The sequence below is a fragment of the Equus asinus genome, chromosome 25 (assembly GCF_041296235.1).
Source record: "Equus asinus isolate D_3611 breed Donkey chromosome 25, EquAss-T2T_v2, whole genome shotgun sequence".
NCBI lineage: Eukaryota > Metazoa > Chordata > Mammalia > Perissodactyla > Equidae > Equus > Equus asinus.
In genome coordinates this window covers 34,627,288-34,699,376 of record NC_091814.1, presented here as the reverse complement: position 1 = coordinate 34,699,376, position 72,089 = coordinate 34,627,288, and the positions used below count along the sequence as shown (strand labels likewise).

Sequence of the window (72,089 nt, the reverse complement as noted above, 5' to 3'; positions counted from 1 at the left end):
AAGATGAAATCCTAACTGATGACCATGTTCCTAGCTCCACCACCTGTGGATATCAATAGCCTATTAATGGATGTATCATACATATCTTATGTGCCTCCTCACATTCGCTAGCCCTTGCCTTTCTCCTGGCTCCGCAGCTACCCCCACAGGCAACCGAATCTGTGCGGTCCAGTCACCTGGGACTGACTAGTCACTTGCCCAACCAAGTCCCCTCAGGCTGGCCAGCCACACGTCTGGCGTCTCTGACTCCTCCACCACTTCCGGACTCAGATGAAATGCCACACTGCAGGATGTGGCTTCTAAGCAGCCATCAAAGGGGCTAGATGATGCGTCTTAGGGAATTAATTTCCTGTGGGAAGCATTTGGATCAATGAGAAGAGATGGGAGGGAGCTGGGTAGGTGAATTCTCTTTTCTTCCTCCCTCTATGGGCTGTCCCAAGCCATGATTTTCCAGCACAGCCTGTCTGGAGATGTCCTGCTTGGCTGAGCAGACCTACCTCCTGAGGAACTGGCCATGGCTCTCTGCAGTTGGCCGGGGAGCAGTTACCTGCATGATCACATATCACCTACGTTACTTCTCATCCTAGCCTACCTCATTTCCCGTTTCGCTCACTCTTGCTGCCTTCTCAATCAGATTTAATCTGTGCTTCAGATTCTGTTTTCTAGGGAAATGGAACTAAGACAATTGATTCCACAAGTGGTTCTAGAAAGCAAATCCTCAGGATGGGTTTGGGACTTGTAATGCCTACCTGTCTGAAATCAATAGACTCCTTTGCTGGTGAGGAGAGGAAGGGTAATAACTCTGATATGCAATAGCACCACAGCTTTCCCTTGTGTTTAATTGGGGTGAATTGGGTGGAGAGCAAGACTCTGGGAGATCAGGGAGCTGTTGCACTCAATCCGTTTGGAAACAATGATAATTATAAGGTACCAGAGACCTTGGAAGCAGAAAATGACAGGCTCAGAGCAGTTAATCACCAACTTATAGAATGCTCTGAAAGACGGAGAACCTCCACGGCAGCTTTAAGAGAGAGTCTTATTTCCTGCAGCCATAGGATGGACTCTTCAGATCAAGCCCAGGACCTTATCACAGGGTAGCAGAACTGCAAAGGATATGAAATGCATGGCCTTCAAGGGCTTCCATGTCAAAGTCAGAGCTCTGATAGGGAAAGAGTGGGACCCTGAGACCTGGAACAGGGATGTCTCAGTGGATGAGCATCTCGACCCTTCAAATCCCATGTGAGTGCTCCTGCCCAACGAAGAGCCCTTTCTCCATGGCTTGTTCTCGTCAAGACCTGGCCTCACCACCTACTGCCTCCACCAATACCCAGAGTCGAGCTGCAGCAGAGCCCACGCTGGGAAGCAAAAGCCCTGCTCCAGGGAGAAAGAGCGTACCTGCCAAAAATATTGTAGGGCTTGGCTAATGTGTACTGGCAGGAACCTTGGAAATGTGTGTGGGAGTGGATCTGGAAGATGTTATATTTGGGGATAAGGGTGAAGCAGAAAGCTCATTGGGGAGAATTCACCGATTTGGGGATATCATATAGAACTCAGGATTTAATGTTCTAGCAAGCAGGCCTGGAGCGTGTCCCATAGTTTGCTGGGTTGGCTCTTTGAAGCTTATCTCAACCATAGCCTATAATAAGCAAAGCAGGCAAGCCAGACTTCCTTGTGTAGTGTTGAGGAAGCCGTCAGAAGACCCAGGAAGGAGGGACTATTAGAAGAGTTTATTAGTATGGCTCAAGAACCTGCCACCTGACTAATTCCCTGGCCAGCCACGAGGACACTCCCTTCCCTGAGGCAGTAAAGAATGCACTGGTGAGGAGGCTTTTGGAGCAGTTGGTAGTGACTATCCTTGTAGTCCAGGGTTGACGGTAGGGGGAAGGGAGCTGTGTAACTGGGCTCCCTACTACTAGTGAAGATAACAAAAATCCCAGAATTGCAGGGGCCACGTGAGAGCACTTAATCACAAAGGACAGGGTGGATATACACCACAATGGGCAGCAAGGTAGAGGAGCGATCAGGGTGAATTTCTCTGCAGGGACTCGTGGCGCTGGCTAATTGATCACGTGTTCCTAGAGGAAGGGTATTCATATAATTTTTTTGTCCAAATTGAGCTACTTTTGAGAGTGCAAAGGAGTGCTAGTGATGATTACACGGGGACAACTGGTGTACACCAGGGCCACCCCAGTCAAACTGATACCTATGGTCACCCTATCAAGGGTGAGATAGATGATTAACCAATCAGGGTGTTGCTAGATTTGTATAATCAGAAAGAACAGCTGGTGAGCGGAAGGCTGACTTCAGTCACCATAGTGAAAGATCATAGGCCTTCACCTAATTTCCAAATCTAAGCCAGATCTGGCCCAAAGCTATTGCTATTGCTGAGTGAGCCCAATTGGCCAACTGCGAAGACTGATGCTGAGCCATCAATAGAGCAGCATTCCTCAGGGAAGCTGCATAGCTGCCTGGTGGCTGGTAAATTTACATCAGACCTTTGACCTCAGAGAAGGCAGTGACTTGACTTTACCACAATCAATATAAACACCATATATGAGTTTGCCTTCCCTGCCCACAGGGCTTTAGACAGTACCACCATCTAAGAACTTCCAGAATATCCTATCCATTGACATGTTACCCCATACAACATTTCCTCAGAACAAGAGACCCATTTTATGGTGAAAAAGGGGGCAAAAATGGGGTCATGACGATGGGCTACTGGTCTTACCATGTATCCCACACCCAGAAGCAGCTGACCTGATAGTATAGTGGAAAAGCCTGTTGAAACTCACTTAAGGCAAAACTAAGGGACAATGCTTTGCAGAGTTGTGGCACAGTCCTCCAGGGTGCAATAGGCTTTGAACTCATGACCAATATACTAGTCCCCGGTAGCTAGAAAGAGTGAATCCAGGAACCAAGGCATGGAAGTAGAAGTGGCACCTTTCACTATTACACCCAGTGACCCATTTGAGGAATTTGTGCTTTTTGTCCCTGAAACTTTGGACTCTGTTATGTGAGAGGTTCTGGTTTCCAGGGAGATAGCTCTGCCAGGTACACAGTAAGGTTCCACTGACCTGGAAGTGGTGACTGCTCTCTGGCTGGTTTAGCCACTTCAGGCTGGTGAGCAAAGAAAGGAGTTAAAGTATAGAAATTCTAATTACCTCAAGAAGCCTGCATTGCTCCTCCTGGATTGCAGGGAACCCAGGGGACTCACTGGGCTATCTCCTAGTATGCCTGGTAAAGCAGTAAGTTCACAATGAGAGCAATTACAACCGCATAAGGGCAGTTCACCTGAGAGTTTCAGACCCTCTCCCATATCTGAAGATCACCCAATCAGGTAACCAATCTAGATAAACCAGCTGAAGTGTTGGACAAGAGTGAGGGAAGTCTAGAATGGGGGGATGAGAAGGGAGATAATGAATATCAATTACAGCCTTAGGACCAACTGTAGGAGCTTGAATCAAGCTGACCGGAGCTTGACTCATTGCCCCTCTTCCCTTAGGTCTTCTAGGAAGCTGCAACTGACCACAGCCTTGAAGGGAACTTCATAACTGAGTGGATTTGTACCTCCTCTCTTGGAAGAGGGGTGAGGGTGTTTTATTCTTAAAAAAAGAAAAAGAAAGAAAAGAAAAATGGTAAATTTACATCAGACCTTTGACCTCAGAGAAGGCAGTGACTTGACTTTACCACAATCAATATAAGCACCATAGTAGTTCCATATTCTGATATGGGAGCCATATATAATGGAAGGACATGCCTTCTATCCTGGAAGTAACAGTGATTTGTCTTTACCAGAATTAACATATATACCATATATGGATTTGCTTTAATTGATCACAGGGCTTCAACCAGCACCACCACCTAGAATGTCTCATCCATTCACATGGTACCCTCTACAACTTTTCTGATTGGTGAATGGGTAGACCGTATGGGACATATCTTATGATGCCTTCTCAGATTCCCTTGGCCTTGACTGCTGCTGCAGCCAACCAGCTCCACACAGCTCCACTGGGTAGGCCTTTCTCTTTGGCTGCCGTTGTATAACCAGACGGGCCAGCTCTGGCTCTTCCTACTGCTTCCAGACTCAGGTGAAATGCCATACAATAGATGTGAAATCTGACTTAAGAGATGGAGTGACATAACCCAGAAGCATAGGGTTAACTCCCTGTGGGGCAACCAATGGGAAACATGAAATGGGAAGTTTATGAGGATAAATTCCCTCACCTGCCCCATTGTTGAATTTCTCTGAGGCACAGTTTCTCTATACAACCTGTCCAAAGACTTGCCACATGGTCAAGTGCTCGCATCTGCCAAGCAACCTGCTTCTTCACTTAGAGGCTCAGTTAAAGCAGAGGCCAAAGTAGAAACTCACCTCCTTGCATTGCTTCCCAGCTTTCCCTGTCTCACTTCTCTTTTTTCTTACTCTTCCTGTTGTGAGTTAGCACCCCTCAAATGAAGCATCAGCACTTAATCTTTGCATCAGGCTCTGCTTTTAGGGCAGAAGTTCTCAAATTTTAAATCTTCTAAGGGTCTCCTTAAAGTGAAGATTCTGATTCAGTGGGTCTAGGGTAAGGCCTGAGATTCCACATTTCTAACAAGCTCCCAATGATGCTGCTAGTTAAGGACCACACTTCGAGAAGCAAGTTCTAGGGAACCTAGGTAAAGACATAGCCTTAAGAAAAAAATTTCAGGTGAATTAATTATCTAGATGTGAAAAGCACATTTAAAAGTTTTAGAGGAAAATATAAGCAAATGAACCAGGATAGGGAAAGTTTATAAGGCAGAATTCTTCAAAATAAGCACCAAAGCTGATTCTGGTTGACCAAAAAGAAAAAGCATTTGTTAAAGGAATGCTGAGTAGCTCACAGAATTGTTGGGAGGACTAGATAACCAGGCTTGAGGCTAAGGTTCTGAGGTCAATACCTAAAACCAGGTTGCAGAACTGGACTGATGGGGAATTGCTGCCACCACCTTAATACTAGACCATACAACTTGCATTGCCTCCAACGTGACTTCACTAGAGTGGCTCTTGCTGCCATGTCCAATTGCCATTTCTGTGTAGAGCTCAACTTAACACCCTCAGTGAATCCTTAGGTATAGACTATTCAGCCCTCACCCACCCTCACGAGCAAAATGCATGTTTAGTATGAACCCTAATGCCTCCCCTTGTTTTGTTGTGAACCAACATGTCACATTGATTGGATGTAGTGAATGTGATGGTGGGACTCAGGTTGCTTGTTTCTGCCCTACATGCAAAGAAAATTGAAGAGATAATTTTCCAGATTTTATCTCAGGAAAAGAGATTCACATGGTGGGAATTTCCATAGATGTAACAAAAGTGTCCAAAAGAGGCTGCACAATTCTGAAACTATTTTAGATGTCTGATAGGATTAGGCAAATGCATAAATATATTGATATTGTTGGGAGAGTGTTTTCACTATCGAAGAAAGAACACACAAACATGGAATAAGGGAAAGCAAAAAAGAACCCTGTAGGATGAATTGGAGTTATAGGTGTTTGATGTGAACTCACTATTGCTAAAATACACATATATGCATGTATAAACGTACATACATATGCATGTGTATATTATTTTGTATGTCCTTCTACTAGCACCATCTGCTGAAAGGGCCAAGAAGCAAAGCTGCCCTCTAGCAACGAGCACACCAAGAACCCATACCTTGGTGTCTAAATACCATTCCCACCAAAAGAAATCAGGGCTCTTTGGTGAAACGGCCAGATGCATGGCTAATGCAAGGTAAATACGAGATGAGCCCAGAATGTCTCGTTATGTCAAAAAGTAATTACTCAAAAAAAGTGATGAGGGCACTTCACAAGGACAAAGAATCAGCTTGAAGGGGCTCCCACTGGTCAAATATGGAACAATTCAAACACAAAATAATTAACTACAGTAATAGATTACAAACTGTTGGAAAAAATAAGATCCATGAGTCCATATTGATTACAAATAGATAAATGGGGAAGAAGGGAAGGCTCTTGTTTACAGTAGAGTGTGCATGTGGAGAGAGTGCTAGGGTCAGAGCGCCGTCATTGGGCAACCATCACATTAGAGATGATTTCAGGCAAGAGTCATAAGTGGACACCAAATCCAGGAGGACATTTTGATGAGGAGCAGGGTATCTGCGTGGTCGTAAAGTGTCTTCCTCCAGATTGTTTATTAGTTGCAAGGGAAAGAATAGTAATTATTCAGTGGAGTGATTGCACCACACCTTGACCAGGTGATCAAAATTAACATCACCAGTGCTGGGCAGACGGACATGATGTGTCTCCAGATGTCACGTCCTGAGAAGGACACAACAAGCCTATGCAATATTCTGGCTGAGAATCCATAACACGAATCTAATCGTGAGGAAACATCAGACCAATCCAAAAGAGAAGTTATATTTTAAAAACTATATTTTTAAAATTGTCAATGTAATAAAAGACAAAATCTGTGGAAATCTTCCAGATTCAAGAAGACTAAAGAAACATGAACAGTAAATGTGCTTTTTGATCATAACCTAGATCTTGACCCGCAGGAAAAAATGGTGTAAATGATATTATTAGGTCAGTTGACAAAATTGCAATGTAGATGTTCAATTAGATAAAAGTATTCTTTCTATGTTAAATTTACTGAAGTTAATAACTGTACTATAGTGTTGTAAGAGAATATCCTTATTCTTATTCTTATTCTTATTCTTATTCTTATTCTTATTCTTATTCTTAGGAAATGCACATGAGGTATAGAGGGGGAAAAGGGCATGATATATGCAGCTTAATCTCAAATGGTTCAGTGAAAAGAAACCCAGTGTGTGTGTGTGTGTGTGTGTGTGTGTGTGTGTGTGTGTGTGTGTGTGCAGAGAGAGAAAATGATGAAGAAGGTACAATGTTAACAGTGGATGAATCTGGGTAAAGAGTCTATGAACATTCTTGGCACTATTCACATTCTTGCCACTTTTCTGTAAGTTTGAAATTATTTCCAAGTAAAAAGTTCAAAAAAACAAGGGAACTGAAGAACCCCTGAAAACATAATAAATGTCTACTATAATAACCCTCAGAGATAGGGAAAAAAAAAGTTTGATTTCTTCCTCTGCAAAATAGGAACAAGTTTTAAAAGGTTAGGTAACTTGCCTAAGATGATACAGTTAGTAATTGCCAGAACTGGGAATTAAATGTAGATTCTCTTAACCCAGCTCTTTTTCCTTTACTTTGTTTTCTTTTCTTGTCTTTTTGATAATAGCAGGAAGAATATGGACTTAAATGGTAATCACAGACAATTCCAAAAAGTTTTATTGTCCTGATGCTTCAAACTTTTACCTCCCAGGGAAGTCCCTTGAATTTCAGGTTCACGTCTTTTTCTAAGCTATCTCTTGGAGAGGGGATGCCAGGGAAGGGGTGGGGGGCGTGGAGAAGAATTAGAAATGGAATGACCAAGACCAGGGGACCCATCAGGGAAAGGACCACACTGGACCCTGAACAATGGTCCTTCCTGCCAGGTTTAGGGTGCTAAGGTGCTCTCAGGACATTTGGCTAGAGAGAGCAGAAATTTAAGACTCTTTTGGATTACAGCTACTTTTTGCCCACAGAAGAGGATCACCTGCTGTAAAATTACTGCCTTCTCTTACAATGGCAGCCTCCAGGGAGAAACCTGTTGTCCCCTTCCAACACTGCAGTCCAAGGCTCTGTGCCTGTCCCTTCCTGGGAAAGCAACTTTCTCCGTCAGTTCGGGCTGCCATAACAAAAATACCATAGATTGCATGGTTTACAAACAGCAAGCATTTATTTCTCACAGTTCTGAAGTCTGGGAAATCCAAGATCAAGACGCTGGCAGATTCGGTGTCTGATGAGGGCCTGCCTCCTGGTAAATAGATGGCCATCTGTTCACTGTGTCCTCACGTGGTGGAAGGGAAAAAGGAGCTCTCTGGGGCCTCTTTCATAAGGGCACTAATCACATTCATGAGGCCTCCACCCCCCTCACGACCCAATCACCTCCCAAAGGCTCCACCTTCACACACCATCGCATTGAGGGTTGGAGGGACACAAACATTCAGTCTCCAGCAACAACCATCTTGCAAATACTTAGATTTGGCCTCTGTGGAACTTTCCTGAGATTCCACGGAGAAGAGCATTTGCGCAGATGCCTGTGGACCACTGGGGTTAGTTGGGAAAGCTCCTCTTTGGCTCTCTGGCATGTTAGGAAGATGAAAATGAAACAAGATTAACGAGATAGTGTGTCAGTCCCAAAAGAAAACAGAAACACACCAACCTGGGCCTGCCCAGGCTGACAGATGAGACCTAAGGCTGTTGCTTCAGAGGCGCGTACGATACGCATCAGTGACGTGGAGGGCACTCCCCCTGCTCATCTTAGCTCTGCCTATAGCCTCCTGGGCAAAGCAGGGAGCCACCTCTGGGTATTTGGTGAATGTCACAGGATGTATATCATGAATATTCATGGAAATTGGAGTTGGACAATCTTCCCTGAGCAGGATGAGTGCCTGCCCCATCATGCCTGGCCACTGAGCAGTTTTTCTAGGTTCAGATCTCTCTACTGTCCCCTGAAAAGCTATGTACAGATGAGATTCTTCCTATATCAGTCAGAGGCCAAGGAGGAAACAGGTGAAACTCTCAAAAAGGTTTAAGTCAAATACATTATTTTTTTTTTTTGAGGAAGATTAGCCCTGAGCTAACATCTGGTGACAGTTCTCCTCTTTTTGTTGAGGAAGACTGGCTCTGAGCTAACATCCATGCCCATTTTACTCTACTTTATATGTGGGATGCCTACCACAGCATGGCTTGTCAAGCAGTGCCATGTCCGCACCCGGGATCTGAACCGGCGAACCCCAGGCTGCTGAAGCAGAACATGCACACTTAACCGCTAAGCCAGCGGGCTGGCCCCCTAAGTGAAATACATTTTTAAAGAGCCTGTTCATGGAGGCATTGGCAAGATGACGGGATCCATTAACGATGGTGAGGAACCCAGGACCAGGAACCTGGAAGCTGTTACCTGCCCTAGACCTGAAGGAGCCCAGTGAGGGCAGGAGATGGGAGCCCAGTCCACCGAGGGCAGCATCCTGGGCAGAAAGCAGAGGAGACAGTGGATCTGGGGGCAAACAGAGATGACGAGGGCACCTCAATCTTCAAGCCAGGCCCAGGGCCCAGTGCCTTCGGGGAATTTCACACACATGGAGGTGAAAGGGAAAGACAGATAAGACGTAGCAAGGACTCAACACAAGAGGGAGGAATGGCATTTGTGTATCCAGACCATGAGCAGAGGCACATTCAGAGGCTGGACGTCTTCCAGGGTGTACTGATAGACTGAGCCCGGGGTTGTGTGGGGAGGCAGCTCGACTTTCCCTGAGGAGAGGACCAAGGGGAGTCTTGTTGACAGTCTCCCTTGACGCTGCTCCTGAGCATCCAAATTGAGGAAAGGGGCCAGCATTAGGAACAGGCCCACATGTCTTCCTTTCTTAATCGTAACACTTTCCTCGGCCTTATTTAGGACAACAGCTGTTTAAGGAGCAGGGTGGGTGCCTGTGACAAATGCATCTTTTGGCAGAAGCAGCACTGCGACAAGCTAGAGGAAGCCCACGCCCTCAGTACTATGATCACGCGTTATTGCTAACATTTACTGAGGACGTCCCTTATGCCAGACGCTGCTCCAAGTGCTTTTCCTGCATTGACTCATTCCGTCCTCACACAACAACCCCAGGAAATGGACGCTGCTATAGACCGAATTGTGTCCCCCCCCAAAATTTGTATGTTGGGGCCCTAACTGGCCCCCGCCCCCACCACAGTCTGGCTGTTTTTGGAGTTGGGGCCTCTAAGGAAATAATTAAGTTTAAATGAGATCTATGGGTGGGGCTCTGATCTGATAGGATAGTGTTCTTATAAGAAGGGACACCAGAGAGCTTGCGTCCCCCCCATCCCATGTGAGGACATAGCAAGATGGTGACCATCTACAAGCCAGGAAGAGTGCTCTCCCCGGAAACCTGATGTGTTGGTACCTTGATCGTGGACTTCCAGATTCCAGCACTGTGAGAAAACAAACCTCTGTTATTTAAGCCCCGCAGTCTGTGGGGTTTTGCTATGGCAGCCGAGCAGGCTAAGACAGGCCCCATCACTATTCCCATTTTACAGAGGAGGAATTTGCAGCACAGGGAAGCTAAGTGGCTTTCCTAAGGACACCCCGTTTGCCTTTGACTTTGATCTCTTCACCTCTCAGGGTCCTGTTTTTCTGATAGGAAGAGGAAAGGTGGAAATAGATCAGGGGCCATAAACTCAAATGTCAACAGGCGGGCTGGCCCGGTGGCACAGGGGTTAAGTTCACATGTTCCGCTTCTCAGTGGCCCGGGGTTCACCGGTTCAGATCCCAGGTGCGGACATGGCACCACTTGGCAAAAGCCATGCTGTGGTAGGAGTCCCACATATAAAGCAGAGGAAGATGGGCACGATGTTAGCTCAGGGCCAGTCTTCCTCAGCAAAAAGAGGAGGATTGGCAGTAGTTAGCTCAGAGCTGATCTTCCTCAAAAAAAAAAAAAAAGTCAACAGGCATCAGGTAGATGACACAAATGAGTGAAGTCAGCAGAGTGGGAACCAATGGCAGACTGGAGCGGGCAGGCCCCTTCAGAGAGGACAGCCGTGAGTCAGCTGCACCCAAGGGTTGTCCAAGTGGCTAGTGTTCTCAGATCTACAGTTTTTAAAGACAAACTTGGAAGTCTGGATCTTTTTGGGAAATGTTGTGGTTTTTTAATTATTGGCAACAAATGCCATCATGGTACAGTAGGCAGGCCAATTAAGACAACTCCACGGGCCATGAGTGGCATACCATGTCCAGTTTGCCCCCTCTGGACGAGACGATTTTTCTACACTCCTTTTTTCTCCTGCCTCTCCCCTTGGCCATGCTTCTCTGCCTTTGGCAATATTCCTGTGTGCAGACTCTAAACCCCCTGCCTTCGGGAAGATGAGTGCCATCATGATCCAGAATTGCTTCAAGGTACAGTCAGTGCAGAGAGTACTGTGAAGACTCGGCTGAGCTGAGTGACACTGAGCCCGTTTCCTTTTCTGAAAATTGATCCAATAACACCCACCTCACAGGAGTTCCAGAAGGAGCCGAGAAGATCATGCGGGAGGAAGCAACTGGCAGATAATGCCCTCGCTGTGTGTCGACCCCCTGCGAGGCTCAGAAACTCTGTGCTCGGTGCTTTCCATTCATCCTCAGGTGGCTCAATATTGGGTGTTGGAGCTCCTTACCTACAGGGCACTGATGCTTCATTGGCTGTAACATGCTTGCAATACAAACGATCGGCAAAGTTCTAAAAGGCAGCAGAGAATGTTCTGGAGAGCCCAGGGGCATGGCTGGGAGGTAGAGAATTTGTCAAGGGTGAGAGCAGCAGTGATGTCACCCCTGGAAGACAGGAACAAAACAGCATCCTCTGCTCTTGGGGTGTTGGAGGCATAATTAGTAAGACTCTTTGTAACAATGCACTGAAGTTCTACCCCATGCTTAACAGCTCTGCGTAAAAATTCCAGTGGGTCCATTTTTAGTTGGGGCTAATGTGGGTTAAACACTCAGGCTGCCCAAAATACCCTCAATGAGGCTCCCCAGGAGGGGGGTTTATTTACTGCACTGCTGGTTAAAGAACACTTTATCTGCTCTGGATCCTCTTTCACCAAACCTTTATCAGTGTGGTTTTTTTGGCTGCTGGTGGTTTGTTTTTTTAATAAATGAAAGCAGATTGTGTGGGTTCCAAGGCTGTGACTCAAGTGAGCTGTGTGCCAGCTGTGAGGGAGACCGAGCTGGGTCCTCTGGGGCCAGCCCTCTCTTTGCAGAGCTGAGAGGAGTCATCATTGAGGAGAAATGCAAAAGAAGGAGGCAGCTTAAATTAAAAAGAAGGGAACAGCTCAGCGGGGGAGGGATGATTGGAGGAGAACATTAGCCAGGAGAAGAAGAGGGGGTTAAGGGCAGCTGAGGTTTCCAGAAACAAACTGGCCAGGGACAGAGAGGAGAGCAGAGGACAGCTCCAGGGGGGTGCTCTGGAGAGCTCCCCAAGAAGCCCAAGACACCAACCCACGTGGTTGTGGAGGAGGACCCCACAGAGCAGAAGGGAGGATCTGAGGGAAGCTGCATTCTGGGCTGGATTGAAACTCTGGATTAAAACTAAATCCACTCTGGGCAGATCAAGGAAAGGCTTAAAAGGTGTGACCTTGGGAAGAACCTTCTGCCACAAAAGCCAGGAGATCCTAAAATGCATTTTCAGAAGAGATAATAGCAATGCATTTGGAGTAGACAAGAGCCCTCACTGGATTTGAGACTCAGCCCTGCCACAGGGTGATGGATCATTCTGGGCACACCCTCCCCTCTCGGAGGCTTGGGCTGTAAAACGAGGGGGTTGGGTTAGATCCCTAGGCTGCACAAACCTCGGCTGCACATTAAAATCGCCTGGGGACCTGTAATCCAGACCAAATAAATCAGAATCTCTAGGAGACTAAAGGGTCCAGGCGCCCACATCCCACAAACTAGAATACTGTACGCAGTGAAGTTTGAGACCCGCAGGCTAGATGGTCTCTGGAGGTCTCAGGCAGCCCTGCGGTTCATTAAGCCTTTAGGGAAAGGAGAGGGGATGATTGGCAGGCAGTCCTCCGGAGAAGCAAGCCATGGACCAGATGGCCCTTGAGAGCTCCGCTGCCCCTGAGATTCAGTGATCTGAGACTCCAAGTGGACAGGCTCTCGCTGTCAAGTTCCAGCACGCAGTTCCAGCTGTTTCTCCCCATTAATTATTTCCTCAAGCCTTTACTGAGCACTGACTATGTGCCTGACTCTGTTCTAGATGCTGGGGACACAGCAGGGACCGAGACAGACCCTCAGGACAGACCTGAAACCATGAGGTTTACGAGCAGGTGCAGAGCGGTGCAGAGAGCGGGAAGGGAGGGGAAGTTCGGGAGTCTGTTGATCCGGACAGAGTAGCCCACACTCACACATTATTTCATCAAACCCCAAAGCTTCCCAGGGATCTGTCCTTGCTGCATTAACCCCATCTTCGTTTCCTCCTCCCTCCTCCTTCAGCTGTGAGGTCATCATACCTGCATTTAGCAAGCAAACCTAGGGTCAGAAAAATTCTGCCCCCTGATCCCAAATCCGTACTCTCAAGTGCACACCACGTCATCTCAACTCAGCCTCAGCTCCTCAAGCCGAGGGCTGGCCCTTGCGTCCTCGGGGAGCAGATGGTGTCGTTCAGAGTGTGCAGGCTACAAACAGCCCGGACCCATACTTTGCCTCCGCCTCCTACTGGAGGCCATCACCGTGTGACCTTGGGCACGATACTCAACAGCACCCACCTCGGATCTGCATCTTCAAAATGGGGATTATAATAGTACTACCTTTCACATCGTTGTGAAGAGTAAGTGAAGCAATGAAGGCAAAGCGGTGTCTGGCACAGGATACCTCTCAGTAGGTGGTGACTCTTATCGTCCTAGAGCAGGAGAAGTTAAATGTCCTGTTCTGATTAAGCTAATGGAGAGCCCAGCAAGGTCATATGTTGTGGTGGCATCTGCTCTTTTTCATTTCCCATTAGGGCAGGAGTCTGATACGTTGGTTAGGAGAATGCCAGATGCTCTAACAGGTAGATGTGGAGTCTCAGTGGTTTAATTCAACAGTTTATTCTTTTCTCCAGGTCTAATGGGCCTGGGAGGGGTGATCTGATCCATGCAATCATTTAGGGTCCCAGGGGCTCCATCGTTCTCAAGGCAGCCCAGGGCTTTGACATCCAAGTGGCCCACAAGCCGAGACAGTGGAGGATCACATGGGAGCCTTTTGTGGGCCATGTAGTGAATGGCATCACCTCCACTCACATTCCACTGACCAGAACTCACAGGCCACAAAGAGCCTGGGAAAGGTGCCAGGGGGAAGTGCAGGGGGTGTCTCCAGGGCCTGGCGCCTAGGAGTCTTCGTAGCTGGCAAGGCTACTGTCTCCCCATCTCACACTCCCAGCACGGATGGTGGTCATGCTGTCTGGGACGGGCATTGGGACCACTGCGCATGCGCAGGGCTCGCTCCTCGCGCCTCCCTCTCTGACCTTCTCCAGTTACTTTCCTCCGATTCCTGTTCTCTCTCTGATGGCGCCTACTTTCTATTTAGCTCCTGTGATTGGAGAAAGGTTAGTTGTTCGGCCACGGAGGGCTTTCGTGGAGAGATGCTCTAGGGATTCAGTGAAAAAGGATGTTGGGGGAGGGCGAGGAGAGCCGGCAGAAGAGCCTTCCAGGAAGGAGAGCTGTGGCCACCTCCCTCCAACCGCTTCCTGTGAGATCAGGGAGTTTGACCCCAGGCCGCTGGGCAACCTGGAGCCTGGGAGGGGCTCTTAGCGCCTGACACACTGTCTCCTGATCAGCAGAAGCCCTATCGCCTAGGAACTTGTTAGAAAGGCAAATTCTCAGTACCCCGGCAGACATGCTGAATCAGAAAATCAGCTCAGAAAGATTAGTAACCTGCCCAAAGTCACACAGCTCGGAAGAGGCAGGACAGAAGTGTTCGAACAAGCTCTGGGTGATTGTGGTGCACACAACAAGTCTGAGAATTTCTGCGGCAGGGATGGAGCACGAGGGTGCAAGGAAAGTGCTTCACACTGCCATCCAGTGGCTGCAGACGGAACAGCAGCCCAGCCTCGGCTTTGGACGAACCCTGGCCAAGGAAGCAGTGCTGCTAAGGGTATGTAGAATACCAGGAAGGACGTTCTGAAAAGCGCTGGGGAGCCCACAGGCCCAGCAGGGGGCTCACCCAAGTCTGCCTCCCGGACAGTTCTTAAGACTTAGACCAGAGTGCAGCCCAGAGCCAAACCCGAAGTGTGTTTCCAGAAGGGCAAACCCATGTGGGTTTACATTTCATGGGGACCAGGCACAGCTGGCTGGACCGTGCCTCCGTGATCAGACCCATGACCCCATTAGGGGTCAGGCTCCAAAAGCTGCCGTCATCCTCATGGGGTACCAGGAGAAGCAAACCCCCCTTCCCTTGGAGAGCACACAACTCCAGCTGCGATCCTGCCAGCTGGGCCCCAAGACCCCAGGGTTCACCTGGTTTGGCCCTCCCTGGGCTTCTGTCGGGAGCTTGGGAACCCTGGGGCCAGGGAGCAGAGGGAAAAGAGAAAATGAGATGATCCGTCGGGGCAGGGCCCTCTCAGACTGTGTGTGGGGGAACTGCAGGGATGGGGGTGGCATCTGAGCTCCACAAGGAGGAAATGCTGGGAGACCAAGGCCACTTGCTTTCTCTCTTGCCCCCTGACCTCAGACACAGCAGGGCCGGAAGCTCAGCGCTCTGGGGACTGGCTCTGGTTTTTCATTTTTATGGAAGAATGTGGCAGCTGTGGGGTTCCCAAGGGGATGCACCCAGCTTGCTGAGTAGGCTGTTCCATCCTGACCTCTGGCTTGTCCTGGCCGTGCACTGGAGACACAGACTCTGGGGGAGGAGGCCGGGCAAGGGAACAAGCGTCTGTAGGGCATCCTGTGCTGTGGGGGGAACTCGCAGTCTCCATCTCATTTAAGACACACACACCATCGCGAGGACTCAGCTCAGAGAGGTTAGTAACTTGCCCAAAGTTGCACAACTATTAAGGAGCAGGGCAAACTTTGACTCTAAGATCTAACACCAAAGCCTACATACGCTCTGGCCAGTGCTCTCTACTGCCCACTGCCCCACCGCAGAGCCCCCTGGGCTGACTGTCACGCCAGGCGGTTCTCACGCCCAGAACCCCCCTGGATCCACAAGCAGAGAGAGCCTCGTTGCTCAGCTGCCCTGCCCTCTGCTCCCTGGTCCCTTGTTGGTGGCTCAATGGCGGCTCTGATAAGAGAGGAAGCTCCAGCCAACTTAGGGACCAAGGACACTGGTTGGAGGGAGAGCCTCTCCCCACTGCCCCCAGGTCGGAGGGAAAGTGTCTCCATCCTGAGGCGAGGCTAACGTCTGGAGGATGCCTGTCACCACCCTTAGGGCTCCCACCCAGGGGGTGAGGGCAGAGCCTGAGGTGGGGAGCAGGGAGGAGGGAGCCATGCAGCAGCTCAGCTCTCCCACAGGAGGGACAGATGGGGACCCTGGAGCACCACGGAGCAGCCTGGCCACCATGAGCCCCAGGTGGACGAGGCAGCCAAGCCTGGGATAGTGGTCCCCAGACACCCCACTGTTCTCCTAGGTTCATCAGGTGGGCCACAGCCACATCCCAGTACAGATCACCCAAAACCAAGGTAGCTTTTTAAGATACATTTTCTGCTGCAGACTCAAAACTGCATGCCCGTCACTAAAATAAACACGAGAAAAGCATGCATGGATTTATGCTTTAAACTTTATTCAATATACAATCGTCATCAAAGAGCCTGACATATGTGAACCTCAAGTTCTCTCTGGGTGTCTGATTCAGGAGTGTGTGGGTGGCTCGTTGGACTTTTTGCCTTACAGAAAGCTCCCAAGGATCCCCAGATTTGGGACTCACGATGCAGCTCACAATCATCACCATAATTAGAAGCCCAGAGCATCCACCTCTGTATGCCTGGAATTTCTTCCCTGACTGCCCCTGCGGTCATTGACCCACATCTTCAGTGCAAGGCCCCGAGGATGGGATGGGCATAGAAAGGGGGCTGGCTTGATGGCCCCGGGGACAGCTGCCCCAGACAGACCGGGTTTGGGAGACCTTCTTTCTTGCATAGGGTCTGCAGAGGGCTCAGTGCCACAGAGCAATCCAGGCCACTGTCTCGTGGGTGTTGGGAGGCAGAAGCGCCAGCAGCAGGTTCGTGCCAGAGCTCAGAGAGACAGCACCTGATTCCCTCAAGGTTGGTAACCAGCTCTGACTCCTCCTTGGAGACGTACATCCTTCTGGGTCACAGGTTGGACTGGCGCCTGCCTGCTCACGTTAACTGCCTGAGGCTGGGGCTGCTGCCAGCCACTCCCAGCTTGGGTTTTCTGACCTTCCTTTTCCCAAGGAGGCAGCATGAACAGGAGCGAGGCCGGCCCTGGGAATCTGCACTGGTCCCAGCTCTGTTCTTTTCTAGCTCTGTGCCTTTCAGCAAGGCTGGGTCTGAGTTTACTCTTCTGCAGAATGGTTGTAACCAGTGAGCCTCCAGAATTTTTACAGGAGGCACTTAGGGGTCCCCAGGAAGGAGGTGGGGGTGCTGGGGAGTTGTCTACAAGCACATATACACCATTTTAGTTAGATGACAGGCTTGTTGGGAATGAGTTGGGGGCTGAGAGTCAGGGCGATGCTGAAGCCCCTCCCAGCCGTCTTTGTGCTGCCGTGCGTGGTTTATGTGAATCAAAACCCGCCTCCTTCTGGGGTGATTGTGATGGTCAAACGAGATCATGGAGAGGAAGCCCTGTGGGAATTGTAATGCTCTCAACAGATGGAGCTTATTATTATCCCCTCCTAAAGCAGGACTGTAACTCTTGAGTCAGGAGCCTATAATGGATCAGTGATGTCGCCTGTGGACTCTTCTGCAGAGGGGCCACCAATGAGCACTTTCCCCAGCCCTGGACGATGCTCCAGGTGGTTTTCTTGGGGCTCCTTTCTAAGCCAGGGACGTGGTTGGATCTTCCAAGCCCCCCAAAACTTTGTTTTTGGCAGGAATCTCCATACTCATCCATGGCCCAGGTAGTCCTCCAAATAGGCGGTAAGAGCTTCAGAGGAGAAGGCGACCACTGCCCAGCTGCTCCCGGAGTGTGTGGGATGCTTGGGAAACATCCCTCCCCCCTTTCTGGGTCTGCGGAATCACCTTCTGAGAGCGGGCTTGGACAGTGTGGGGGGGATTGCATTGTTTTGTTTTGTTAATTACAAGCATCCTGGTTATTGTTGTGCAAACTGAATTGGAGTTTTGCACCAGGTTTATCCGGGATCTGGTCCCAGATAGAGTTCCTGCAAACTATTCACATTTGGGAGACTCTTTCCCATTTCTAAAGGGCCCACCTGTCCCTGGAGGGTGATGAAGTGACAGGAACACACAAAATATACCACCCTCATGTCCTTTTGGGACCGTCAGCTGAGACAGTGCAGAGGAAACTTGAGATTAAAAAGAGGACTGGGGAGGTCGGGTTTTAAATGCATTTGGACCTTGCTAAGGGCAGGAACTCCCCACTCTGAGGGGAAAAGCAGAAAACCAGAGGAGGCCTCACAGGGCGCAGGTGGATGCTGATGTCAGACTCAGCTCAAACATCGGCTCTGCCACCCACTTCCCTCACCCACTCCCTGCCCACCACACCCCCACCCACGAGTTTATCCTAACGTGCCACAGCACGTGGCACAGACCCCTCCTTAGTGCTTCCTCACCATTACAATTCCCCATATATCTGTCCTCGCCTGACTATGAGAACTGGCATCAGGTCATGCTTGACTCTGCCACCCCAACCCCTGGCCCAAAGTGCTGATGATGTTTGTTGAGTGAATAAACAAATAAATCCCATAATTAATCTGCTGGACAGAAACCCAGAGGAGACCTTAAATCTTAAGAGATAATTTAAAGAAGAAGAAAAAAGAAGTCCTTATCATACAACTCATCCTTACAAATAATACAGGGAAAACATAAGCAGGCAGAGGAAGGGTGAGGCAAAACCATACTTGACAGTTCTAGAAGTGAATAATTCAGGGAAGTGGTGTCCTGTATGAGTCCAACCCAGCGTGGCCATCCCGGGAGTCACTAGGTGATTCCTAGAGCATAAAAATCAAGACTACAAGCATCTCTCTTTCCCTCCTCTATGCTCTCTCAGAAGCAGGAGGCTCCAGCGTCAAGCCTAGGAGTTTTCCCTGTGGGAAGTGGTAGGAACCCGGTTTCGAGGGCAGAGCCTCATCTCTCCTTAGCTACCTTTTCTCCAAACCAGGTAAAGGTGTCACTTGCTTTCCTCGCTTAGTGGCAATCAAGGGGCTGCAGGAACAGTGTATTCATGCTGTCTTCACCAAGGAAGAAACTGCTTTCCTAGAAGCTGGTTTTTCCTACCCTCCTTTCCTCGCAGCAGAGTCCTCTGCTCCCATCTTAAATCCACCCCATTTTCAGAATCAGTCCAAAGGAAAGGGGAAGGAGGAGGATAAACATCTGAGAGGGAAGAGCGACAGCTGACACTCTCTAGGAATCAGCCTGGCCCTCCCCAGGGCTCCCGTGGGTGGCTGAGTTTGTTTCTGCACAGAAGCAGGTGTCCAGTGGCGCGTGGTCCCGCGCAGGCTGGAGACGCGCCAGCTGTGCCGTCTGCGTTCTTTCTCCACGACTGTCGCAGGTGCACCCGCCGGGCTCGGAACTGTCGGGGTGTCTCAGAAACCAAATCTCTACCTTGTTCCTCTTCACAGGGGAAAAACAAAGGCCTCCCATCTGGGTGGTGAAAAGAAGAGCCAGGTCATGTTTCCCTGAGGCCAGAGGAAGCGTTTCTGGGGCATCCGGGCGAGCATCCGCGGGGAGGGATGCTGAGCTCAGGTGGACCCACCTGAAGAGGCAGTGTGTGCGCTCAGCCCCCTGGAGAAGCAAGGCTAGCAGGCAGCTGCTGCAGGCAGGGAGTTCTCAAAGTGTGGTCCTGGACCAGCAGCATCAACGTCACCTGGGAACTTGTTAGAAGTACAAATTCTTGGGCCCCACCTGTGTTAACGAGCCCTCCAGGTGATTCTGGGATACCCTCATGTTGGAGAGCTGTTTGAGGTATGTCTTGATAGTGAGCCCTGAGCCCTGGGGTAGGAGGCAGGCCTGGGGTATGGGGGTCATGCCAGAGGGCCTCCAGTTGGAGCAGCCGCATCCATTTGTGTGGTACAAATAGTGTCCTCTGCTAGGTGTGCCACAGGTTAAGGTTTGGGAGCCTACCTGAGAAGCACGTGACAGGGAGAAACACTGAGGAATGATGTCACCTACTGAAAGGTGCTTTCACTCTTCCAGGCACGGATAAGCATTTATCCCAACTTGGAGAGCGTATTTCCACAGATTCCCAAGGAGTCTGGCTTGGAGACCAACATGGTGTTCAAATCCTTTTGTTCGACATGAACCTGTCGTTTTTCAGCACAGACCCACCGCTTGGGTCAGCAGGGATGAGGAATGGAGACAGCACACGTCTGAGCTGAGGGGTGCCTCTGGAAGGACGCCCACCCTTGTACCATCTCTGGAGCAGCGTGGCCAGAGGGCACCCCGAGGGCCCCAGGAGGGGTTCACAGATTCCACAGAGGGGCAGCCTCCAGTGAAAAAACACCGTGTTCTTTCCCATTTTACAGAAATTGTGCAGAACAGTTAAGCTGTCAGCACGTTCACCAACCATCCCATTATTTGTGTTGGAAATGGCACCAGAAATGTGAAAGGCTGTTGATGGCTAATGTTTCACCACTCGTTTAACGTGTATGTGTGCATGTGTGTGTGTGTGTGAGTTTGAGTGTGTTTGGGGCAAGTGACTCCTACTGGTTTGGAGATATGGCTGAAATGAACTGGCACACCCCTGTCTCTCACACGCACGCACGCACGGACGCACACACACATGCACGCACTCAGCAATCCAGCGAAATTTCAGTGAGTCTGAAACAGTTTGTGAAAAGACCACTAGAGGGAGTGCTCTCCCCGTTTTTGGAGTGGAAACGGCTCTACCGGCCCAGAGCCAGGCGTGGGTCCAGCTGCCAGGTTTTCGGGGCTAAGGAAAAGCCCGACTTACTCGTAGGTCAAGGAGGCATCAGCCTAAAGCAGAGTGATTTCAGGGGCACAAGGAGGTACAAAGCCTCCATAGTCTGTCTCAGTGGAGCTCACTGAGCTTTACCCAGATACACCAGACCGATTTAAAATGCAAATACAATCAGTGATGACACTTCAGGACTTCTCTCTCTGAGATGGAGGGAGCTGAGAGGTTTTGACAAACTGTAATGGAGGGTGAGTGCTGGGTTGGGCAGAGGCATAAGGGGTTTACAACAATGAAACTGGGGCTTCTCAAGCATCTCAATCGTCCTCTATTCAAAAGAAGAGAAAAGCCTTGCCTGAGTCCGTGAGTGAGAGCTGAGTCCTGCGTGTCCCTGTGAGCAGGCGGGGGCGCCGCCTCCTGTTTCCTTTGCACCTGGACAGCGTCTGAGCAAGTGCTGTGGACTCTGATAACCGGTGTTCTGGTCTTTGAGCATTTTGAGAGGGGAACACTGTTTTGAATTTCTAGCTCCTAGCATAAACCCTAACAAAATTGTAAAGGCTCAATAAATGTCGGATAAGTGAATGAATGAATGTCCATGAGTAGGGAAGCATTAAGTAAATTATGCTGTATCAGTCTCATTGGAATATTATGCAGTTATTTAAAATAATAGTTATTTGAAAGTTGCTAAGAGACTAGATCTTAAAGGTTCTCATCACAAAAAAAAAATTTGTAACTATGTGAGGTGATGGGAGTTAATTAAACGTGGCAATCATTTCACACACTATATATACATTAAATATTATGTTCTACTCTTCAAACCAATACAATGTTGTATGTCAATTATATCTCAATAAAACTGGAAAAAATAAAATAATGGTTATAAAGGCCGTGTAGCAACATGGGAAATGAGTATATTACATTAAATATACAAATTGCATTGGACCAATGTAAGATTATGCATGCATGTGAACGAAAAGGGAAGGAGGAGGAAGGAAGAGTTGCATGTGGGTGGTGCTGTGGGTGGCTTCCCTCCTAGCTTGTTGTTTCATCTCCTTTGCTGTGGGTTGTGCAATAAACATAGAAGTCATTTTTTCCTGCCCACAAGAGTGACTCAGTTTGGTTCTTTGGTGACCAGGTACCTTGACCTCCATCCCGTTTGCCCAGATCTCACCGTCTCTCCAGAGTTCATGTTTGTTTCATTTTCTTTGCACGGTGCCCAGCACTGCACCCCCATGAACACGGAAGTGGCTAAGACTTTGGGTATTAATGATCTTAGTGGCAGCTGCTATAAATGACGTCAAGTTCAAAGACTTAAACACCATGTTCTCCCACATCGGTCAACTTTCTCTGAAGTGTGATCAGCAGCGAGTCCCTGTTGATACCGTTTCTCACAGTGAGAATAATAATGGATCTGATTTGTTAAGCATCTACTATGTGGCTTCTACTTAAATTTAATCCTCACCACAAACCTGCAAGGTAGGAAATATTATCCTATTTAGTAGAGGAAGAAATAGAAATCCAGAGGGTTTAAATTATTTTCCCAAGATCATGGACAGTCATGTTTTACACCTAAGACTTTAGGCTCCCAAGGGCCATGTTTTTACCCTCCATACCATGATGGATGCTTTCAAAGGGCTCCTGATGCAGTAGAGGCAATAAAATAATGCACGTAAATAGCATAATTCAACCATACAAGGAAACTGTCTTATGAATAATAGTACCAAAGTGTTGCATAGATCCACAGGTCATGAATCTATGCCCATGTGTGACCTCTCCAGGGACATCTTTTTTTAGTACTAATCTCCTGATTGTGCAGTGCGAAGCTCTATCCACTCATAAATCCTGCCCTAGCCAGAATGACCTAGAACTTATTGTCTTTGTTTTGGGTCAAAATATGTTTTGAAGGATTCAGGCTTTTCATTGAAAAAGAAATCACTGTTACTACTTTTTTTTTTTTTTTAAGATTGGCACCTGAGCTAACATCTGTTGCCAATCTTCTTTTTTTTTTGCCTCTTCTCCCCAAAGCCCCCCAGTCCGCAGTTGTATATTCTAGTTGTAAGTCCTTCTGGCTCTGCTGTGTGGGACCCCGCCTCGGCATGGTTTGATGAGCAGTGCTAGGTCCATGCCCAGGATCCAAACTGGTGAAACTCTACGCCACTGAAGCAGAGTGCGCGAACTTAACCACTTGGCCATTGGGCCGGCTCCCACTGTCACTCTTATTTCAGCCTCACTTTCATGTGTTGTGAAACTCCATGACGGGCTGGCCTGGTGGTACAGCGGTTAGGTTCGCACATTCTGCTTTGGCAGCCCAGGGTTTGCCGGTTTGGATCCTGGGTGCGGATATGGCACCGCTTGGCAAGCCATGCTGTGGCAGGCACCCCACATATAAAGTAGAGGAAGATGGGCATGGATGTTAGCTAAGGGCCAGTCTTCCTCAGCAAAAAAGAGGAGGATTGGCAGCAGATGTTAGCTCAGGGCTAATCTTCCTCAAAAAAAAAAAAAAAGAAAGAAAGAAAAACAAACTCCATGAACATTATTCTATCAATTAACCTCGGGGGTTAGGGGCCATTTCAGTGCCTGAAGGAATCAGATGTTCCCTGAGAAAGACAGGTGTGCCCAAGCAGCATTCATTGCTCAAAACCTAGACACTCTGACCAGAAATCAAATTTCTACTGGTTTCTGACAGTTCATTCTCTTTACAGTCACCACTTCATCATGGGCTTAAAATAAGAGAAATGAAGGGAAAACGCAAATGAATATAAATGACAAGAAAGGCAGAGGCCGGATCCACCATCTGTCTAAATGGAAAATGAAGCTCCTCTGCCTTAATGAATCTTTTTCTTCCTCTGCTGATCCCATTTCCTCCTCCCTCCTATTCAACCTGCTCGCAGGACATCTACAGATGTTAGCACAGATTTAAGATAAGGTGTTCCCTCTCGGTGGCCAGTGTGCTTTGAAACTTTACCTCTCTTTAGGGAACCAAAGATATTTTATCTCCTATGAGATGTCATAAAGGCATTTTCCAGGCACTAGGATTGTGTCAAAGCACTTGAAGTCACTTCAGGGCAGGTTGTCACTTATGTCAATAACCAGCTCCACTTGCAGAGCGGGAGGGGCAGTGTGGCAGGGGCTGGCGTCTTGGTCCAGGAAGCTGAGACTGGGGAAGTGGGTTACAAAACAGAGTTGACTTCAGAAATGTGTTACTCACCCATATATCTGTGTCTGCTGTGGAAAATAAGAATGGTATTTTTTTCTGGACAGAAGTAGTTTTTTCCACTGACAATCTAAATGTAATTTTAATGATTCTCAATGGGATCTGAGAAAGGTCTTAGATTTTAAAGTCTATTTAATATATACTGGTAACATAAAATGCTATGTATTATTTTACATTTCTAACAGTTTGAGGACCAAACATTTAGCTATTTGTAAAATTAAATAAAGCTGGAAACTTCATCTTGAAATATCACACTGTTATCTAAATTAAAATAGTATGACAAGAGGTAGTGGTAGCATTTTTTTATGGCTTCCAGCTTACATAGGAGGTAGCATCTTCATTTGCAGCTACCAATTCTCTTCTCTTTGGCCTCATTAACAAAGCTACCCAGTTCTGCGTTTCTTCCCTACAGGTTCCTTCTGGGTCTCCAGTGACTCTTCTTCCACATGTCTCCTCATTAGAGGTCTTGGATCCTTAACCCTCTTCTTACCCACTCTCCCTTTTTCCTCACACTGTCAATCATCGATCCGTGTCCATGACAGCCAAACTCTTTTCTAGAAGAGTGGTTCTCGCAGTGCACCCCAGACCCTTGGGAGTCCCCAAGAACCTTTTCAGAGAATCCATGTCAAAACTCTTCACTAATAAATTAAAGAAGTTCCTTGATGTTTTCACTGTGCTGACATTTGCTCTGATGGTACAAAGGTGGTGATGGATAAACTGCTGGCGCCTTAGCCCAAATCAAGGCCAAGGCAGAAACTGTACCATCGGCGGCCATTGGATTCTTCACCACCACACATTTGCAGTTTTAAAAAAGACAGTTCCCCGAGATTATCCTCAATGAAGGAGTAAGAGCGATTGAATCCTTGGGTACATGACTTTTTCATATTCTGCAACGAAATGAGAAGTGTGCAATGACACACCTCTGCCACACGAAGTACGACAGTTGTTTAGAGGAAAAGCACTTGTACAATTATTTGAGTTGCAAGCTGCACTAGAGGCTTATTTTCATAGAACAATTTGTACTTGAGAGAATGATTGACAGATAAATTACGGTTATTCAGATGCGTATTTGGCAGGTATTTCTTTTTTTTTTAACTTTAATAATATATTTTATTTAGCCCAATATATCCAAACATTATCATTTCAACACATAATCAAGATAAAAAAAATTAGGATTTTAAATCTTTTTTTTTGAACTAAGTCTTTGAAATCCAGTGTGTATTTCAGACTTTCAGCACATTTCAAGCTAGATACTAAATTTTCACCAGAAATACTTGATCTGTATGGAGAGTTCATAAAATTAGAGTTGAAAATGTAGATTCCACATACTGAAGTTCTTCTAAACACTCCTAAAAGTTTTCTAATAACTGAAATGTCTGCTTTTATTTTTATTGAGTTAATGATAGGTGACAATCTTGTGAAATTTCAGTTGTACATTAATGTTTGTCATTCGTGTTGTAGGTGCGCCACTTCACCCTTTGTGCCCACCCCCCACCCCACCTTTCCCCTGGTAGCCACTAATCTGTTCTCTTTGTCCACATTTTTAAATTCCTCATATGAGTGGAGTCATACACAGATTATCCTTCTCTAACTGGCTCATTTCACTTAACATAATTCCCTCAAGGTCCATCCATGTTATTGCAAATGGAATGATTTTGTTCTGTTTTACAGCTGAGTAGTATTCCATTGTATATATATATATATATATATATATATATATATATCACATCTTCTTTATCCAATCATCTGTTGATGGGCACTTAGGTTGCTTCCATGTCTTGGCTATTGTAAATAATGCTACAATGAACATTGGGGTGCATAGGACTTTTGGAATTGCTGACTTTAAGCTCTTTGGATAGATACCCAGTAGTGGAATGGCTGGATAGTATGGTAGTTCTATTTTTAATTTTTTGAGGAATCTCCATACTGTTTTCCATAGTGGCTGCACCAGTTTGCATTCCCACCAGCAGTGTATGAGGATTCCTTTTTCTCCACAACCTCTCCAACATTTGTTACTATTAGTTTTAGCTATTTTTGTCATTCTAATGGGTGTAAGGTGATATCTTAGTGTAGTTTTGATTTGCATTTCCCTGATGATCAGCGATGATGAGCATCTTTTCATGTGCCTATTGGCCATCTGTATATCTTCTTTGGAGAAATGTCTGTTCATGTCTCCAGCCCATTTTTTGATCGGGTTGTTTGATTTTTTGTTGTTGAGTTGTGAGAGTTCTTTATATATTATGGATATTAAGCCTTTGTCAGATATATGACTTGCAAATATTTTTTCCCAGTTAGTGGGTTGTTTTTTTGTTTCAATCCTGTTTTCATTTGCCTTGAAGAAGCTCTTTAGTCTGATGAAGTCCCATTTGTTTATTCTTTCTATTGTTTCCCTTCTCTGAGAAAACATGGTGTCCGAAAAGATCCTTTTAATATTGATGTCAAAGAGTGTACTGCCTACGTTTTCTTCTAGAAGCCTTATGGTTTCAGGTCTCACCTTTAGGTCTTTGATCCATTTTGAGTTTATTTTGGTGAATGGTGAAAAAGAATGGTCAATTTTAATTCTTTTACATATGGCTTTCCAGTTTTCCCAGCACCAATTGTTGAAAAGACTTTCTTTTCTCCATTGTATGCCCTCAGCTCCTTTGTTGAAGATAAGCTGTCCATAGATGTGTGGTTTTATTTCTGGGCTTTCAATTCTGTTTTTGGCAGATATTTCTAAAAAGCAATGAAGTGAGTCTGTCACTTCAAGAAACAACTGACAGAATTTTTTCCCAATGATAAGAAAAGTTTTCCAACTAAAATTAGCATTTCGGAAAACCTGCATCTGCCAAGACAAGTTTTAGAGAACTTGTATGAGCTTGACTCCTTCCCAATACTTGAAAGACTTTCTGATGAGATCAGAGGTATAAACGAATGCAATTGGTCTGGCATTATATAAGGAAAAATATTTTGTAAGAGCAGCATAATTCAGTGAAATAATATTTTCCAAATACTAATGCATAATAAGACAAAACCATGCATGATTAAAGATGTATTTAAAGTATAAGACAGATCGTTAGATTTTAATGTAACAAAGCATGGAAAGTTTATTGATACAGTTTCAGATTCCACATAGCACTAAACTTTAAGACACTACCAGTTCAAATTTTGGCACAGGATTAAAAAATATCTGCAGTTATCTGAACAGGCTATTAAAATAACTCTCCTTTTCCAACTCCACATGTGTGCAAGACTTTTCTTCAAACATTTCAAAACAGCGTATCTCCACAGTTTGAACGCAGACTCTGACATGAGAATCCAGCTGTATTCTAGAAAGCTCGACATTCCAGCGTTTTGCACTCTTTAAACATTAAAAAATATTGCTCTTCTAGGAGTCCTAGCTTTCGTTTGGAGGTCCTGAAAGTAGGACAAATTGTCGTTTTTTCTTGTTTTAGTAGTAGCCTTGCCTTAAGACAACAAATGCAATAAGTGACTTCCTTTCCTTATGAACTAGAGCCAGTAACAGGCTAACATAGGGCCTAGAAGTAAAATAAAAAGGCAACTGTTACTTTAGATATTTGTTCTGGGTTCTACCTCCTGTGGTTTAAGGTAAATTATTTCAAGTTTCAGGACCTTATTTCCCACAGTTCCATAATAAATATCTTTGTTAAAAACTTGCTTTGGAAAACTCTTCCAAGGTGCTATTGGAGTAGAAAATATTTTGTTATAAATTGTTTATGAGCACAGAATATTTGTATTCCCTTATAATTTGTAACATGTAATTTGTAACTGAACACAAATAAATTCTTCAGTATTACTGGTAAAAAAAAAAAAAATATTGCTCTTCTCACATCTGTTTTGTTTTTGAAAAGTCATTTTTCATAAAAATGTAATTTATGTTAATATGTAATGAAGTTACTTTCAAATGAATTTTTTTTTTAGTTCCTAATAGGATAAATAATGACATCGATAACTCACAAAAACAAACATTATTCGGGCTTCTCAATGATTTTTAAGTGTAAGAATTCTGAGACTAAAACTTTTAGGAGCCACAGCCCTAGATGAACGGTTCATCCAGCCTCCGGTCCCTGTCAGAGTTTCCTTCAGTTGCCCACCAGTTTATTAGGATACAGGATGCTCTTCGGGAGATTCTGAGGTGCGCTGTCCCCCACCGTCCGACCCCAGTCTGATCTGAATCATCTGGGCAGCACTCCTGTCCTCCTCAAATGTCTTCTCTACTGACTCCCACAGGACCTCGATTTTCCTCATTCTTATTCTGTTGATATACCTCACTTAACTTTTCTCTTCAAATCTAAATACATCTAAGCGGTAATATGCATAGTGCTAGGTACCAGCGATCAATGCATAAAAATAGAGCCATCTTTTGAGCATTATGTCAAGCTTTATGCTAAACACTTTTCACGTATTATCTCATTTAACATTACGAAGAATGAATGTTCATCATACCCTATTTTTCAATGAAGACACTTACAGATTGGTTTTATTATATTAATCAGAAAGGCCTTGAGGAAAAGTGACGCATACTCCAGGAATAAGGTACAATACAGGCTCACGCTACCAGGAGAGAAAGAGAGAGAAAAGTCGGAAGCTTAGGAGGTGTGGCCATGATGGCTCACTCAAGGCGGCCCATCTGCCTGAAGGCAGGGTGGGCACCAGAGTAAGAGGAGGAGACACAGCCCTCGCTACCTTGCTGTTTTAGCCCTGACCTTGGTTTGACTTTGTTTCCCTGTGTTCCACAAACCACCTCTCTCCTTCCCTCGTCCATTCTGAAATCACATAACCCCTTTCCATTTCCCATGTGTGCCTAAGAATCAGAACTTAAAATTAAAAAAAAAAAAAAGCCATACAAAATTACATTAAAAAAATAAATTTATTTCAAATCTGAAATACTGAAGAACAAGCATACAGATAAATAATACAAAAAGCAAAAATTAGAACATTAAAAAAGACTTAGGCATTCTTCCAGCAACACTCTGGGTTAACACCTAAACATATTTTTAAAGACATTTCTCCAACATTCACAAAAGGCAAAAGCAATATTTGCTGGGGCCGGCCCCATGGCCTAGTGGTTAAGTTCAGCACACTCGGCTTCAGCAGCCCAGGTTCAGTTCCTGGGTGGGACCTACACCACTCGTCAGCAGCCACACTGTGGCAGCAACCCACATTCAAAATAGAGGAAGATCAGCACAGATGTTAGCTCAGGGCCAATCTTCCTCAAGCAAAAAGAGGAAGATTGGCAACAGATGTCAGCTCAGGGCCAATCTTCCTCACCCCCCCCAAAAAAAAGAAGAAGAAAAAGAAGGAAAAGCTATATTTGCAACATTTATAAAGGCGACAGTTTTTGAAAATATCTAGTTTCTTTCTAAAATCATTTGATTAAAAGTTACACAGGTTATGGTTACCCAACAACATTTTCCAAAGATACAACATAGAATTATAAGACATTTTTGTTTGACATATTACAGTCAACTTTAATTCAAAATACAGAAAAATTCTCAGTTCGTTTTATGTTTTGTCACATATTTCATCCTTTTCCTAATCAACAAGGAAAAATACACATGACATATATGTATATGCTTTTCAGAAATAAAGCATTCCAACTTTTATCTGTAATGTGTTCAAAACCTCAGGAACTCAACAAATACATGATTTTTTTAAACAACATTCACAGTTTAAAAATAAAAACAGTTACTTAGAGAAGGGGCCTTAAAATGTATTTTTGGCCATAAAACCAGTGAAGTAAATAAATAAGGAAGTTAATGATTCAGCATATTCTGCCTGAGTGATCACCAACTGAATAAAAAGGCTAAAAAATCAGATTTTAAATTCCCTGTATCTAGAAAGAAACAATCACTGTTGTGTATCCAGTTGTCCAGGGAATTTTTCTCTAGCTAGATTTAAGTTCTTATGCTACAATGATCTGATCTACCCTACGATGAAAGCATTTAAGATTCACAAAAGACCTTTGAGATTAAATTGATCACATTCATTATATGGATGAGGAAATGCTGCCCGGAGAGTTACAGGGACAGTGAGAAACAGACCCAGGACATGGCCCCGGAGGTCCTGTGTCCCAGCTAACTTCTGGTAACATATTCTCCAGGGTGAGACTCTACAAAATTTACCGTTGGTTGATCACAGAGAATGTTATAGCTTGAATATAAAGCAAGACATAGGCTATGCCCAAATCAGAATTGCTAATTCACTTCAAGGGTATGCAAGAATATACCTGACAGCTTTTTTTTCGTTTACTTGGACATAATACAAGTATTATGGGTGCTTAAATGTCATTACTCATAAGATATTCTCTATCAGCTTAGAGAGTCAGGACATGAACATTTAAATTCTCACTGTAAATGAAACGCAGTGGTAGGCACTGTGGAAACACATTTGGTCCTACTCTCCTTACCCTGAGCATGTGAAAGAGCAGACTGTTCCAACAGTACGGAGACTGTGTACACTCTATGGTGAAGATACACTCCCCCGACGCTGAGGGAGCACGTACCTGGGCACAGTATTCCTCAGAAGAGAATGGTCACAAAAAATGATACTGAGAACTAGAATAGAGAGCATTTCAAGAGGTTTCCATTAAATGGAAACCTAGGCTATCTGAAGTTATTATAGATTTCCTTATCTCGGAAACTTCAAGGCAAAAGGATAAGGTGTAATACAAAAAATCAAGAAAAAGCCAGTAACATATAAGATGGCATTTTCTTACTAGAAAGTTCTATATTGAAAAAAATGAGAGAGTAAAAAAGGCAATGGGTACAAAACTACTCTATTTCAAGTTGGAGTGAAAAAATAGAGTGGTAGCATTTATACCATGATAGGAAGGCAGCACAGAGAAAAATTCAAGATAAGCCTGTGCCTGGGCTCCTTAGCTTAAATAGAACGTAAGTCTAAGACCAAAGCCATGGGTTCAGCCTGTACACAGCTTTTATAGCCATTGACACTATCTGTTACAAAGCACTTTGTAACAAGAATATAAGAAATGGGAAAAATCTCAGAGGTCATCTGGAGGTCTCACCCCAACACCGTCCTCTGGGGGGTTAGGTGTCATGCCGGCACGCTGAGGGGCTGGGACAGCTGGCAGGAATGACGGAGAGAGGGCCAATCAGGAACATATCGTATACTTGGTTCCACTGGGTATTTTCATAGAGAAACCACACATACTCTTACGTGACTTACAGGGATTAAACCTCAATATTATTTTAAAGCCTCCTAAGCCTCCATTTTCTACAAAAAAGAAAAATATTTACTTTTGAAAAATAAATGTCAAGAAGCTTACTTACAGATTGACAATTTAAGACTAAAAATGGGATCTTCATTAGAAAAACGGTAGTGTTAAAATGATGTAAGCAAAAGTATTTTTAGCAAAATATTGCTTAAATTAACAATTAAGCAAAACAGTAATAAAGTTTAGGAGTCATGTGATAATTTTCAACTAAGTGTCCATACCCCATAATCTATAAACCAAGCCTTACTGCTCAATTATCACACGACATCAACTTTTCCTTTCACCTCAAATTGCTGATTCTGCCTGCTTGGACATTATAATAGTTTTTGCTTCTTGATCTGCAGGACTATCAACTGGTACCTGTAGAAAGAATCAGAAGATAAAAAATGTATAGTATCTGGCATACGTCATTATGACAGATCAACAGTTGGCTCAAGAATATAAAACAACTGACTAGATAGATTTGTTTCATACTTATTCTATGCACACATTTCTAAGCAGTATAATAAAAATTTTCATTACTTACAGCTTTAATATCACCATTTGTAATTCCTATATTTATATTGTGTCTTCTCAAATCAGACTTGATTAATGCTGAAACAGAGAAGCATCAATGTGGTTACCATAGAGTACATATGAATATACTTTTCTCTAAGCAGTGCAAAGTCTTTTTTGATATCGTCAAATTTAGCACACTATAGCACCATAATATTCAACAGCAATCTCATAGCCTGAAAAAATAATAGTACTTCTCTGAGCCATTAACTTAATTAGCAAGTCATTCATTAGTGAACACATACGGGATGCTAGGAACCAAAGACACTAAGATGGAAAGTGCAATTCTTTCCCTAAATGACCCTCCAATCTAGAGAAATACTGATATGCAAGAATTATAACATTTTAGTCTAACTGCAATAAATGCAGGTATGTACAAGGTGCAGTGGGAGCATGGGAGAAAAAATGCCTGTGTCAGCCAAAAGCCATCAGAGAAGGCTTGCCAGAGGGGACACGTGAACTGCAACTTGAAAACTGAGGAAGAACTCCTTCAGCAGGGAAGAGGAGAGAGGAAGGCATCCCAGGCAGGCAGAAAAAAGTATATGCAAAAAATCAGGACAGAAAGAGTATGGCCTGTTCTTGGCACTGGAGGTAGTTTGAGATCATTGGAGCATTAAGTACAGGGCGGAGGTGGCAGGAAATGAGGCTGGGTTTGAGGTATGGTGTCCAGTGTGTTAAGGAGTTTCCATCTGAGTAGGAAAGGATGCGACCAGGCCCACGTATTAAGGAGGTCAGCCTGGCAGCTCCGTGGAGGATGACTAGCAGCAACAAGACCAGAGGCAGGAAGGTCAGACGGGGGCTTCGATCCTGCTGAAAGAGAGTAATCCTCAATGTGAGACATGGGGATACAGGGACAGATTTCAGAGATATTTTAGAATAGAACCAATAAGCTTTGGTGACTTGATAGAATACAAAAAATGGAGGGAAGGGAGAAAGAAAAAAGTGAGTGACTTGAGAGTTTTCTTGGGCAATGAACAGATGGTGGTCCTAGTTAATGAAAAGGAAAATGTGAGAGGAAGAGGTGTGGTGGGAAGATGGTAAGTTGAGTTCTGGACAGGCTGAGGATCAGACTTCCACGGGACATCCAGGTCAGGGACAGACACGTAATTGGATATATTGGTCTGAAATGTAAAAGAGATCTGGGTCTGGACATAAAGATTTGGAAGTTACTGTGTTAAAGCGGTAAAGCCATAGACTGCTCAAGGAGAGTGTAAAATAAGAAAAGAAGATATAAGTTTGGGGGTAATTAAGTAATCTAATCAGTCATAAAGCAAAATAAAAGTAAAAGATGAAAGTAAAACCAATGTACTAAAAGTCTAAAGCTTCCTTTGAAATTCACACTGCCTCTTATAATTCTGCTCCATTACTGATACCAACATTTCAGAAATTCAAATATTTATGCTGAGCTAATTGGATATATATATATATGGCCTTTCTGATGCATTTAAATGATTTTAAAGAAACCGGTGATGAGGTGGCCTGGTGGCATAGTGGTTAAGTTCACGTGCTCCGCTTCAGCCGCCTGGAGTTTGCAGGTTCAGATCCCAGGTGTGGACCTACACACCCTGCTCACCAAGCCAAGTTGTGGTGGTATCCCACATACGAAAATAGAGGAAGACTTGCACAGACGTTAGCTCAGAGACAATCTTCCTCAAACAAAAAGAATGGCAACAGATGTTAGCTCAGGTCCCATCTTCCTCACGAAAAAGAAAAAAGAAGAAGAAGAAGAGGAAGAAGAAGAAACTGGTGATGTTGTGGAATGAGACCATATTTAAAAGCAGTTTAGATATTAGAACAACTATGTTGCTTTAAATCGCAGCAATGATTGCCATTGACTGATCAGCTCTACAATGTTGTACAATTTGCCAAATCAAAGAGGCTACTCACTCATTTTTCTAACAGGGAGAAAATGTATTTCTTTACCATTAATACTAATTATGGAATTTAGAAACACTATGAATGGCATTATCATCCATTTTTTTCAATGGACACACAGATGAGCTAGGGACAAATAATATGCGGTACAGAGAGCTGTCAGTCCTGGAAAAGCAAAATGCACTGCATTCAAATGCTAATTTCTATGTCAAAACAAGAACTCCCAGCACTTCTAGGAAAGAAAATGTAAAGAGAAAAGGTACCACCTTTATCACACCTCATGAATTTCTCAGTCCCCTTTCCTGTCGATACAATATACAAACACTGGATAGAAAACCCATCACACTTGGTCCAGTAAAATACTCAACAGTTGAGGGAAATTAATTAGCATTTTTCGATGGTGAACGTAGCAAAGTGAAACAATTTTAAAGATCATTTTTCACATCTTAGTTTTCTAGGCTTGATTTCTTTGAATTAACATTTATGAATCTTATTACAAAAATGATGTGAAAAAGTACAAAACTCCTCCCTTTTTTGGTCCAACAGTAACAGTCTATTTGACAGACGTGTTACTTCCTTGGAAATTAAGAACCAAGACGGAATTATTTATGACAGATCAGTAGTTAAAGCAGTCAATGTATCACGTTTTTCACAGTTTTGTATGCTTCATTTTACTAACTGAAAAGAATGAGGGAAAAACCTCCCCCATCATAAGATGTTTTCCTTTGAGGACACAGGTTACATTTACTCTCTTTGAACATAATGAATGAACATAGTGACCTTAGGTGTTTGTGTATTTCGAAAATAAATGTTTACCACTGGTAAGATTTCATATTGGGGGTTTCAAAAAGAATGATCAGGTATTCAATGAACACAAAAAGCAGCCTTGATTCACCTCTTTCTGATAGATCTGTCTCTTATATTGGTAAAGGGATGCAGAAAGAAATCAACAAACTGAAATAACAGTAGAAGCCAACTTGGGCTGGAAGCACTGCTGGACAGATGTCTTACTTCCAAATTCAAACACTTATGTGCCTGGAAAACTACGGATAAAAGTTCTTTTACACGCTCGTTCTTGGGCGATGGGGCACTATTCTCTTTCCTGCCCATGTCTATTCTGATTACAATCATGCACTCCCCAGGTGTGTAGTAGTCTATACCATCTAGGTTTGTGAAAGTATATTCTATGGTGTTCACCCAATGACAAAAGCGCCTAACAATGCATTTCTCACAACGTATCCTTCTCAATACCTGAGAAGTCTAAGAATGGGCTAACCATTCCACATGCTATTTCCACTACCACCATCTGACTTCTTACTGCCACTATCACGTTATAATAATAGCTAACGTGGTTGGGCATGTCCTAGGTGCCAGACGCTACACTACGAGCTTTCCATGAACCGCCTCAGTTAATCCTCATAGCAACCCCGTAACGCAGGCTTTTTAATACTTTATTATATAAATGAGGAAAGGAGGATTTGAGAGGTTAAGAAACTTGTCTAAAGTCAAACAGCTAGTGAGCAGCAGAATCAGAACTTGAACCCGGATCTGCTCACTCCAGGTCTTCACTGACTCTCGATATAAAAGTTTTGTTTTCAATGCATAGTAATGGCACTGAATTTGAAACCTGAAAAATGAATTAATAGGTTCATATCCTTGGAAGAAAACAAATAACATCCTGCTTTTTACTTCATTTTTTTTTATGAGTTCTGCCACGTCACTGAGAATCAATATACATGAAAATATAAAGACAACATGACACAAGTCTTTTTGCCAAGAACATACCCTAATTTACCTGTTAAAACGATGCCTACAAACATCCAAACACAGAGGAAAATGTTCCCTGCCTTAGGACTATAGTTTGATGTGAGCATTCCTTGAGCCAATGTGAACAAAATTCCAAATATCTAAAATAAAATAAGAGAAATAATTTTTATTGTTTACTTCTTTAAAATAAGTGTAATGTTCTTCCCAGATCTTAACTATTTTATTCATATGATTTGGCTTCCAGAAACATTGATTGAAAGGTATAATTTTTAAAACAAAAACTATGGTCAAATTCATTACCCATTAGAACATTCGGTAAACTAATCATCTCAGGTTTCAGAGAAATCAGAGGCTTACCTGCGCGGCAGCATTAAGGAGACCAGAGGAAGTACCTTCAGATTCAGGGTAAGTGATTTCAACTGCAAATTCAAAACCCAAGGGAAGGTAACCAGTCATGAAGAAACTAGGAAAATAAATCCAGAATTACAGAAAGAATTAACAGAAGGACATTATCACATATTGAGGCAATCATTCTACTTCTCAGGCTTATTCTAATGATCAAATAAGTAAATATTTTGAAGTTAATACGTGAAAGTAAGGCACTAGTATTATTCACCAGTCAGCCCAAGGTCACGAGAACTGAGAAGCAAAACAATTCCTAATTTTTTTCAGAGACAAACTTACCTCTAGTTTTCTAAGTTGTCTTTCTAACTAAATAAAATTACTTGGATTAAGTGAAGCTTATCCATTTTTCACCTATATATCAAATTTTAAACTATTTTTAATATTTCTAAAGAATTACACATTTATATGCACAGGATAGATTCTTTAAAGTTTAAAATATTAAAGAAACTTTGGATAAACTTTAAAAATTAAAAACCACGGTAATAACACTTCAGAATTGTAAGGGCATGCTGTCATTCCTCCTAAACACATTTGATGCTTACCCAAGCACCCCTCCAGTAATAAACACGATGATAATGTATCCAAGGTCCAATGTGAAAGTAAATATAACCATTCCAACAAAAGACAAAATGTAAACTATCAGAGTGGTCTGTCTAAAACAAAAATAACAAAATTGTTAGTATTTTGTCTGATTTTCCTAGGCACATAAAAATCATACGGCTAGCCACTGCTCTGTCTATACAGTAATAATTCTGTGGTTTCCAAGATTAGGTTTTCCTTATCTGTGGAAAATGTTTCTACCAGAGTGTGGACTTCAAAGCTTAAGACTTAAGATTCAATAGCATCAGACAATAAAACCCACACCATATCCAATGCTCAGACAGGAAGGCATATTCATTTGGATAAAATCATTTTTATGCCACCAAATGGGATAGTTCCCTATTTGTATTTCAAGATTCAAATTCCACCTCTTCCAAAATGCCTTTCCTAACCACTGCAGCTTCCAAGTTTCTTTCTTCCAAACTTCCTTATCATTATACCGTCTACATAACTGGCACTTGACTGCTATTGGAAGAACTTATGATTATCTATGTTAGTCTGTTATATTATTATTTAACTTTTCATATGTGAATGCCCTATCTTCCCCATTTACACCACAAGGGTCTTAAGGACACGGATCATACTTCCTTGCCACAATTCCTAGCTAAGAGCGATGCACACAGCAGGAGTTTGGTGTATGAATGGGAGTTACCCTGAGAAGAGAGCCAGGGCAACAAAGAACCAATTTCTATGCCTATCAAGTTTTCTAATTACATAATGGACTAAAGACTATTAATAAATTTAATCCTTTACATACGCTTGTAAGCATGGACCCTCTGGGACCAGTTCAGCTGACTCCATCTTATCAACAGAGTAATTAAGAGTGGTTTTTCAGGAATGGAGACCCCTTGTCCAGTTCAGGCCAGTTGAGACTACCAACCCATCAACTGGGCCTGCACAAATGCCCAATAAGTGATCTTTTTGATGTCAAAGGGCTGAAAACTCCACCCTCAGATCAGGCTAACTCCATCCTCAGATGATGCTAACACCACCCTTTTGTGAACATGTGTCCTATGAAGAGCCATGAAGCTTGCCTATGCTTGCATATAGGTCATCCATTACCTCACTTCTCTTTACCTCCATTCATCTATCTCCACACTTCAGACGGCCCTGCCCTTCATCCCATAAATTCTGCCCCAAGCCCTGGATTGGGGAGACAGATCTGAAAGCATATGCCTCCCATTTCCTTGAAGATCAATCTCGCAAATAAAGCTATTTTTCTTTTCCCAAAACCTGATGCCTGTAATATTTGGCTCTTTATGCGTATCAGGTGGGAGCCCTTGCTGGGTAAGGTGCCCTTCATCTACACCTTAATGGGTTTCACTCTAAGCCACCACTTCATAATAACGAAGCTGCACCAAGTGTTGTCTTAAAGCATGGGAGAATGATCTTTGAGAATTTCAAGATCAAAGGTATTCTGGAAGGGTTTATTTAGATAATGGTATCAAACATATCTTGGGCCTTGAAAGGTGTGTAGGAGGACACAGTTCCACACTTCATTCATTCACCGTTCCACTCATTCATTTCTCCCAAGCAGATGAGAAGTCTATGCCTGTTAAAAAAAATGTAGCTATTCTTTTAAGGCTTGGTGCAAAACATGCGGCCTCTGACACCCCCTTCTCAGTCTCCCAGTTGGGATTACTCTCTTTCTCTTCTGTATGAGCATCTCGCCGGTTCTGTATAGATGGGCGATTAATAAGCAGGAAAATATTATGTATCATCTTATAGTTAAGTGGTGCTATAGTTTGGGGGCATTTTAGCCAAAAACTTTTTACCAAAAAAAGGCCTATGCTCAATAATAATTTTTTGGTAGAAAAGAACAACTTTTTGTTTGTTTTATGCTCACATGAGAAAAGAACAGTACACAGTTTCTGTCAAAAGTCAAATGTTTCTCAGAAAGGGCTTATTTTAGAATAGAAATGATCCCTTCTGAAGTGGTACATATGAGTATTATTAGAGGGGAAGAAGATTCATTAGGAATCCAGCTTCTCAAATTTGAAATAAATACGACTGATAAAATAAGACAATATTTAGCCTATGGAAACATTTGGAAGTGAAGGGAACCTCAGAGTGTCTAGAATCCAAGTCTTTTAGTACTAATACTTCTAAAAATTTCTTAAAATAAAAAGCAATGTTTTCTTTAAAACCAAAAAATCTTAGGTTGTACACCATACATTTTATCTACTTTCACTTACTTGTATGTTTTGGTATAATCCAGCCATAAGCCACAAAGAATAGAGCCCACCATTCCAGCCACTACCAGTGTTAGCCCAATCCTTCCAGCATTCACTTCTTCTCCCTTAAAAGAATTTTCATAAGAAGTTAATCAGATACTTCTAACTCAAACAGATCCGTCACATTCCCATACCCTTTCATAGTCATTGGAAGTAATCAGACAAAATTAAGCAAACAATAGGAAGATTCAGCATGTGTGTCAGGGTGATGTGGGTGGGGACAGGTAACGCATATATAAAGTACATTCTATTTTAAAACCAAAAAAAAAAAAAAATCACCGCTAAAATACAGGAGAAATCAAAAAGGAAATTTTTCCTGATCCTCCATGAGGTTAGAAGTACAAGCATATTGTTAGAATTCTTAACTAATTCATAGATGTCTGAAAAGAAGGTTAATCTGATAGCTTTTACATATTACAACTGTTTTCTCCTTTCAAAAACAAAAAGAGGTTCATCACTTGATATTTACTCCTGTATACTTGTGTTGGATTCCCTTAAAGTTTTTTCTTTGTCTTTTTCCATATAACCTGTCACACTTTCTTTAAAAAAAGAATAACAAAAAGATTTAGGTATTGTCAAAGCAACAATAACTTCTGCTTTCCATCTCATACGTTTTATAAATTGTATTAAATGTATTCTCAATTAAAACAAACATAAATCTTTCACAGCAACAAGGTCATAAATCTTTAATCTTATGATCATGCTAACAGGAATTATATTGCTAAAGAAAATTTCTGGGCCAGACATTCAACAAATGTAGGTAAAAGCTTACCTTATAATATGTCAGTATCATTTGATTTAATAATGTTGAGACTGAATAAAATGCTCCAGTCATGATACCTACAACAATAACGGAAAACTATAAATGTACCGTTAACTAGTTCATGACAGTTGTGAAAATATAAAGTATTTCTCAGACAGCTGATAGAGAAAATGAAGAACTCTTGCTATTCCCCCTTAGCACGTGGACTGATCAATATAACACCTCAACTTACCAGAGATTATGTCCTTACACCATTTCTTATTATTTAGATTCAGATATACCGACCATAAATCATCCCCACACAAAACACTCTATATGGCAATCATGCAATGGATTGCTTCCTGGGCACCTACAATGTACTCAAGCTAATGAATGCTAAAGCATAAGAGAAAATCTCTGCTTCAGAGATCTCATCCCTGCATCAAAGACTTACAAGGCAATCAGTAATACAATATTAATGAAAGAATACTTAAAAAGAGAAAATAAAAACAGCCAGTTATCGGGAAGCATGACTTGTTTGAATCATGGTGTTTCCTTGCACACACTGCATGACTTTAGTTAAGTCTATTAACCTAGCTGAGACTTAAGTTTATTATTTCCCTCTCTCTTTATTATTAAATATTTTGAGCATACAAAATAGTACAAAGAATAATTTAAAAAATACCATTACTCATCACCCAGCTTTGTCAAGCATTAACATTTTGCCAACTTTGCTTCAGATGCATTTTTCAGACCTTCCCTAATCCTATTCCTCTCTCATATGCTTTCTCAGAGGTAACCCCCATCCAGATCTTGCTACTCATTATTTTAGATATTACAATATATGTGAATCCATAAACAACGATTAGAATGATTCAGCATGTATTTAAACTTTATGTAAATAATATACTATTTGTATCCATGTGCAACTTGCTCTTATCATTCAATACTATGGTTTTGAGATTTATCCATTTTGATACTTTCAGTTCTAGCTCATTAGTTTTCTCTGCTGTATAATAGTCCATTGTGTGAATATACTTCAATTTAATTATCATCCTGTCAATAAGGCTTTTTCCAATTTTTCACTATTTAAAACAATATTGCAATGAATATTACATTTTTGTTCTTATGTATAAGCATTCTTCTGAATATATATCTAGGAGTAGAACTTCTACTTTCTGCGTATAACCAAATTGCTCTTCAAAACAGTTGTATCAGTTTATACTACCAGCAGAGTTCCTTTACTCCACATGCTTGCCAAATCTGTTTTCATCAGATTAAAAACTTTTTTTTTGCCAATTTGAATGTATGTGATATTGTATCTTGCTCTGGTTTTGATTTGCATTTCCTTGATTACTAGTAAGGCTGAGCATCATATAGAAGCAATACACCCATACACAAAGACATAAATGTCCTTTAGTTTCCTTGGATTGTTTGTTCTTTTCTCATTCATTAGTAGGAGCTATTTTTGTATTGTAGGTACTAAGCCTTTGTTCGCTATATATGACTTCCAGACATTTTCTCATAGTCTATGTCTTGTCTTTTCACGTTAAATGGTGTCTTTTTAGAAAAGACCATTATTTTAACGTAATCATATTTATCAATCTTTTTCTTTAGGGTTTATGTTTTTTGTATTAAGAAATTCTTTTAAAAATACTAAAGACGACTTCCAATAGTCACTTCTAAAACTTTAACATTCTAATTTTTACCCTTTCGTCTTTAATCCACTATGATTCATTTTTGTGCATGGTATGATGTAGAGACCTAATTTTTACTTTATTTTTCCTGTATGGATAATCAATTATCCCACAACAATTTAGTATATAGTTTCTCTTGTGCCAAACATCAAGTTTTCATATATACATAATGATCTAAGTCATTAGAGCTGTTCACAAATATTCTAGTTTTCCTCTTTTCAGGTACTTAGTGTCATGCCCATATGACTTTGTGAGCCAAAGTGACATTTCCCATTTTCTGCCTTCGTAATCATGGAAGCAGGTACTGAGATGTCAGCCTAGATCCCTGAGTAACTGTGATGAGCAGAACATTGCTGCCAATTCACAGTGAACATGTAGCATTGCTAAGAAATAAACTTTTGATGCGTTAGGCCACTAAGATTTTTTGGCGGGGTTTCATTGTTATAATACCACCTAGCCTATGCCAACTGATACCCAGGGATAGGTCCCTGGGCTCTCTGTTCTGTTCCAGTGATGTAATTGTCTGTCCCTTGATCATATATGGCATCTTAATTACCATTGCTTTATAAATCTTGATGTCCGAGAATGAGTCCCTCACTTTGTTCTTCATCAAAATTATCTTTGTTGTTCGTGGCCCTTACTTCTCTCACAGGAATTTTGGAATTAGTCAAGTTCCATTACAAACTCTGTTTAAAATGGAGATTGCAGGATGAGGCCTATAGGTGGTCTAAAGATCTCATCAAAAACTCCTAGGTGGAGAACGGATAGTCTCTTCAATAAATGATGGTGGGAAAACTGGCAAATGCCACATGCAAAAGAATGAAAGCAGACCATTATCTTTCACCATACACAAAAATTAACTCACAATGGATTAAAGACTTGAATGCACATAAAACTCCCAGAAGAAAACATCCGCAATATACTCTTTGACATCAGTCTTAGCAATATCTTTTTGAATATCATTTCTCCTCAGGCAAGAGAAACAAAAGAAAAAATAAACAAATGGGACTACATCAAACCAAAAAGCTTCTTCATGGCAAAAGAAACCATGAACAAAATGAAAAGACAACCTAATAACTGGAAGAAGATATTTGCAAATCATATATCTGATAAGATATGAAATATCTGATAAAATATATGAACAATTCATACAACAACAAAAAACCCGATTAAAAAATGGGCAGAGGATCTGAACAGATATTTTCCCAAAGAAGATATACATATAGCAAATAGGCACCAGAAAAGATGTTCAATATCCCTAATTATTAGGGAAATGCAAATCAAAAGCACAGTGAGCTATCACCTCACGCCCATGAGAACGGCTATTAAAAAGGCAAGAAATAACAAGTGCCAAAGATGATGTGGAGGAAAGGGAACCCTCATACACTGCTGGTGGGAGTGCAAACTGGTGCAGCCACTATGCAAAACAGTATGGAGATTCCTCAAAAAATTAAAAATACAACTATCACATGATCTAGCTATTCCACTTCTCAGTATTTATCCAAAGAACACAAAAACACTAATTTGAAAAGACATATACATCACTACGTTCATTGCAGCAATATTCACAATAGCCAAGACTTGGAAACAACCTGTGTCCATCAACAAATGACTGAACAAAGAAGATGTGGTTTATATAGAATGGAATACTACTCAGCTATGGAAAAGATGAAATCTTGCCATTTGCAACAACATGGATGGACCTTAAGTGTATTGTGCTAAGCAAAATAAGTGAGATGAAGAAAGCCAAATACCATATGATTTCATTCATATGTGGAAGATAAAACAACAACGACAAACAAACACATAGATACAGAGAATAGAATGGTGGTTACCAGAGGGAAAGAGGGGGGAGGGCAAAAGGAGTAAAACAGCAGATTTGCATGGTGACGGATGACAACTAGGCTTTTGGCAGTGAACACAATTAGCCCTATACAGAAATCAAAATATAATGATGTACACCCGAAATTTACATAATGTTGTAAACTAATGTTACTTCAATAAAAAAAAGGTTTTTTTAAAAAAACAACCCTGGATAACTGCATTGAGTTCAGGAAAGCACAGGTTATCCTGGAGAGGCCAAGGGAAACAAAGGAGGCCTGTGCTCAGTGTACTCTACCGCACTGTATCCTATTGAGATCATGAATCTATTCCAGACCCGAGTAAGGACAACTGAATAAAGAATTATAATAGCAAGGAATACTGTTACCCTAATCTGGAGTATGGTATTTGTCTGAGTTTCAGAAAGCAAGTAGCAATAGTGGGGATAGTGAGGGATCATGGTTTCTCCAAATAGCCTTACCTCAAAAAAATTTATCTTAGTCTATTTGGTTCCTAAGTTTTGGACACTGTATATAATCCTAAAAACTTGTCCTAGGAGTGTAGTCTCTATCCAGGCTATCCCATGTGCAAGTCTGCTCCAACCTTAAGTATATAATACTAGGTATGGAGGAGGACAGGTGTCCTTCCAAAAGGTGTGATATGACTCTCATTCATTCAAACATTATGATCCCCAACTATCCACCCCTTTGGTGAAGACTATGAAGCTGAGAAACTTCTCCAACTGTCCTGGGGAATATTATCAAACTCTCTGCAGTGGTACCCAACTCCTCCTTTCTAATTCCTTCAACAAGTAAACTCCGTTTAATTTCCTAGACATCACTCATACCTGGCCTTTCCATTAATCCAAATCTACAACTGGCATTTATTACTACAATGGTCCTGTAAGGTTAACCGACATCATTAAAATCTTGAGTCTTCCATAAACATGGTATAGGCCCCCATTTAATTTATGTCTTCTCTTACATCTTTTAATGTTTTATAATTTATAAAGTTCTTTTGGCAGATTCCTAGGCATCTTATAGTTTTATTTGCTATTATAAAAGTTATCTTTTTACAGCAATGCAATTCTTAAAATACATAGGAATGCAACTGATCTTTTCACATTGTCAGATGTTTAGTAATCTTGTTGAACTTATTAGTTCTAATAGTTGTCTGTAGGTTCTCTTGCATAATTTTTATAGAGCACATGGTCAGTAAACATTTCTGTAAATGGTCAGTAAACATTTCTGTAAATGGCCAGAGAGTAAATACTGTTAACTTTGCAGGTCATACGGTCTCTGATGCAACTACACCAAGCTGCCTTTGTAGTTCACAAGCAGCCATAGACAATATGGAAACAAGCAACACTTGATTTATAAAAACAGACAACAGCCAGATTTGGCTCATAGGCCATAGTTTGCTGATCTCTGCTATACATAATCACATTATCTGTGAATAATAGCATCTTTTTTCTTTCCAATTCATATACTTTTCTTTTTTCTTGTGTTACTGGGCCAGCCAGGACCTTCAGTTGAATGCTGAATAGGAGTGGTGACAGCAGGCATCCTTGTTTTAAGGGCTACTTCTTTTTTTTCATTTTTTCTTTTTGAGGAAGATTAGCCCTGAGCTAACATCTGCCACCAATCCCCCTCCTTTTCCTGAGGAAAATTGGCCCTGAGCTAATATTCATGCCCATCTTCCTCTACTCTATATGTGGGACGCCTGCCACAGCATGGCTTGACAAGCGGTGGTAGGTCCACACCCAGGATCCAAACTGGCAAACCCCGGGCCACCTAAGTGGAACATGTGAACTTAACTGCTGAGCCACTAGGCAGGGCCCTGAGGGCTACTTCCTATTGATTCTTAAGAGGATTGTTTCTAAGGTTCTGCCTTTAGAATGCGTTTGCTATAGGATTTTTGTAAATAAACTTTATCAGGTTCAGAAAGTTCATTTTTCTTCATGGTTTGCTAAGAGTCTTTAATCTATGGGTACTGAATTCTATCAAATACTTTCTCCTCAGCTATTGGGTAAACTTTCCTCCCTGATCTATTACTGTGGTAAATTATATTCATAAATTTCTAGTACTAAATCATTTCTCACCCCTCACATAAACCAAACTTGATCAGGATATGTAGTAACATTTTTAAAAACTGCTGGATTACATTTGCTGATATTTTATTTTGGATTTTTACATCTGGGTTCGTTAAGTGAAACTGGCCTGTAATTGTTCTCTTACACTGTACTTGTCTGACTTTGATTTCAAGGTTATCCTAGCCTCACAAATAAGTTGTAGATGATAACAGCGATTGCCTGTGGGGAGGGGAACTGGGTGACCTGGGGATAGAGATAGAGGAAGACTAACTTTTCATTGTACGTCCTTTGTACCTTCTGAATTTTGTACAAATAAACAAAATTTAGAATTAAGAAAAGAGAACTCAGATTCTTCATTTATAAAAATAGGTATGATAATCTTTCATTCTCAAAAGGTTAAATGAAATAGTATATATGGAAGTCCTTTATAAATCTCAAACACTAAAAAAATTTTAACCTCATCATTTACGTATAATCAAGTAAGTACTAAATGACGCGATATAAAAACGCCACAGAAATCAGAGTAGTCAGAGAAGGCACCATCTAAGACGCTTGCTCATGCCACTTCCATCTTCTCCTTTTTCTATCCAAATCTAAGCCATCATTCAAGGCCAGGCTCAACCACCAACTCTGCCGTGATGCTCTGCCTGTCATCCACACCACTTCTCTTCATTTATCCTGTCTCAATTACATATTCTGAAGGCCTTTAGCATGCATTTGCCATACAACTTCTCTTGTGTTGTTACCTTTTTCATAAATAACTCTTAAATTGCTGTTTACTTTTCAGATGTTTGTATTATTATATTATCTCACCAATCTGGATTATAACCACTTCAGGGTGGAAATCATATATCGTCTTTCTCTCTAGCCCACACAGCATCTAGGGCACTATTATCCATTTAGTTGATATTTGATAATCATTGATGGAATAAATGAATGAATAACAAAATGAACGTTAACTATGATAAACGTTAGGCTAGCTCTTGTAGGATTACTGAAGGGAAAAAAGGAGCACATTTAAGGTAAAAGAAACAATGGCACAAAATTACACAGACTAGAATTAACAGTGTACAGGCATCTGAAGGCATGTCTATGTGCGTGAGTATACATGTCTGTGACAAGGAGTTAGTTATAAATATGGATGAAAGAGAATTTTACAGTGGGACACAGTGAAAGAAGTCACCTTAAATGACAATCTAAGAAATAAATTTGTTCCAACAGATAATAGTGAGCCACTGTATTTCCTCTACTTCCTAGTTATCAATTTTAAGTTTAAGCTAACCAGTGGAGGTAAACAGCAAAATTAAGAAAAAGAACTATGGCACGGTGAAATATTTAATGCTGAGATGATATACATCTGGGACTTGCTTTAAAATATTCCAGAAAAAAGTACAGCAAATAGATAAATAAGAAGGGTGAAATGCTGCTAACTGTTGAAGCTGGGTGATGGTGGGTACATAGGAATTCATTATATTAAATGTTTCACTTTTTTTTTCTTCCCCTTTTTCTCCCCAAAGCCCCCTGGTACACAGTTGTATATTCTTCATTGTGGGTCCTAGTTGTGGCATGTGGGACGCTGCCTCAGCGTGGCTTGATGAGCAGTGCCATGTCCGCACCCAGGATTCAAACCAACAAAACACTGGGCTGCCTGCAGTTGAGCGCGCGAATTTAACCACTCGGCCATGGGGCCATGCCCTCACTTTTGTGTTTAACAATTTCCACTAAAAAAAAAGGGAGGGGGTGGAAGTAATCCTGGCAAAAGGGTAAGAGTTAAGGTCAGGGCATGATCTGTTACAATTTGTAAAACAATTATGTACCAGGGCGTGTACTCCCCAAAAAATGTAAAGAAGAAAACAGCAGTGAATGACTTCTGAATGCAAGTAAGACAGAAATAGGTGGTGTTGGTGGTTCAAATAAACAGTGTTACTATAAGAAACAAAGAATAAACTGTCAGAAAACTCTGAAGGGAACCAAATGTGTTGGCGGCTGTACTCAAAGCTACAGTGTTAGGATGAATATCTGTCAGCTATCCTGAAAGATCTAGAAAGATGAGAATTGTTTCTGAAGGTTAGAAATGGTTAAGGTGACCTTAAAATCAAGTTTTGATTGAACAGTCAAAATAGATGCTAATTTGCACAGGGTCAAAGAAAGGAACTGTTGATGATATTTCCCAAATGCTTATAATGGTCATAACTATAGTTCATAAAGGATCTAAAATATTCCGTGGGAACTCATGAAAGACAACAGTGCTTCTCAATTTGAGATCTACTATTTATTTATTTTAAAAACATGTAAGAAAATCCATCCTAAAGTTTTTGCTTTTAGTCCAGAATTGAAGTTTATGACTATGCTATAATTATTTTTATAGAGTTAAACATATCTCATTAATTAAAGCTAAAACCATCAGATTAAAGGGAGTGATGTCAGCATCATGGCCGAGTGAGTTGTTCCCTTTGTCTCTTCCCTCTAAGTTACAACTAAACGGACATTCATTAACCAACAGAGGATTCCCTACAGAGCACAACAGGACGTCTGAGAAATACACGCAGGCATACATCTGAAGGTGCGTGGACCAGGTCCTGCGAAGCAGTGGGACTGGGTGAGTGGACCTCTCTCCCTCCCTGGAATCAGTGAGCCAGGTTTCAGAGCCTCACACAACAGCTGGCATGACTATAGTAGGAGGTGGAGGCAGCCAGACCATGAGTGCAAACACTTCTGGAGTGTCAGCCCAGCTGTGGGAGTGCCCACCGCGCCACAGCAGTCTCGGCTGTGGGAACACACTCCACTGAGTAGCGATAGTTCAGCCCCCATGTAGACACCATGACCACCAAGAGCAGGAGCTCAGCCAAACCACCTGTGAATGCAGTGCCAGCCTGCACACGCAAACCTGCTCACTAAGCCCAGAGGCCCCACCTGCACAAGAGCAACCCACTGAGTAGCAAGAGCCAGCCTGCACAAACACAGAGCAGCCCTACCTGCACAACTTCCAGTAGAGGGGGCAGGATTCAGAAACACATCTCCTGCTCCCCCACAGCAGTGGCAGGTGGAATCTGTGACCTGATACTACCACAAATGTGCTTGCAAAGGGTCAACTTATCAAACAACATGTAGAGCTACAGTAACACTTCAGAGCAGGAGGCAAATAACAGTTCTCCAGACCAATCTTGACTCTCAGAAATTTGCAATCTAAATGACAGAGAATTCAAAGTATTTATCATAAAGACACTCAACAAGTTACAAGAAAACTCAGAAAGATAGTTCAATGAGCACAGAATTAAAATTAATGAGCAGAGGGTATACTTCACCAAAAAGATTTAAGCCCTTAAAAAAACTATACAGAAATTCTGGATATGAAGGACAGAATTAATGGGATAAAAAATAATTTAGAAACCATAAAAAATAGAGCTGATGTTATGGAGGACAGAATTACTGAATTAGAGGACAGAAATCTAGAAATGCTTCAGATGGAGGGGGAGAGAGAACTAAGATTTTTAAAAAATGAAGAAATTCTTCAAGAAATATCTGACTCAATTAGGAAAAGCAAAATAAGGATTATGGGTATTCCAGAGGGAGAAGTGAGGGGGAAAGGCGCAGAGAGCTTGTTCAAAGAAATAATAGCTGAGAAGCTCCCAAACCTGGGGAAAGAATGGGACTTACAAGTACATGAAGCCAACAGAACTCCTAATTACATCAATGCAAAAAAGACCTTGTCCGAGGCATATAACATTAAAACTGGCAAAAAGTCAATGAGAAAGAAAAAATACTAAGGGCAGCAAGGCAGAAGAAAATAACCTACAATGGCAAAAAGTCAATGAGAAAGAAAAAATACTAAGGGCAGCAAGGCAGAAGAAAATAACCTACAAAGGAACCCCTATCAGGCTTTCAGCAGATTTCTCAGCAGAAACCTTACAGGCTAGGAGAGAATGGAATGATGTATTCAAAATACTGAAAGAGAAAAAACTTTCACCCAAGAATATACTATCCAGCGAAACTATCCTTTGGATATGATGGAGGCGTAAAAGGTTTCCCAGATAAACAAAGCTGAAGGAGTTCATCACCACTAGACCTTCCTTACAGGAAATGATGAAAGAAGCCCTCATACCTGAAACACAAAGGCAAACGTTTACAAAACCTTGAACAAGGAGATAAATAGACCAATACAATCAGAAAAGTGCTGCTCTATATCAGAATAGGTCAGTAAACACTTAATTATAACATAAAAGACAAAGGGCAGGGAAGCATCAAAAATAACTATAAACACTTCAATTTAGTCACAAACACACAACACAGAAAAGAACAATTTGTGACAACAATAACTCAGAAAGGAAAGAGGAAAAGGTTGGAACCTAGTTAAGCTAACGAGACAAGAGACTATCAGAAAATGGCCTGTCATCTACGAGATCTTTTATACAAACCTCATTGTAACCACCAAATGAAAAAATCAAAGCAGAGCCACAAATCATAAATAAAGAGAAAACTGAGAAAACCATCTCAAAAAACCACCAAACTGAAATGGCAGTCAGAAATACAAGGGGAAAAAAACATGGAAATATAGAACAACCAGAAAACAAGAGATAAAATGTCAGTATTAAGCCCTCATATATCAATAATGAGTCTAAATGTAAATGGATTTAATTCTCTAATCAAAAGACACAGAGTGGCTGGATGGATTAAAAAACAAGACCCAACAATATGCTGCCTCCAGGAAACACATCTCAGTTCTAAAGATAAACATGGGCTCAGAGTGAAGGGATGGAAGATGATATTCCAAGCAAATGGCAAGCAAAAGGAAGCAGGTATTGCCATACTTATATCAGACAAGCAGACTTCAAGATGAAAAAGACAATGAGAGACAAAGAGGGGCAATATATAATGATAAAAGCAACATTCCACCAAGAGGACCTAACACGAATATATATGCGCCTAGCACAGGAGCACCAGAGTATATAAAGCAACTATTAACAGACCTAAAAGGAGAAATTGACAGCAACACAATAATAGTAGGGGACCTCAACACCCCACTTATAACAATGGATAGATCATCCAGACAGAAAGTCAACAAGGAAACAGTGGCCTTAAATGAAATACTAAACCAGATGAACTTAGACAGATATAGAACATTCCATCCAAAACAGCAGAATCCATATTCTTCTCAAGTGCACACAGAATATTCTCAAACACAGACCATATGTTGGGAAACAAGGCAAGCCTCAAAAAACTTAAGAAGACTGAAATCATATCAAGTATCTTTTCTGACCACAGCACCATAAAATTAGAAATCACTTACAAGATAAAGGCTAGAAAAGTCACAAATATGTAATCAACATGCTACTAAACAACTGCTGGATCAGTGAAATCAAAGGAGACATCAAAAAAAATACCTGGAGACAAAAATGAAAACATAACATACCAACTCTTATGGGATACAGCAAAAGTGGTTCTAAGAGGAAAATTTATGACAATACAGACCCACAGCAACAAAGAAGAAAAATCTCAAATAAGCACTCTTAAACTACACCTAACTGAAAACTAGAAAAAGAAGAACAAACAAAGTCCGCAGAAAGGGGAAAATAATAAAAATTAGTGCAGAAATAAATGAAATAGAAACTAAAAAAACAATTGAAAGACCCAATGAAACAAAAAGCTGGTTCTTTCAGAAGGTAAACAAAATTGACAAACCCTTAGCCAGACTTACTAAGAAAAAAAGAGAAAAGGCTCAGATATCTAAAATTAAAAGTGAAAGAGGAGAAATTACAACAGATACCACAGAAATACAAAGGATTATAAGAGAACACTATGAAAAATCAAATGCCAAAAAACTGGACAACCTAGAAGAAATGGATAAATTCTTAGACTCATACAACCTCCCAAAATTGAATCAATATGAAATAGAGAATCTGAATAGATCAATCACAAGTAAAGAAATGGCAACAGTAATCAAAAACTTCCCAAAAAACAAAAGTCCAGGACCAGATGGTTTCTCTGAAGAATTCTACCAAACATTCAAGGAAGAGTTAATACCTGTCCTTCTCAAAGTATTCAGGAAAACTGAAGAAGACAGAATGCTTCCTAATTCATTCTATGAAGCCAACATAACCCTGATACCAAAACCAGACAAGGACAACACAAAGGAAAATTACAGGCCAATATCACTGATGAACACAGGAGCAAAAGTCCTTACCAAAATACTGGCAAACTAAATACAGCAATACATTAAAAGGATCATATACCATGATCAAGTGGGATTTACACCAGGGACACAGGGATGGTTCAATATTTGCAAATCAATCAATGTGATGCACATTAACAAAATGAGGAGTAAAAATCACATGACCATCTTAATAGATGCAGAGAAAGCATCTGACAAGATCCAACATCCATTTATGATCAAAACTCCATAAAATGGGTACAGAAGGAAAGTACCTCAACATAATAAAGGCCATATATGACAAATGCATAACCAACATCATACTCAACAGGGAAAAACTGAAACCATCCCTCTGAGAACAGGAACAAGACAAGGGTGCCCACTCTTAGCACTCCTATTCAACACGGTACTGGAGGTTTTGGCCAGGGCAATTAAGCAAGAAAAAGAAATAAGAGGTATCCAAATTTGAAAGTAAGAAGTAAAACTTCGCCTGTTTGTGGATGACATGATTCTATATATAGAAAACTCTAAAGAATCCACCAGAAAACTATTAAAAATAATCAACAATATTGCAGGGTACAAAATCAACTTATAAAAATCAGTTGCATGTCTGAGCCAGCCCTGACAGCCTAATGGTTAAAGTTTGGTGCTCTCACCACTTCGGCAGCCCGGGTTCATTTCTCAGTTGTCGGACCACACTACCAGTATGTTAGCTGCCATGCTGTGGTGGCGGCTCACAAAGAAGAACTATAAGGACTTACAACTGGGATATACAACCATGCACTGGGGCTTTACAAAAAATTAGCTGCATTTCTGCACACTAATAACAAACTAGCAGAAAGAAAAGTCAAGAACACAATCCCACTTACAATCACTACAAAAAGAATAAAATATCTAGGAATAAATTTAACCAAGGAGGTGAAAGACCTATACAATGAAATCTATAAGACATTATTGAAAGAAATTGAAGATATAAAGAAATGGAAAGATATTCCATGCTTATGGATTGGAAGTGTAAACACAGTTAAAATGTCCATATTACCTAAAGCAATCCACAGATTCAATGCAAGGCCAGTCAGAATGCCAATGACATTCTTCACAGAAATACAACAAAGAATCCTAAAATTCATATGGAACAACAAAAGACCCCAAATAGCTAAGGCAATCCTGAGAAAAAAGAACAAAGCTGGAGGCACCACAATACCTGACTTAAAATATACTACAAAGCTATAGTAATCAATACAGCATACTACTAGCACAAAAACAGACACACACAACAATGCAACAGAATTGAAAGCCCAGAAATAAAACCACACATCTACTGACAGCTAATGTTCAACAAAGGAGCCAAGAACATACAATGGAGAAAGGAAAGTCTCTTCAATAAATGGTGCTAGGAAAATTGGACAGCCAGATGCAAAACAATAAAAGTAGACCATTATCTTACACCATGCACAAAAATAAACAAATAGGATAACATCAGACTAAAAAGCTTCTGCAAGGCAAAGGAAACCATGAACAAAATGAAAAGACAACCCACCAAATGGGAGAAAATATTTGCAAATCATATATCCGAGAAGGGGTTAATTTCCATAATATATAAAGAACTCATACAACTCAACAACAAAAGAAACAAACAACTCAATCAAAAAATAGGCAGAGGATAGGAAAAGACATTTTTCCAAAGAGATACCGATGGCCAACAGGCACCTGAAAAGGTGTTCAACATTAGTATTAGGGAAATGCAAACCAAAACTACAATGAGATATCACCTTACACCTGTCAGAATGGCTATAATTACCAAGAAAAAACAGCAAATGTTAAAGAGGATGTGGAGAAAAGGGAACCCTCAACCACTGCTGGTGGAATGAAAACTGATGCAGTCACTATGGAAAACAGTATGGAGGTTTCCCAAAATATTAAAAATACAAATACCATACGATCCAGCTATCCCACTACTGGATATTTATCCAAAGAACATGAAATTGACAATTCCAAGAGATTTATGCACCCCTATGTTCAATGCAGCATTATTCACAATAGCCAAGATGTGGAAGCAACCCAAGTGCCCATCAACAGATGAATGGATGAAGAAGATATGGTGTATATACACACAATGGGACACCACTCAGCTATAAAAAGACAAAATCGTCCCATTTGCAGCAACATGGATGGACCTTAAGGGTATTACGTTAAGGTTATTACGTGAAATAAGCCAGACAGAGAAAGACAAACACCATATGATTTCACTTCTATGTGAAAGATGAACAAACACATGGATAAAGAAAACAGATTAGTGGTTACCAGAGGGGAAGGGGGTCGAGGAGTGGGCAAAAGGGGTAAAGGGGCACATAAGTATGGTCATGGACAAAATTAAACTACTGGTGGTGAGGATGATGCAGTCTATACAGAAACCGATATAGAGTAATGTACACCTGAAATTACATAATGTTATAAACCAATATGACCTCAGAAAAAACCCAACTAGATTAAATGAGAAGAATTTACAACACTTAAAGGTTTATATAGACAACAAAGAAAATAAAAGAAAACCACTTACCATAAGTAATCAATAGAAGGACAAAAGGAATGTTTTTAAATAGGTTTCTTATTGATTTCTCATAGGAGTACTCTTCAGGGGAACTGTCTTGGATTGCTGCTTGAGCCTGACTTGGTGGATACTGAGGTTTTTCTTTGAATGCTGGAAACATACAGAAAAAGGCAATTAAATATATGTATCTTCCTCAGTGAGCAGATTAAATTCACTTTAAGTTTAAAGAGGTAGTGAATGTCTTTTATAGTGAAGCTTTTCATTTTCACTAATTTCTAAATGAAGAATAGTTTGGCATTATCATCTCAGTCCTCTGAAACTGACTAAGACACAGAGATTTGGCCAATTCGCACAACTGAATAGCAAAACCAGCAATATTATGTCACAACATTGCCCGCTGATTATTCCATTTTTAGTTATGCAAGATCAATTTTGATTATATTAAGTATTCAACAATTGTATTTTTAAATTTAGTTCAGTTTATAAGTAGAGGTAACATCAGATATGAGCAAGCCAATGTATTACTGAACTTTTAGAAGACTGTCTTTAGTAGTTATATTCTTGATATTTGATATAGTTTATCATCTGATCCAATAATACTTTTAGAACTGAAAAAGTCGAGGTGGATTCATGGGAGCAGAACTAGGTGTTTCTTGCTGACTCACTCTAGCTGCATATGGAAAATCTAGGTGTAGAGCTGAGTGATACAAAAGGCGATATATGGTTTCCAATACTGTAAGTTCTAGCACTTCCGATTTTTATGGAGTTACAGATCTCACAGCCTTCTCAGCCAGATATTTAGAGACTGCTCTTTTGATGGGCAGGGAAGGATCTACCAACTTCCTGTAACACATGGCTAGAGAGATTTCTGTAGGTTTAGGCAAGTCAGACGTCAAGACTACTCGAGAAAGAGTTAAACTGCTAAAATTTGGTACATCAAAATTAAAATCTAGTTTGAGTAATGACTCAAAAATTTAAACTAAAATAGATGGAAAAATACTGTATTTCATTGACTCTAAGATGCTCTGATGCTGGCACTCGATGATCTTGCCAGGTATTAATAGAAGGCTTCTATATAACCATGCCTCAATTGCCACCAATGTTACATGCCATTAATTTTTCTTTATTGTAGTAAGAACACTTAACATGAAATCTATCGTCTTAATAAATTTTCAAGTGCACAATACAGTATTAACTATAAGCATAATATTGTACAGCAGATCTCTAGAACTTAATCATCTTAGATGCTACTGATTATTAAAGTCATCTCAATTTCAGAGATTTCATGAAAAAAATGTACACTTTAGGAAAAGGCGAAAGATTTATACGATCTGAAGAGAAACCAGAGTATAAACGTACACTTTAGAATCCATGAAATAGGGTAAATTCAAAAACTGAAAAAGAAGGTAAATGGATTCATAAAAAAGTAATATTTTCTAAAAGATCAGAATTTCTTCTTTCTCTTTCTCTTTTTTACAGTGGCTATTTCTTCCAACAAGGAAGGCACGCTTTGTAGTCTGAAAGTGGGCTAGATCTGATGGACCTGGCTGTCAATCATAATCATGTAGAAATTTAAAAATAATACAGATTTTGACATTCTACACAAAGCTCAATGAATCAGAACCTCCAGAATGGAACCTGAGAATCTGTATTAAACACAAAACCCAAAATGCTATCAATACCCAGCAGGGTTTGAAAATCATTGCGAAAGAAATGATCCTTAAAACTTCCATATGAAACTTCCATATCAAACCATAATTCTCTAATTCTCCTGTTTGCTGCTAATAAAAAAATTAAACTTCTTTGCTCACCAAAACATTGATTAATTATGATTTAACTAAAACTTATCAAAGTAAACCAACTTCTATTTTTATAGGTCTCACAACTAATTCATGAGGAGACATAATTCATAAACATTTACTTTTTAATATTCTTACATTGGAGGACTGGTAGACATAAAATATTTAAGTTCTTGCAACTCCTCCTCTTCCTTTCACCCTATCTGCTCCTTGGACTGTTGAGGACGTCTGCTGTCCTTTCCTGAAAGTCACTTTGTGTCCTAGTTAAGATAGAAAGCTCTCTCTTTTTATTAATGTTGGTAATACAGAACTCATACAGTTGTAAAACAAAGCTTCAGAATGTAAAGCTATGCTTACAAGGTACTCATGGGTATTCAATGAGTCTCTTACTTAGGTTTTTACTCACTATGGTAAAATAAGTCTAAATGGTTTGGATGTAAACTCAAATGCAAAATGAAAACAATTCTTACTAGTCTTTAACTCTACTAGATTTATTTTCTAAAAACCAGTGTTATCTTTTAGTTTCAGGTAGTCAACTGCCCTTTGAGCAAAATCAGGCCTGTATCTACCACCAACACAATATAATAAAAGTTGGGCTTAAGTCTATATGAAGAAAAAGAGGAACAAGAAAACCACTGGTCTATGACCCTGGTTACGCTGCACTGCTCCTTTCAAAGGATGAAACACGGCTTCTCCTTTCTCCTTTGAAACTGAAAAACAATAGCCTTCTGCCTTCTTTTCTCCCCACTAAAAACCTGTGCCAACAAAATAACTATCAAAGCAGTTATTCCCTGCCCCTGGCAACAGGCATATAAAGTAGCCAAAGGACTTTTGGGCACCACAGTCAAACTTTTTCTCCCATGATAAAAAAAGTAGCAAATCTATTGCTGTTTAGGACCACTTCTACTTTTTGAAATTAGACTATGACATTATCTTTTGATTTTATCATTTGTCCCTGTGGTTCAAGCAAACGTCACACATACTAATTTATTATAAGACAAATAGAAGTTTAAATCCTGGCTCTGCCTCATTTCGCTGTATGACTCTGAAGAAGACAATTCCTTCCTCTCGACTACAGCTTTCTCATCCATAAAATGGAAATAACAACAACAAGCTGCTATGAGGATTACATGATGTAATGTAAAACAATTTTGTAATTATTGAGTGAACACAAAGTACATTGTCTGTTTTGAGGAACAGTTATTTCTTAAAATCAGAGACTATCTCAGGGACTTGAAATTCTGATAAATTAAGTAAAATGTATTTTTGTTAAAACTTTACAATAGTAGCCTATACATAGATATCCTGAATATAAGAATCAAAATAAAACTATGCATATATGTTCTACACTCACATGTGTAAGTACCTTAATATTAAATATTCTGACTGCCATTACTTTTGGTTTCTGTCATGCACTCACTGTAGAGAACCAGGATGGTAAGGATTTTACTTGATACACCTAAGTGATGTAGTTTACTGCTCTGCTGCACAAGAATAGCTTTCAAATATAACATTACCACTCATACAAGAGGAATTTGAATTGAAATAAAAAATAAGGCTAAGTAAAAGTTAAAACGATGTATTTTTATATAAAACATTTTCTATATGGAGTTAGATTGCCAAGCCTCAAATCTCATTTTCAGTATTTACTAACTGTGATCATGGGTATATTAAATTTATTTAAATTCTGGCTCCAGTTTCCTCATCTATAAAATGGGAATGATAATAATATTACTGTAAGTTAATTGAGATACAGCATGTAGTGTGTCTTTAAACATGTTTGGTGGGGCTGGCCTGGTTGCACAGTGGTTAGGTTCATGCACTCTACTTTGGTTATCCAGGGTTCACAGGTTTGGATCCCGGGCACAGACCTACACACTGCTTGTCAAGCCATGCTGCAACAGTGTCCCATACACAAAATAGAGGAAGATTGGCACGGACGTTAGCACAGCAACAATCTTTCTCAAGCAAAAAAGAGAAAGATTGGCAACAGATGTTAGCTAAGGGCCAATCTTCTTCACCAAAACAAAGCAAAACATGTTTGGTATATATCAATTAAATGCTAAGGGCTATAATAGTGTTCTCTGAATAAGAACAGAGTATTAGTGTGAAATTCAGTGGAAGGCATGGGTTAATTCCTAGAAATGCTAGATGGATCATACTCACATGTAAGCTCCATGAGGGAGAGGAATAGCGTTACATGACATGAACCTTCAAGACAGTATTTTAGGAAGACTGCTGAACACCAATTTAGTATATGTCATCTTGCTGAAAGCATCAGCAAAACTAAACTATTTTAGAAGATCTGGTTGGGCTTCCAAAGTATTTATCAGTAGAATTTAGAGGAAAGTAGCACTGTGTCCCAGTAATTTTGGTCCTTTAAGTAAGTACAGATTTTTAAAAATCCACATTTTCCTCAATAGCAAACATTTGGATATGAGGAAAATAGGTAAATTTTTTATTTAAATGTCACAATTTTCAACCTAAGACTTCCATATCACAACTGAGTATTATCTTACTTTTATACTAAGCTTAGTATCATAAGATTAAGATTATAGGCTGCCAAGCAAAACTTGACAATGAGCTCTTTTTTCCTATTCCATTTCCATTCTTCTTTTTCCCCATTTCCATTTCCACCATCTACCCATACGCCATGAGTACATAAATATGTAATTACATACATAAATAGCTCTCTCAATTTCTCCAATAACACAGGGTGATAAGCGAATGGTCACACCTATTATCATTTTCCCCCTCCTCTGACAACTAATTTTATATTTGTAGCATCTCATATATATAGCTTTAAACACATACATAATTTCATATCTTTACATATCTTATATACAATCTACTACTCTCTCACTTCTTTTTTTTTAAAAGATTTTATTTTTTCCTTTTTCTCCCCAAAGCCCCCTGGTACATAGTTGTGTATTTTTAGTTGTGTGTGTCCTTCTAGTTGTGGCATGTGGGATGCTGCCTCAGCATGGCTTGATGAGCGGTGCCATGTCCGCACCCAGGATCCAAACCAGTGAAACCCTGGGCCACCGAAGCGGAGTATGTGAACTTAACCACTCGGCCACGGGGCCAGCCCCTCACTTCTCTCAAAGAGACACGAATTAAAGACAATTAAAAAAAACGCAAACCACAATTTATGTGAAGATATATATGCAATCAAAGGAAACAGAATTTTATACTTTAAAAATCCCTATTGCTAATAAAAGGTCCGTTTATGCAAAATCCATATAAACTCTATTTCATATTTCATCTATGACTACCAGAAAAGCAGACTTAAGAGTTTGTTTTTAAAAAATATATAATTTCTCTTAAAACTTTGTTAAACTGCTAAAATATTACAGGGTTAATTTTTTCTTTTTCAGTAGCCTCTACACAGCAAATATGCCACTCTCAGACTAATTAAGGACATAAAACCAACCATAAGGAGATTGGACACGTCAGAATATATGCTACCAAGAGAACATTTGCTCATTATCTTAAACAAAATTAAATATGTGGCTGAGCTTCCTGTACCTGGATCCTGCAGTCCATCTATAAAGGCAGTCTCTATTGAAACACTCCATAGTCTTCAGCACACATTTCTTTGAAAACTGAGGATTTCATATCTGGAGATCATAAAACTTGAATTTTTCATTACTAGTATAGCCATGGTAAAAATTAATACACAAATTTTAAAACTCCAGCTATAATGCAGTTTAACTGTAAATTTTAATGATTAAAAGATGGCCTTTCCACTTTATAATTCCTTTTCTCTTCAAATCAATTTAAGATAAACTGAGTGCCTAATGGGTAATATTACAGTTATGTTAGCAGCTATATTACTTAAATAAACCTTACCTATCCTTTTCCCTGAAATCAAAATTGTTTCCCATTAAAAATAAACTTTAAAAAGCAGACCTTCCCAAACCTTCTTCCAAACTGATGATGGCTGCTTGCAGCTGATTCTGACTGACTGCTTCAAGAGACAGGCCCAGACGAGAGGACTCAGTGACGAATGGTGGCAGCAGTGCTTTGCTGGAGTGGCCTAACAAGTAGATAGTTGCCACAGTTTGAAATTCTGCTGAACAGCTTGCTGCTGCCCAGGGTCATTCACTGGTCAACATTTTCAGATCCAGTTAATTGTTAAGTTAGGGATCCTTGGAAGGATTTCCATTAAAATGAAAGTTGTAGCCTATTATCATCATTTCAAAGCATGACAAGAACTTGTTCCTGGCTAGGTTAGCAGAGGAATATGCAAAGAGGAGGCAGGTAATATGTTTGAAACCAAGAGTTATCAGAGAAGAAAAGTTAGTAGGGAGATAAATGAGATGAATTAGTCTTCAAACCCTTTACAATACTGAAACAGATGTAGTGGACCATAACATATCGCTAGGGTTGTAGCATTCATTACCTGAATAAGAAAGTGCACAGCGAGAATGAAACAAGCAAATGGCATTCAAGGTATTATCATTAAGAATTTCAGGGTTGGTTATCTTTATTTTCATATGTTTGTCATGCATTTATCTATGTAAACTTCAGGGAAAATAATTCACTTACCAATTATTGCCAAAATAAATAAAAGTGTGGCAACAGCTGACGTTCCATAAAACATGGTACTGATATTACAAGCCAGAAGATCTGTGTTATTCTGTGTGTTGGGCACTAAAACAGGTGGTAGCAAAAAGCCAACTGCAGTTCCAAGCTGTAAAACAAACAGTCCTGTTAAGAGCTATTATTATAAGAGAAAAAAAGTACATACTGGCCATTAACACAACTTAAGAAGACAGCTAGTGTATGTAAGGTGCTTTTGTAAACTTTAAAGCACCATCTTCTAATGTCTCTACTACTATGGTGCTGTTAAAGGGAAACTGCTGACAAATGTCTTCCCTATTCAACAAACATTTACTGAGCTCCTGCTATCTGAATCATGCTGCGAAAAAGTTGTGTGAGATACAGTACCTACCCTTTAGATGCTTACAATCAAAAAAGGGAATAAGAATATGCAATATAAGGCTGAGAAAGACAATCTATAGAATGGAAGAAAATATTTGCAAATCACATATCTGGTAAGATTTACTATCCAGAATATATAAAGAACTCTTACAATTCAATGATGAAGAGACAAACATCCCAACTCAAAAATGGGCAAAGGACTCAGACAGTTCTCCAAAGATATACAAATGTCCAACAAGCACGTGAAAAAATTCTTAATATCATTAACCATTAGGGAAATGCAAATCAAAACCACAATGAGATACCACTCCATAACCCCTAGGATGGCTATAATAAAAATGTTTAAAAAATTAAAAAACAGAAAATAAGTATTGGCAAGGATGTAGAGAAACAGGAACCCTTGCACACTGCTAGTGGGGGTGTAAAATAGTGCAGCCCCTGTGGATAACAGTTTAGCAGTTCCTTAAAAAGTTACACAAAAAATTACCATATGACCTAGCAATTCCAGTCCTAGGTATATAACCAAGAAACTGAAACAGGTATTCAAACAAATATTGAATACTGTACATGAATATTCATAGCAGTCCTATTCACAACAGCCAAAAGGTACAAACAACCCAAATGTCCATCAAAAGATGAATGGATAAACAAACTGTGGTACATCTCTGCAATAAAATATTACTCAGTCATGAAAAGAATGATGTACTGATACATGCTACAACATGGGTGAACTTTGAAATCATGCTAAGTGAAAGAAGCCAGACACAAAAGGCCACCTATTATATGACTGCCTTTGTATGAAATGTCTAGCATAGGTAAATCCATAGAGAGGAAAAGCAGATTAGTGATTGCCAGAGGCTAGAGGGAGGGAGGAATGAGGAGTGACTGCTTAATGGGTACTGGGTCTTCTTTGAAGGTAGATGAAAATGTTTTGGAACTAGAGGTGATGGTTGTACAACACTGGGAATGTACTAAGTGCCACTGAGCTGTATGCTTTAAAATGGTTACTTTCATGTTATATGAATTTCATCTCAGTAAGAAAAAAATAGAGCTGAATATGATAATCTCAAGAGAAATAAAATCAATATATTAAAGGAGGTTCAATGGAGAGAGAGATCAGATTCTTTGGAAGAGTGGAGGAAAAGAAAAAGGCACCAAGATTGGTTTCAAGGAGGCTGAGGCAGAGATAGTAACAAGTATTTCATTTGCTCCCTTACAAAAAGTTGGAAAGAGGCAATTAATCAGGTAATTAAAAGTGACTGTAGTTAAGTACAATACTGTGATGGAGAGGTAGAGGGTGCCAACTGGGGAGATGATGTAATTTATCATCCAAACAGGAACACTGTTCAGAGTGAAAAGGACTCCATCAGTAATTATGCTATATGACTCGAGACTATTCCAGGCAAACTGGAACTCAAGGTCACCCCAGCTGAGACAGTACTTTGGAGGAGCACTTTGTGTAGACTTGGGGTTTGGGAAAAGTTTCTGGAGAAGCAAAGATCTAAATGAGAAATTGGAGTTAGCCAAGCGAAGTAGAAGTGTTCCCGACCAAAGGGACATCATGTACAAAGGCGAGGAAGAAGACAGCATGACCTTGTGAGAAACTGTAAGTAGTGCACAGTCCCCCTCAGAGCAGAGAAAGAGTCCGTCTGCAGAATTAGGGGTGTGGAGAGAGGTGAAGCTGAGTAGTTGGCAGGAGGCAGATCTGGAGGGTCTCACATTGTCACATTAGAGAGTCTGGATTTTATCCTAAGGGCAATGGAAGCCACCACAGGGGGCAAGAGACTGCCCTGGACAGATTTGCACATTAGAAAGACCACACTGGATGAGTTTAGAGAATGGAGGGAAGAAGGTGAGAGCTGCAGCAAGGAAGGTCAGTTAGCAACCTCTAGGTGACAGCTGGGGTTACCCAAAGCTAAGAAACTGGCAGTAGAGATGAAGAAAAATGAGTAGGAGACAAGGTAAATTTTAAGTGGTGGGTTTGTATGGGATATTCTAGCGGAAATATCCAGCTGGCCAGCATCTGAGTCTGAAGCTCATTCATTTATTCAACAAATTTTCATGGAGAATCTAGAATGTGCCAGGCATTGTAATAAATGCTGGCGAAACAGCTGTGTACATTCAAACCACATGCCTATTTTCATGAAACTTACAATCTAATGGCAAGGATGGGGGATGAGCAATAAATAATAATTAACGTATAAACATATAAATATATGGGACAGTGATAAGAGCTACAAGGAGAATCAAAGTATAATGATATAATAAGAGAGTGACTAGGCAACTCTAAACAGGATCATCAAGAAATGCCACTGAATGATATTTAAACTGAAAGGTGAACGACAATAAGGACATAATAATGTGATCCTAGAAGGAAGAACATTCCAGGCAGAAAGAATGTTTCTGCAAATACAAGCTTAATGTTGTTTAAGGAACCAAACAAGACATATCAGTTAAGATTTTGTAAGCCAGAGTAACAAGTTTAGATTTTAAGTAGTATGGTAACCCACTGGGAAGTTCAAAGCAGGGCAATGACATGATCTGATCTATGTTTTAAAAGGTTCTCTCAGGTTAGAGATTTGACAGTATGGATGTGTAGTTAAAAGCCAGGATTCAGGAATCAGACAGAAATGAATGTGCATGCTGCCTCTAATTAGCTGTGTGACTTTGGAAATTAATTTCATCCCTCCAAGTCTCACTTTCTGTATCTATAAAACTGGGAGACTAATAGTTCCTACCCTACATTATTAAATTAAATGACACAATGCCTGTAAAGTATTTAGCATGGTGCCAGGTTCTTAGTGAGTGCTCAATAATGCTGAATATTATTATGGATGATTATTCTATAGTCTAGGCTGAAGATGCATACTTGGTGGTTATGAGCAAGTGCACAGCTACTGGAGTCAAGGAAGGATTAGGGAGAAACTCTTAGGGAGAATTAGGAAGGCCCAGAGGTGTGCTGAGTCAGTTAGAAGGAAATCTGCCTAAGAGAAAACATTTCCATTTATTATCCATGAAATAGATGATCCATAGATACGGAATTGATAATATTTCTGTTATGCTCAATGAATGTTAATCTTGAACATAATTTAGTAAATGTAAACTACTTTAAGAAAGCAGTTCATATCCAAACATGCAGAAGCAACCAACTAAAATATCAGTCACAAATTATTTTGGATTCACAATGTTTCGAGCTATCGTTTCGTCTGTACTTTTAAAGAAAGGAAATAAATATAAAGCAATAAGCACACAGAGTTTGTCTTTTTATGGATTTTAAACAAATCTTGTGATGTTGCAACACTATTAGACCAAAAGTAAGACTAACATTCTTTTGTTACATAGCTACATGTAGTAACATATGAATAGAGAGAGGTTATGTTTTTGGTATACAGATTTTTAACTAGATTCTCCTCAAGCTGAAAGAGCACTCAATACAATTTACATAAAATATTATAGACTCCATATGCAAAATTTAAATTACAATAATCAGTTTGCAATTTAAAAAAAACACGGAAACCATTCTACCTAGTAATGCTAGTGACATGCTAATGGAATTTAAACCTATGGTGTTCCGAAAGACTAGGAAGCACCTTAATACAGGCTTGGCAAAATAAGCCACCCTTTCACAGTGGATTCCATGATGTGTGATTTGTCTTGCATTTTCTTACTGTTAATAATTGGTAATTGGACTCAGCAATGCTGTGAGGCCTTATCCCTAGAACGTTTATTTAGCAGTCATTTATAAGTGTCTGTCATGCACCAGGGACCCTGCTGACCGCTAATACATAAAATTAAACGGGCTGTACACATTGACCACTCAAAATGGGAACAAATTTCCCAGAATCCAACACCTTCCTTTTGCAAAGAATACAGTGGTGACAAAAATAATACCTATCCTAGTCTCATTCATTACTGCAATGACAGTTTTTCTATGATGTGAGGCATTTATAGGCTAAAACAGTTATTTTACAGGTAATTCTCAAAGATGACAAGAGGGTCACTTTAAACTGGTTTTGAAAGTTCTCTCCTTACAAATAAATCAAAAACCCTCTTTAATCCAAGACTGCCTCCTCTCTTGTGACTACTCACCTCCTCTCCTTCATTTATGGACAAATGCCTCCTGAGGGTCTATCCATACGCCTAGCTCTCATAGCCTACGATTTCTCCTGGTCCTCTAAGGATCCGATTTTCATCTATCACCCTAGTCCTTACCTGATTGCCTAGCACGGCGGTGGCACAAGCTGTGGACACCTCCTTGGGCCCAAACCACACTGAGGCGATGCGAGAGGGTAGGCCCAGGATGAACACCTGGGCCACGGAGCACAGGCACTGACCCAGCATGGTGACCCAAAAGAGATGCTGCTGCACACTGCCGCACTTGACCCAGGCGCCCAGGCAGTTGAGGCCGGAGCCCAGCAGGGCGGTGAGCCGCAGGCCTCTGGTGTCCAGTAGCCAGGTGGCCGGGAAGATGAGGGGCACATAGGCCAGCATGTACACCATGGACAGCCAGTCGACGTGCAGCGAGGAGACGCCGTAGAAACCCTCGAAGACGTTGCTGATGATGCTGTACTGGATCCACTGAAAGGCGTTCACCAGCGAGTACAGGCTGAAGATCAGGAGCACCACAAAGCGCCGCGGCGACAGCGCCGTCCGCGACATCCGGGGGTCCTCGGCGCACGGGGTCTCCTCCCCGGGGCCCTTGGGCAGCAGCCGGACCTGGGTCTCCTCCTCCGGGGCCAGCGGAGACTGTGGCCTGCCCAGGGCTCCCAAGGCGGCCGCGGGGCTGTCCGGAGGGACCCCATTCAGGGCCAGAAAGCCGGCTTTGGGCCCGTTCTGCGGCTCCGCGTTCACCTTCCCGGCGGGCGCGTCCCCCGGGACCAGGAGGTATCCTTTCGTGGGCGGGTGCGCGGCCGCCACCGCCGTCCCCTCCTCATCGTCCGGCCGCGCCATGTCCCCGGGCACCCGGCGCCGCCTCGCGCCCCGCTCTCCTACCCCGCCTGGCACCCCCGGCCCGGGACCTGCCGCCCTCCCTGCACCCCAAGCCAACCCCTTGGCCCACTGCTCCTGCAACCCTTTCCGCCGCCGAGTGAGCCCGGGCGTGAGCCACAAAACGCAGCTCAGGTTGCCCGGTTCCGCAAACCAAGTCTTCCTCACGCGTGGCGGAGCCGGCAGTCACCCCGCGCCAGGCCCCGCCCCAGGAGCGTTGCGGCACCGCGCGGTGCCCACCAGCCAATCAGAGGGCACCTTCCCCCGGCGTGGGAGCCAATCGGGAGCTCCCTGGGGGGGAGGGGCGGGAGCAAGTTGCCGGGAAGCGGAGGCGGGAGCGGGGAGGTAGGAGGTGCGGGGGAGGGGATGGCTGGGTTCGGGGTGCTCCTGGGAAGCGTGCGGTAGCGTCGTGTCCCGGCGCTGGGCGAACGGGAGGCGGCCCGCGGATTGGAGAACTCGGAGAAACAAGAGAACAGAGGCGGCCATCACCCTCTCCACGCAGAGGGGCGCCCTGGGGCTGGGCCAACTCGACGGTGGAGGATGAATTTGACCTCTAGCCCCAGCACAGCTGTCCGTCAAGGTCTTTAGAGCAGACAGGACCACGTCTCATAAATTCTTGCTATCTCGGCAGAGGAAAAAAGCAGTAGAAAGCGTTCCAATCCAGATAAAGAGATTTCATCAGAGATCTGCCCTTGTGAAGTTGGAATCCCCCCACCCCCGCGCCGCTGACGAAGAGGCGAGTGAGAGGTGTTGCGCCGGAGCAGACCGTGTCGCTCGGCATTCTGCCTTGGACCAACGCCTCTTGTTAGTATTTACTGGGCACGCGCATTCGGTGGGTTCCAGCTACCAAACTTGTTTTGAATGGTATGTGCCAAACACTGTCATAGGCTTTGGGGAATGAAAAACAAAAATGAGACATAGTCCCTGCCCTCACAAGTCCCTTGTAAATCTTCCTGGACTAGAGAAAAAGCCAGCCTTGCTACTTCTTGGGAAACTAAATCCGAAAAAGAAAAAAAGACTCCAAATATTCATTATTAAAGTGAAATTGAGACTAGGGGTATCTCACTATGGATTTAGTCTAAAGTGCTGCTATCTAGAACCCTAAAACCCTGTATACCTTCTTTTTATTGCCTCATTATTATTTTGGTCATGTATAAAAATATATCCTATACCTCTCAGTACAGGTGAAATGTTACATAATCCTATACTTTAAGGAATATGTGTATTTTAATGCCTTCCTTGGCTACCGTATATACATTGCCACACGCCCCCTCCCGTTGCCCCTTCCCTGCTTTATTTTTCTTCTTAGCGCTTACGTTATGTAAAGTGGCCTATATTTTACTTCATTTTTTTCTGGTTATTTTCTCCCTCCCCATAGAATGTAAGCTCCACGAGGGCAGGGCCGAAAGTTTTGCTGTTTTTTGCTGCTGCTGCTGTGTTCTGAGAACTTGAAACAGTACCTAACACACATGTTCAATAAATATTTACTGAATTCAGCTAACAAGCATTGAATTACTATTGAATATTTTCAATAATTACTTGCTTTGTAAATGAATCCCATTTCTTTTTTTAAAAAACCTTGTAGATTTCCCCTGCAAATACGATTTCCTAAGCCTTGATTTAGGTATTATTTCAGATTAATGAGCGATGTTCTCTGAATGAACAAACAAATCATGTGGAATCCAAAGGATTTCAGTTTTAGTTAAGTTTATTTTATGGAATTCTGTAAAATGAACTAATTGCATTGCTTAAAATTCAGCACAACTTATTATTCAATATTTAGAGGCATTTTTTTATACCATCATGCACCATGAAACCTTCTACATAGCTCACAAAAAAAGCTGTTCAGAAAGGGAATCCAGTGGGTAGAATTTTAAATGGACCCTTCTTTGCTTGCCTCAGTTGTACCTCCATTCCAGGTGTTCACAATAAACATTCAGGTGTCTGCAAACTTTCCACCCTCTTCCTGAAACCAGACACTGGCAAATTATATTAGGCTTCCTCTTCCTGTTACCCAGTGGAAGCTGGAGATAATCTTCTGCCAGATAACTTTCCTCTCTGTACAGAGACAGCTTCCTGAATGTACTCCTTCAGGGAGGCCATTCTTTCTGGTTGCGTAGGCTCCTTCTGTTTAGAGATAATTTGTCTCCTCTATGTCTTTAGCAAAAATGGTTGGGTTGGGAGTCCTCTAGGTAACCTAGATTTCAGTCAGCATCTAATTTCCCTCCATGTTTTTACCAGCTGATGCCTATGCTATTCTTGCCCACCCTGTCATTTGCCTTCCCTGTGCATGACAAAGCTCTGTCTCTGACAATGTCACTATCTACATGGAGCATGCCACAAAGGAGGTCTAGAGTAGTGGGGAAGAGCATCAGATGTAGAGCCAGGCTGCCTGGATTTGAATCCCAACTTCAGACTCGCTAGCTGTGCAACCTTGGACAAGTTAATTAGCTGTTCTGTAACAGTAAATGCTTCATAGGGTTGTTATTATGAAGATCAACGAGCGAATGATGCCTGGCACATGGTTCAGGCATTCTTAGTTACAGTTATTATGGTAGTCTACTATAGTGGTTAAGGGTCCAGGCTCCAGAGGCAACTGACCTGGACTCAGATCCTAGCTCTTTCACTCACTGGCTGCATGACTTTGGACTAGTTACTCTTTTCCTCATTTTATTGCAACTGGAAAATGAGGACAATGTTCTTTATGAATTGTTGTGATAAATAAATGGCTAATAAATATAAAGCACTTCAATGGTACCTGACCTCTGATTTGTAAGAATACTCAGTAAACGTTACCCAAAGCCATTGTTATCAACTCATATCTTTTCTCAAAGTCATATCTCATTCTTGTGTTATCTTAGATTTGACCCCGTCTTGTCTAATTAAGCCTTCTTGGAGTGTCCTGGAGTTACTCCAAGCTCTTTCAGACTGAATTTATGATTGTAAAGAGATAGCTCTGAGGATGCACCTGAAGGGCAACTCCCAATGGCATATGCTAACTACCCGTGGCCTAAGAAGTAGATTTCTTCTCATTAGAGGTGGTCAACAGTTAAATGAACTACCATGTGATGTATTTAGACAGCAGTTAGATGATATCTGTGTTGGACCAAGTATGTTGTGGATAGAATTCCTGAATTCCATGGCAAATTGAGCTGTGTGAGATCTAAGGTTTCTTCTGACTTTAAGTTTCCATGATTTATGAAAAGTAAAATAAGATAGTTCCAGTGAAAAGATTGGACAAAATTCATGTACCTCTTTCAACAAAGTTCCATGAAGAATGGAGTGCAGAAAGGGGAAAACTCAGCAGTAACTCTTTGTGGTATCATTCTAATCTCTTAACCGTTGCCTCCTCTCTCAAGGCTTTGGTAGTAGATACTTTTTAACCAGTTTAGGCATGAATCCTACTTTGTATCATATTTTAGGTTGTATAACACAACATGGACCTTAATCTCTGCCAGAGAGGACACTACTTGGAGCATCACTTGACTGGGAGTCAAAATGAGATTGAGCTACACTATGGGTGTGGAATGCGGAGTTTGAGTGAGATTTGACTATGTAATGGTTCAGTGATAATGAGATCTGAACAGCACCCAGGAGCCAAGGTCTGCGACACTATTAGGAGTGATGTGGCTGTTCCTGGGCAAAGGTTTCCTGCAGTCTAAGAGGGTGCAAACCAGAACAATGCCACTAGATGTAAAATCCATGTTTCATGGGGAGGTGGGTAGATTTTGGCAGGCTTGCCTTCAGTCTGCATCGCTGTTACCATGCTCTGGCCACCTGCGCAGCCAAGGCTATGCTGTTCTACTCTGTGGAAAGATTAAGTTGGGAATAGAGGTGTGGAACAGGCTGGAAATCAGAATCCTCCTATGCGTACTTTTTTTTTCCTGCATTGAGGCACTTTATGTGTTTGTATATATTATGTTCCTGGAAAAAGAATCCCAAGGTTTTCCCTTCCGTGTGTTTTTGTCTTGCTTTCTCTTGGTCTGTGCTGCCAATTGAGTTTGTCAGTCCAGTGAAACCTAACTGACAGGATGGGAGCAGATTATTCGGCCATTTTCCTAGATCTTTGAGTTGCTCATCAAATCTAGGGCTGATATTACTCCACTTGTGTAACCTGCTTATGAGGTTCAGAACAATTTTCCCAGCTCTGTGATCATCAAATCAGCTCTGTGACTTCAAATTCGCCGATGTAACCATGCTTCAACATTGCAGTTAGAAACTGAATGATGACCTGGAAGCATGGCCTAATAAGAACTTGGTGTGTGGGTCTCTTTTCAGCATTGTTGATGCTCTTGAGAGCATCAGCCAAGACGTTCATGAGTACCATTGTAGCAGCACAGAACAATGGTGGAAACCACATGTACATTTTTGTGTAAATTGTTACAGATTTAATTTTTTTCCTGAGGAAGAGTAGCCCTGAGCTAACATCTGTGCCCATCTTCCTCTACTTTATATATGGGACACCTGCCATAGCATGGCTTGGTAAATGCTACATCTACCAGTATACCACTGCTAAAAATCTAACAAAACAAATCATCCAAAGCATTTAAAATACTACTTACAAGCTTAATAAGTTAAAACTTTTCAATTAAAATTAATTTGTTTTTTGCTGAGGAAGATTTGCCCTGAGCTAACATCTATGCCAGTCTTCCTCTATTTTATATGTGGGTCACTGCCACATCATGGCTGATGAGTGGTGTAGGTCCATGCCCAGGATCTGAACCCATGAACCCAGGCCGCCAAAGCCGAGCCTGCCAAACTTAACCACTATGCCATGGGGATGCCCCAAAACAAATTTTCTTAAATAGTGAAATACCATTTGCAAAGAAACTCTTTTAGAGCTGTGAGATAATTGAAAATATATATATTGGTCTATGCCCCCAGTGCCTGGCACAGAGATCCTAAAACCCTTGTAATTTCCTAAATGCTAGGAGTATCTTTTATTTTAATATTTGGTCTTTGACCCCAGTTCCTGACACAATGCTCCTAAATCCCTAGGAATTGCCTAGATGATAGAAGTGTCTTTTGTTCTAATGAGACAACCCTTCTGGGGTTCTTGGATGGGGGCTGGTCTCCAGAAAGATGAAGCCATGACAGTAAGCTTGGAGTTTTCAATTCCACCTCCCATTCTCCAGAGAGGGGAGAGAGGTTGGAAACAGAGTTAATGATCAATCATGCCTTCGTGCTGAAGCCTCCATAAAAATCCCAGGAGTACGGGGTTCAGAGAGCTTCCAGGTTGGTGAACACGTGGCAGTGCTGGGAGAGTGGCGCTCCCAGAGAGAGGATGGAGGCTGCACCCCCCCCTCCCCCACACACACACACACCTTGCCTTATGCATCTCTTCCATCTGGATGTTCATCTGTATCCTTCATCATATCCTTTTATAATAAACTGGTAAACAGTAAGTAAATGTTTTTCCTGAGTTGTGTGAGCTGCTCTGGCAAATTAAGCGAATGGAAGGAAGGAATCACGGGAACCTCTGATTTATAGCCAGTCAATCAGTCAGAGGCTCGGGTGATAACCTGGACTTTCAACTGGCATCTGAAGTGCGGGGAGCGGTAGTTTTGTGGGACTGAGACCTTAACCTGTGGAATCTGATGCTATCTCCAGGTAGATAGTGTCAGAATTGAGTTGAACTGTAGGACACCCAGCTGGTGTCACAGAATTGCTTGGAATGGGAAAAAAATGCCACATCTGGTGTCAGAAGTGTTGTCAGTGTGATAAAGAGTAAAGGAGAACAACACAGGAGGTAGAGTGAGTTTTTCCTATACACAGCTTTCAAATAAAAATACTACAAGTGGAACAGCAATTAAACATAAATTAAAATCACAAGTCTAATAGGTCAGATTCTCTAATACACCAGGCTCTCTTAATGGTTCAAACATTTAAAATAACAAAACAGACCCTGATTATTGTGATTAGAAAAACATTACAATATTATGATTTTCTTCATTTTCTTGTAAAGTCATTTATCAAACCAGAAGAGATTCACTATCTCAGTTTGGTTGAGTTTGTGACCAGAGCCTCGAGGCAAGGACCTGGGACCTGAGCATTATATTTCCAAGTTGATTTCTCCCAAGTCACAAATTAGCACAAAAGCCCTGTCTAGGGGCCAGCCCGGTGGCATAGCAGTTGGGTTCACGTGCTCCACTTTGGCTGCCCAGGGTTCACTGGTTTGGATCCCAGGTGTAGACCTGTGTACAGCTTATCAAGCCATGCTGTGGCAGGCATCCCACATAGAAAAAATGGAGGAAGATGGGCGTAGATGTTAGTTCAGGGCCAATCTTCCTCAGCAAAGAAGAAGAGGATTGGCAGGGGATGTTAGCTTAGGGCTAATCTTCCTTTAAAAAAAAAAAGCCTTTCTTGAGTTACTAGCAAATTAAAAACTCACACTTTGTTTTCAAAAGTTCTTTCCAAGTTTTAATTGCTTAATTTGAATTGATTGAAACCTGTGCTACCTCTCCTCACCCCTGGGGGATGATCCAGGTTTTTCAGAGTCTGAGGCTTCATCATTTTCAGGATCTCTTTAAGAAATTGACATCAAGATACACCATGGCTTTGGTAGTGTGGGGGACTGGCATTGGCCACCCCAAGATATGTTTCTTTGTCACGAGGATTATTTGGGGCTGGGACAGGGAAGGAGGCTCTGAGGAATGGAACTTGTTTACCCTTTGTTAAGAAACATTTACATTTGTAAGGGATATCTCCATCTGTAAAGATACCTCCCTCTCTGTACCAGGAAGAAGAAAGAGGATGACCTTATCCCCAGAAACTCTTAATCAATGCCAAAGGCAAGGACTTAAATCTGCATAGTAATCTTATTCCT

General features: G+C 41.6%; 2 protein-coding genes across 3 annotated transcripts; both read right to left on the bottom strand.

Annotated features, from left to right (window-relative positions):
* Positions 1 to 28,664: 28,664 nt before the first annotated feature.
* Positions 28,665 to 65,470, bottom strand: FLVCR1 (FLVCR choline and heme transporter 1). 2 transcript variants are annotated; one of them, XM_014834885.3, is made up of 10 exons: positions 64,490 to 65,470; positions 59,882 to 60,026; positions 53,541 to 53,681; positions 39,253 to 39,320; positions 38,442 to 38,545; positions 36,189 to 36,299; positions 35,599 to 35,704; positions 35,270 to 35,381; positions 31,571 to 31,638; positions 28,665 to 31,404 (listed from the first exon to the last, which is right to left on the bottom strand). In XM_014834885.3, the coding sequence occupies exons 1-10, from the start codon at positions 65,225 to 65,227 to the stop codon at positions 31,330 to 31,332; spliced, it is 1,668 nt and encodes a 555-aa protein (XP_014690371.1). In that variant the 5' UTR covers positions 65,228 to 65,470; the 3' UTR covers positions 28,665 to 31,329. The 2 variants fall into 2 exon arrangements, with proteins under 2 accessions (XP_014690371.1, XP_070353258.1); XM_070497157.1 differs by lacking the exons at positions 28,665 to 31,404; positions 31,571 to 31,638 and adding an exon at positions 32,619 to 33,292.
* A 3,657-nt stretch (positions 65,471 to 69,127) lies between these two features.
* Positions 69,128 to 69,593, bottom strand: LOC106827116 (small ribosomal subunit protein uS8-like). The gene is given in 2 exon segments (XM_044757874.1): positions 69,128 to 69,433; positions 69,435 to 69,593. Coding segments are annotated over 2 exon segments (462 nt in total). The 5' UTR covers positions 69,591 to 69,593.
* Positions 69,594 to 72,089: the final 2,496 nt, after the last annotated feature.

Excerpts from the sequence above, each read along its gene's own strand:
- FLVCR1 (XM_014834885.3), bottom strand. The coding sequence starts at position 65,227 with ATGGCGCGGCCGGACGATGAGGAGGGGACGGCGGTGGCGGCCGCGCAC. Across the intron at positions 60,027-64,489 it reads CCGCCGTGCTAGGCAATCAG|CTTGGAACTGCAGTTGGCTT; the intron begins GTAAGGACTAGG and ends TTTGTTTTACAG. Across the intron at positions 39,321-53,540 it reads CCTTCTATTGATTACTTATG|GTATCATGACTGGAGCATTT; the intron begins GTAAGTGGTTTT and ends TTATTGTTGTAG.